General features: G+C 38.6%; 1 protein-coding gene across 1 annotated transcript; it reads left to right on the top strand.

The window, feature by feature from the left end:
• The first annotated feature begins 14,709 nt into the window (after positions 1-14,709).
• On the top strand, positions 14,710-57,030 carry CENPF (centromere protein F). The gene is made up of 19 exons (XM_059834143.1): positions 14,710-14,871; positions 15,933-16,129; positions 18,318-18,433; positions 20,308-20,399; positions 23,161-23,428; positions 24,998-25,200; positions 27,823-27,948; positions 31,747-31,875; positions 33,473-33,595; positions 37,310-37,445; positions 38,772-42,235; positions 43,803-46,103; positions 46,658-46,810; positions 47,888-48,064; positions 48,821-48,982; positions 50,596-50,782; positions 51,465-51,941; positions 53,993-54,186; positions 56,666-57,030. The coding sequence occupies exons 1-19, from the start codon at positions 14,710-14,712 to the stop codon at positions 56,873-56,875; spliced, it is 8,877 nt and encodes a 2,958-aa protein (XP_059690126.1). The 3' UTR covers positions 56,876-57,030.
• Positions 57,031-72,089: the final 15,059 nt, after the last annotated feature.

Genomic DNA, 72,089 nt, shown 5'->3' with positions numbered 1-72,089 from the left:
AACCATAGAGTTACCAGAAGTATGTAGACAACTCTTTTTTTTTTTTTTATATTAAATACTTTCTCCAAGATTGGAGGAGGCACTGGCGGCCAAGACAATTTGCTAAGTGTACAAAAGCAGACGTATTTCATAGAAAGCCATTCTATACCTCAGTTACAATAACTGAGTCACGGGCTTCTGCTGGACAAGAATGGCCAGGAGAAAAGTCAGTCATTAGTATTGTTTGCCAGTTAACCCTCATGAACAACACTGCACCAAAGCTACTTCTGCTACTATTACAGAAACATTTAAAAGACGTGTTTAAAACTGTAAGTATAACGTACATACAAAAGCTCAATTAGCTCAGTACTGAGATCAGTCCCGCAGTCCTCGCTCTGGCCTTGATCTGCACCACTAGATTCTCTGAGGTTGCATGGAGCCAGTTGTGCTTTCAAGCTTCTTGCACACAAATACAGGGGCGGAACTTATGGCCACCAGCTCTGTCACAGATTTTGGGGACTATCTTTTAGTTGATGGGCTGTGCTTCAAACAAAGTTTGCAAAGCTGTATCATGACCCATTGACACACACAAGTGCCCTCTGCCTGTAAGCAACTCTGGCACAGCCTCCTAAAGAAACTAAAAAAAAGTTCAAGAAAGTACTGCCAATAACAGAACTGGGCCTAAAGCTTATTTGCATTACTATAATATCAACACACGCTTTATTTTACACCATGTAACAAGTACTAGATGTCAGCTATAGACCCCCCAGAGGGCAAGAGCAATAGCTGTATAATCTGTATTTTGTCAGTCATATTTGATAGAACATTCTCAGCTGGATAACCAGTGAGCAGTCCCTGCTGGGACTGCCTCCCCTCACATCTCTCCCCAAAAAGACCTTACTACCTTCTCTCTTAATATGGAGGTTGGCAGGTGGTGACTTGTGATTTGGGGGGGGAGCCATTTTACATGTATATTTTTCAAAACTATAAAGAACTTCAGCATATAACAGTGCTTTCAGGATAACCAAACCCAGTAGTGATTATCTGCATAGAGTTTAAAGAAAAAAGAACTGGCTTCTGGCAAAAGTACTTCTTTCAGCTATGGTTTCAGGCTACATGCCAAAAATCCCAGAAAACTTTTTGGGCAACAACATATTGAATCTGAGCCTTTACCGGTCACTGTTTGTTCCCACCTTGTTAAAGTTACAAACAGCCAAAGAGTTGCTTATAATGGAAACATATGATTATTTTATGCAAATCAGAGATAAAATGTTCTCGATAGGAAAGCTCCAGAGCACATTATATCCACATACCACACATACATTATGTAATGCTTGTCCCAAATACACTCCAATAAAGAGAAGTAGTTTGAGATCTTAACAATTCATTGACTTTGCCACAGCAGAAATGAGAGCAGATGTCATTCTTCCCTGCCTCGCTGCGATCTTTGCTGCATAACTCGGCGTTACACATTTGCTGAAGACGAACGGCCAGTTTAGGCTTGACTGTAACTAACAAAGAACAAGGTAAACCCCTGGGCGGGGGGAAGACAAACACAGGCATGCCGCGGTGTAAATACGAGCAGCCCAGCAAGAGAGCCCTGTCCGTTCCCAGCTATTTACAAATACCTCTCGATTATACAAATGCCATGTTATCTGGGTGTCTAGCAGATTAAATTCACCGGCTGGACGGACTGTCCGAGGCTTGTTTATCGCAGGTCACTGACTGGCATCTGTAACCCAAGCTTAGCTATTTTCGTCATTTACAGACAGGAGTGTATACGGCACCGAGCTGCAATTGCACGCTGCAGAGCGCAACGAGCCTTACGCAAATACTGCCTATCGCACACACAGAGTAAAAGGCAGAACTCAGATATTCTTTCAAAGTCAGCGCGGGTGGCTGCTAGGCGCGGGGACGCGCCCGAGCCCAAACTCGAGCAAACTCGGCGGCGGCGGCTCCTTACCTGCTCGGCGGCCGCTCGGGCAGCGCGGCGGCTCCGGCTTTGTGCGCTCCCGCGGGAGGCGGCTCTCCCGGCCCGGAAGGCGGCGGCTGCCGGCGGGACGCGGCGCGGGCGGGGGGCGCGGGGGGCCGCTCCCCGGGGGCGGCGGGGAGGGAGACCCGCTCCCGCTGCCCCGGCCCGGCCACCGCGGGGAACTTCGGCGGGGCGGCCGGGAGCTGGGGCCGCCGGTGGCGGCGCAGGGGGCCGGGGCGCCCTGAGCTCCTGCTGCCGCCCGCGGGGTGCGGGAAGGAGGGAGGCACGGCGGGAGGGAGGGGACTGGTGTCCCGCGGGGGCGAGCGAGGCCGGCGGGCGGGCGGGCGGGCGAGCGAGCGAGCCGGAGGCGGCGAGGCCGGGGCCGGGCTGGGGCGGCGCGGGGAGTCACGGCCCAGGAATGCCAGGAATGTGGGGCGGCCGCTGCGGCCGCGGGGCCCGGAGACGTCGGGGACGCGACTTGGGATTTCTTTTCTCTATTTTTTCTTTTTTTTTTTTTTTAAAACTATTCCCCCCCTTCCCAAGGAAGGAGGAGGGCTGAAACCCACCCCGCGGAGGAGGGAAAAGGAGGGAGGAAGAGGAGGGCACAGACTCCTGCCAATCCGGGCGGGTGCCGGCTGCAGCTCTCCCGAGGATGGCAGAGTTGCCAGGCGTGGGGCGCCTTCCTCTCCCGTCCCGTCCCGTCCCGTCCCACCTCCCCGCCGGGGGGAACCGGCTCCTTCCCCACCCCTCCCGCCGCGCGTGTCGGCGCCGGGCCCGGGCCGGCCGCGACCCGCCGTTGGGTTCCGCACACGTGTCGGCCCGGCCCGCGGCGGGTGGGGGCCGCGCAGGGGCGAGCCCGGCGCGGTGCGGCCGGGAGGGAGGCGCTGCGGCAGCCCGGGGCGAGCGGAGCACCCCCAGAAGGACTCGGGGCGGGGAGCGGCGCTAAGGCAGCCTTCGCACGCGTGGGCCTTGAAGCTCCTGCGCTTTCCCTTCCAGCCCTCCTCTACGTAGGCAGGGTGCCGCCCTGCTTCCCTGTTGCCCCTCTTCTGCCCTTCCACAACCCCCTATTCACCTCCCTCGGTCTTGCATTGCAGCATCGTCTCTGCTCCTGCCCTCCCTATCTTCACTCCTCCTGCTTTTCCCATTTCGGCCCTTTTGGTGTCCCGCTCGCTCTGTGACCCTCGTTTCTAGAAGGGTGGTTACCCCTGCTCCTCCAGCTGTGCTGAGGGCTGCTGCATGAGACGTGGAAAAACACCCGCGGTGCTGCCGTCATGCACGTGCCTTGCTGGAAAGCAAGCACGAGAAAACCTGAAGTTGGTTTGTAATGTGGTAGTTGGTAATTACATGAAATGCCCAGGACGCTTGGTGCTTGGCAGTTGTGGGAAAGCCCTTCTGATGTCTGCTGTAAGAGAGAGAAGGGGCAGAGAGCGCACCACGCAATGAGTACCGTCAGGAAGGTTGGGGCTACCAAGAGATGTTGAAGGGATCACACCAGACTTAGGAAGGGTGTGACTATTAGAAATGATGTGTTGATGCTCTTGCGTGTCATAGCTGCTGGCCAATTTGCAAAAATAGTTTTGCTTTAGACTACATTTATTTAAAATTATCCACGTTCTGAAAAGTGTATGCAAGTACTTCTGGTACCAGTAGGCACCTGCAGAAATGTCAAAGGGAGGTATCCCTCTAAAACTGTGACACCAGAACTTAAGGACTCTTACAAACAGGGGAAGTTATGAAAAATAGTAATAAATGAGAATTGATACTGTTTTTGAGTTGCTGTCCTTTTTTGCTACTTGTACACCTTACTGAAGGAGTACGTGAGCAGATTCGTTGCAGTCAGGATTACTCAGGTTAATAATGGTAAGAGGATCAGGAGCTGAAAGAGGGAGAAATAGCACAGATTCTTGATTTTGATAGATAAGTAATTGTATTTAAATACCGTATGTGGAATCACAGGCCTATGCCTTACCTCTGGCACAATAATATTATAATTACATTTTGCAAGGAAAGTCCTTTTCATCTGAGACTCAAACATTTTACAAACACCACACCTTAATGAAGTAAGTAATTATACTCATTTTACATACAGCTACACTGAGGCAGTAAGAAGTGACACCATTTAAGATTTTAACTTCAATTATACTTGACCACGTGTAGATACAGAGCTTTGAGTAACAATCTGGAAGAAACATCAGGTGTCAGAATGAGATGATAAGATGGATCATAGAGCCGCTGTACTCTGAATTTACACAGTTTAGCTTTATGCCAGAAAAGGGCTTTCCCCTACTGAGTGGGAAGTTGCATGAGAGGGTGGCATGCATCAAAACTAGGGTTTAACTTGTTTGGCTCCTGTCAGGTTCTCCCCATGCTGAGGCAGGTGTAAGGATGTTGTTTCCAAGACAATAAATACTGACTTTTGCATCTGTGCCTCGATCGTGTGCTGGCTACCTTAAGTCTTTTAGTCTAATTCCTGGTTTGCAGCTGGTCACTTTCACTTTCGCAGGTCTCTCTGCATTTGAAGTTGAGTGGTGGACTTAGCAGGGTTAGGTTTACAGTTGGACTTAATGATCTTAAAGGTCTTTTCCAACCTAAAGGATTCTATGATTCTAAGTCAACTTATTTAATGACCTTAACTGCAAATGAAATAATGTTGCAAGAAGCATAAACATGCTGACAGGTGGGAATATTTGGAGGGGAGATTTTATGTATTGGTTACCCACAGGATGGGGTCCCCTAGAAGAAATACAACCACCTAGAATAAATAAAATCAGACTACTTGTCAGCAAGAGCTTTTACTGAAAGGTCAGCTCAACAAACTCTGCAAAATGAAATATATTTCAAACCTACCCAGCCTAGAGAAACTCCTGAAACTGGGAATAGCGAAGATCACTACTTTTTCATGAGATTACTTAATGTGGTGATTAATGTCTGAGATTAATCTCAGAGATTGTAGCAGTAGGTGCTTTGGAAATAGCAAGCTTCCCAGAGATTATAGCCAGTTATTGCAAAGAATCTTCCATAAGGAAATCTGTTGTGTTGGTGCTACTACTGCTTTCTAGGACCACTGAAACCTGGAATCTTTACATACATCTTTGTTCCCAAAGAGCTGTTAGGAGTATATGACCCTGGGATTAAACCCAACAGTTTCTACCTGCTACTTGGGGAGTGGTTTCATAAAATACTAAAACTAGATGTTCCTCACGCTGTTTCAAAAATGGGTTGTTAAAATGATACAAATCATTGATTTGGTTCCAAATCCCTGTGCTGGTTCAAATTTGTCCAGAAAACTTTGATGGTTAGTCTTCTATCAGTCATATGTAGGCTGGATTAGGTATTATCTTTCTCTGTTGCTAGGGAATCATGTTACAGCAATTTATTTTTTTTTCTGAAAAGGTGACAACTCTAAATCATATTTAGAGACTTTACTGACTTGCTGTAATTATTTATGGACTTTACCTCCAAAATATTCCCTCTGCTCTGGTATAAGTTAATTTTTATACTGGTTCCTTCTACAATTTAATCAGGATTATTATATTAAGGTACTCTACCAAATAGTAGAGTAGATGGGAAACAACTTGTTGACATAAGACTGTACCTCAGTTACCTTAGCTACCAGTCTTTGGTCTGATCTTGGGCATGTAGCAGCACATCCCTGTGTCTTAGTTTTCTTCTCTGAAAATTGAGATAATGATAGTGATCTTAAGAAGGTGCTTTTTGATTTGCAGATGAAAGCACTGTATAGGACAGAGACATGATTTTTTTTTTCCAAATTGTGGATTTGACAGGCCTGAATGTTGTCTCAAAACCCTTGTGAAAATAAAGCCCAACAGCATTCAGCTTGACCAAATGGTTAACTATCACCAGAGGAAAACTGATTTTATCTGGGTTAAAATACAGGAGACATTTATGTATTATTATGTCAGTGTTAACTGAAGCTATGTGCAATGAATTTTGAAGTGTCTTAGCACCTTGCTAGCAAGACCTGTATTAAACATATTTTGAATGTGTTTAAACCAAGGCTAAAGTAATTCTAGAGTCTTGTTGTAACACGGAAAAATCTCAGTCCTTGTTGGTTGGTGAAACCATGTCATAACCTGTTTCGTATAAAACTGTCTTTAAACTGTGCTTAAGCAACAGCTGGTGGTTTCTCCTGTGAAAAGTAGATGATGTTTAATTAGCCTTACAGTCATCTACATTACAATCAAATCAAAGAATGCAGTTGCAACACATTCCCAATTTGTATTGTAAATGTGACCCTAACTGTGTTCCTAAAATCTCTGTCATGTGCTACAGCTGGGTACACTGACCTGATTGTAACGTAACCAGAAACTTAGTGCACTAGCAGAAATTCCCACTCCTAAAATCATATTCGTTTGTTATAAATTGATACTTTTAATGTGTGAAGCTTACCACAAGCAAACAAAAAAGGTTTACTTCTCTAGTATTCTGTGCTCTCATTAATTATTCCATTTAATAGTGCTTCTCAAAAATCATCTCTTAGAAAAGGAATTTGGATTACACAATCTTGGAAAACAAACCTGTTGCCACCAAGCATGAGCTAACATGTTACAGTACTCTACGGCTTATCACAAGTAAGCCAGCACCCAGTTTTGTAGACCAAAAAAAGTCTTGGTTGATTATCTGTGCAAATAAACTATGCTATGTTGAATATTCTAGTTTGCTTAGAGTCATATTCTGCCTGAGGACTTAATACCTGTGCCTTTTTTCAGCTCTTCACTAAGAATTGTAAAATGAAAAACTTTTTAGTGTTTCTGAGTAATGAACTTTTGATTCCACAGTTGTAAAAACTCGGAAACGGATTTAGACGAGCAATATACCTTTCTAGGCAACTATTACTGCTGTCCAAGCTAGAATAGTCCTACGACAGAATGAGTAACATTTTTCCAGTTTTCATGGATTATCAATTTGGGTACTTTTAAATGCATCATTTAGCATGGTCATTAGGTCTTCAGATTTCTGACAACACTGGTCTCCTGAGCAAAAAAAAATTCACTAGCTTTTAACAGAGGTTAATTTAGCAGCATGCCTCAAAGTCAGCATACACCACTGATTTGTAGGTATTTTAGTGGCTGCCTGCTTCTGATAATCATAATCTTTGTGTGTCTCAGCATGGATCTAAGTGCCTGACTGTAGGCACCCAGCTGAAAATATTTTGTTGCCACTTAGAGATACATGGTTTCTTGAGAAAGCAAAGAGCTAATGTTATAACCTAAAATGTGGTTTTGGGACTGTCACAAACTTGTGTAACTTCAATTGAGCCATTAATGTTTGCTTATCTCTGGGTGTAAGATCATGCTTGGATATGAGAGTACTGTGAAACTCTGAATTTTAAGACTTTCTGAAATTAACAGTGAAGTGCATTGTAAAAGAATAAAACCTCAGCTAGTCTGAGAATCAGGGCTTTTTAGAAACAATATACATTCTCACTTTTGGTCAAAATTAACAGGAAAATTGCTCTGAGTTAGAGCAATTTGGGAATGCTGAGAGGTATACATAAATATTGATTCTTTCCTACGCTATCATTTGCATGATACACTAGATACCCTGGAAAGATTTAAACCACACACAAACATTTCCCTGGAAAGGACTAATACAAAAATGGTATGAGAAATACCAATAAAGCTGTTAGAATTTAAACTTGGAAGAGGTGAGGAGATCAAGTGATAACCAAAGTCATTAAGATACATAATGCAGTTGTTTTCCCCTTGCATCTTTATTTATTCTATTGGATCATTTCAGTTAGTGGTTCATAAACTATGGCTGTTTGAGATGGGTTTCCCACTGCAGTTAGTTGGGTGACTGAAAACTCACTCTAGAACTTGCCTGCAAAAATGGCAGAAGTAATGTTGAGGTGGTTACGATGTGTGTAAGATAACGAGGCGTACCTTTGTCTTATCTATTCAACCTTGTACCAGAGAAACACTGGAAGATTTTAGAGACAGCATTAAGATAGGTAGAAGCAAATAAGAAATATGATTACTTTGTCATGAATGGTGTAGATGATGTTCTTAATTATTTCACTGACTGATAAAAGATTTGACCAGTAGCTGAACACAATAAGAAGCAAGCATAGATTCTCAGATAATACCTACATAAATGTTATATAACTATATATAAAGCTATATATAATAAATATATGTGTATAATAAAGAACTATAGAGGCCATAAAAAAAGAGAAACAAAGTATGAGCTCAAGGCTTTAATTTAGGTAGTTCATAGGAATGGGATGTTCAAATGGAGATTAGGCACAGCAAGGGCAGCCATGATAAATGATCAAGAACTTAGAACAGAGAGGTCAACAAAGAAGCAAAACTCAGACTTTTGAAGGCAATCGTGCAGAAGATGGCCACATACCGCTTTGAGAGTTGGCTTTTGAGGAAAAGAGAAATTAAAAAGTAGTTAAAAAAAAAGTTAAGAGTTAAAGGTGATAGAGGGAGGAAATTACTGAATGTAAACCAAAGAAAAATCAGATCTAGAGAGCCCTAACAAGAAAAAGAGGTAACGTAACTTACTAGCAGGCATGTTCTACATGCCCTATTTAAAAAAAATAGTTGGTCGTAAAGATGGAAAGAGGCAGAGATGGCTATGAAAGGTGTATGCCTTTTAGTTCATATGTAGTGCACTTATGTCTTAACCACTTTTCTCTCTCAGAGAATGATACTCAGAGTAGATGTGCCTGTGTATGGTTAAGAGTACAGTCCCAAGAAAAATGGGGGCCAAAGAAGATGCAAGCTATGGACCCATGAAAGTCAGGGAGGAGTGGGCCATAAAGGAAATAGGTTCCCATCTTACTAAATGCCTCCTGAAACCTGGTAACTCCTTGCCCATAAGATATTGCTGTATTTGATAGTATCATGAATGTATTTTTTGGTGTTAATATCTGCAGTGTGAAAGATTTGCTTGGTATTGCTATTTCTAGCTGGCAGCAGAACTATAGAGAATGGGAATTTACCATTAAGGAAAAAAAAAAGAGTTCCAATCTTATATACAGTTCAGTAACTGGTAATTTGAATCCCTAGACAATATGGACTTGATATGTCATATCATAACATAATTGCTGTAATTATTTATCATTTTCTTCACTGCACAGTATTCTTTAAGCATTATATTAATGTCTGTATTCACAGTGTTTAAAAATAATGTTTTTAGAACAGGAAAGACAGACATAAATACCTGTTCACTACTGTAACCATTGCTATAGCTGCAAACCTTTCACAGTTCCTCAGGTCAAAACAGTATGTGTGCACTTAAATAACAAACATTTTTTATATGTTTGCTTTCTTCCTCCACCCTTCCACTATACTAACAAGTGTTAAACAACTAACAACCCTCCCCCTTGTTTTCAATTCTTTATATTGTTAAATAATTTTACTGTTGTTTGTGGTAATGAGTCTATCTGTGTAACTGCTCACCAGCTTTAAATTCAGAGGTTAACACTTCTGCAGAAGTGTGTAGATTATTAAAAATCACAATAATGCTACACTGCATGCAAAGGTCAGAGAATATTTTCCTGTGATGAAAATTATTCAGAGTAATTGCACTTAGTATATAACAGACACTTAAATGAAAGAAGAAGCTGTAGGATAGTTTTACCCTTGTAAAACACACAAGCTATAAAACACAAGAATGCATTTACTGTGGGAAGGTTTCTTACTATCATTTCTGACAGATAGGTGTTAGGGATTAGAGCATGGAACTTAAGGTCTTGTTACATAATGTTTTAACTGATCTAAGCTGGTGTCGCCACAGTCCTGTCCACTCTCTCCTGCATATCCCTGTCCATCTGTTGAGCTGGATCAGGCATTTATCTGATCCCACAGTGCAGCAGTTTGGAGACCCAAGCTGATGTTATCAGAAAGGTCTTTGCCTAGTGTAATACCCCTTACCAGTTAAACCATCTCTCCTGAAAGTTCAGATCAGCACCAAAGCTGTCATAAGGGAGCAGTGGCAGCAAGCAAGTGGGGAACAGGAAGGGTGGTGGGAGTGTGGCAACATTGCCTCAAGGTGTTTTTAGCTGCCACAGAGTACCCATGGGTTCCTGTCCAGCACCTGCATATGATTCACTGTGTCACCTTAGACAAGCCAGGTAACCTCAGTCACCTTTTCAGTACTAGGAAACCTACCCAATGGTGTTTAGTAGGCTATACTAGACAATGTGATCACCAAAAAATAGAGCAGCTGTAGGTATTTTATCCACTAATATGTTCAACCAGTTGATCCTAGTCAACATTAAGATTTCAGTAGCAATTTCCCTTAGTAGGTAAGAAATACTATAATACTCACTAGAGAAACATCCCATTTTCTTCAGGAACAAAGTTATAGTTTAGAATTTGTGGTATGCTGTGGTTTCTGATTTTGCTAACAAACTGTAAAAAAGATTGTGCAGGTCACTTCAACTTTTTTAAGAGTGAAAAGTAGACAGTTAAAGAATCTAAGGTGTAAGGTTCACTATGCATCCTAATGGTGCCCTCCTTTACATTTGTTCTGTTCACTGAACAAGATATGTGAGAAACGTAATTGTATGAAGGATAGGAAATCTAAGAGTGTATAAGAAACCAAACATTGTATTTTACAACAGTAGCTCACTGGGCTTTATTAGCGTAGACTTGACCTTGCAACTCCAGTACTAACACCTAAACTGCCACCTTCCCAGTTACCTACTTGCATTAGCAAAGATGGAGGATTTTGTTTTCCAGAGGCAAGAGGCATCACTTAGTACAGGGTGGGGTTTAGGTGAGGCTAAGGGAAACGATCCAGCTTTCTTCTCTTTCACCCCCAGCCTGGCAGAGTTTCTGCCTGCCTAGTGCCTTGACAGGAAGATGCGAAGCTAGAACCATGTCAGATGCAGAGCACCTGGCCCATTTCTCTCTTTCTCTGGGTGAATGGGATTGCTCCAGCTCCTCAGGTGCTCTTTGATGTGTGTACATATGTGTGTATATATAGATACATGAAATAGGCTTTACCTGTCAGATTCCAAGTCTGGCAAGGAAGAGTATGGGGGAAAAGCTCTATCTGGTTTCTGCTCCTTGTAGTGTCCAAGCAGGGTGGGATTTTCTCATCAGAAGATCTTTCCTTTTCTTTCCCTTCCGGTTTTGTTCCATTGTGTGCTCTGACATAAGCTGCAGTAATACGAATTCAACCTTTAGTGGTTTTTGTATTCTACTTACTGTTCCGGCCCTTTTACCAAAAATCATAGTAAGGAATGCACGTGAGAAAACATAAATGGAGATATTTAACATTTGGTAAGAACTGAATGGAATTTCAAGGACACAGTAAAGCCACTTCACAAGGCTCAGGTAGTTTTCTCTGCTTGAAATCATGGGGTGCTCCAAATCAGGGAATTTTGAGAGCCTCTTAGAAAGACTTCAAGAATTCTAGCCAGTAGAGAGTAATAAAAATAATTACAAGTGTTAGGCAAACTGATGGTTGCTATTAACACCCTTTATAACTTATTATTTTTTGTTCAGAGTGTTTGACCTTATTCTTGTATCTTATACTTCAATCTTACATTTACTAATATTTTTGTATCTTATATTTACTTCTGATAACTAATATATATAATACTTATGAAGATATTGTGCAAAATAAGATTGATATGGCAAAAGAAAAAGCAAGTTTCTGTACTCTTCATGAGTCCTTTTATCTTTCATGATAATTAGTTAATTGCTGCAATAGTCAAGTAAAGGATGCCAAATATGAAATAATTCATTTGTAAATCTTTATCAACAGAAATACAGTACAAATCTGACCATTCTTAGAAACAGGCTTCAGAACAAATGTTCTCATATTTAAGTTTACAACGGTGGTCAGGTTCCTTTTTTTTTAGCCTCAGCTATCCGGGCATTCATTCATCAGACTACATCTTAAAAGCTCTGCACACACCAGCTGATTTTCATTTTGCATGTTGTATAAGAACCCTGAAAGCTGTCTCTACTCATTTTCCCCTTCTGAAAAATATGCCATCAATCTTGGAGGTTAAAGATGTTTTGCTGAAGCCTTTCCTGCGGGATTCACCATGATGCAATAGTTTAAATGCTAGTACTCCCTGTCCGTCAGTGTTCCCACTGTAATAGCATCTGCAGTAACTGAAAACTTTCAACTTCTACAATTGATTAAGTAACACGTTACTGTCAAATGAGAAATGCTTACTGAATATAACATATAATGAGTATTTAGTTCTTATAGAACATTTGCCCCTTGTCCACCAAGTGGGACATCCCCTTCAGTTCAGACTGGTCCTCAGCTTTCATTATTTGCCAGTACCATGGGGTTTCCCACTCTTCCACTAGCTCCTGCTCCTCTGCTGTTCTGTGCTCTCCCCTCAGTAACACCTGCACAGTCATTTCTAAGAGTGCATGAAGTTCATCACGGAATTTTCTAGCTTAATTGTCATTTGTTAAGAGGTATTTATGACGGATCGGTTCCATCAATTTGATGGCTTGTTTTGTTCTGGGGATAGTTTAGAGATTTGTATAACAACGTGCTAGTGAGTTTGTTGCACCATATTTATTTATAATTAGAGCTCTTGCGAGCTGATTGGTGAGCTATTTAACTTACCAAGGAAGATTTGTTTAACTCAATTTCCTAAATATGATCAAAACAACAGTGCTTGAGTAAATATTTTCAGAACGATGACGAGAAGCAAGATGTTTAATTAGGGGAAATAATAATCAGATGAGTAATTCCCAGACTCTGATGGGAAACGCCATTTTGTTTCAAACCGGACCCCGCCTCAGGTCGGGGGGCGGGGGGGGAACACCAGAGGAGGCCTTTGGGAACCGGTCACGGGCACCCACGGACGTTCACAGCAGCTTTAAAATCCTGAAGCCTTCGCTGCTGCCATCTGCGTTCAGTGATCGGTGCTAGAAATCACTTAGAAAAAGTGTTCTCTTTTTACTTTGTGTTTCTATTTTAGGGTAGAAAATGTGCAATATTGGGCTGAATTGCCTTCTGCTCTCCAAAAAAAGCCCCAACGCCCAGAAGCAGTTTGGGCAGAAGCGAATACTAAACCACTCCGTGATCCTTCTGTAGATCTTTTCAAGTGAATGGGTTATCATCAGGACAGCACCCGAAAACGTTCCTTTTCTTTTTCAAAACTCAGGTTCTCTGTGGGATCGGGAAAGTGATTTTGGATAAAAGGTCTGACGCTGCCGTTACACCCCCACCCGACACCTGCTGCCCCTCCGGCCGCGCTTTCCTCACAGCCCTCTCCTCCCCGCCCGGCCGGGCCGTACCGCGGGGCTCCCCCGGTGGGCCGCCTTTGCGGGACAGCGTCGATCGGGCGGCGTTCGGAGACCCCTCACAGCCCGTCGCCCCACCCTGCTGTGGGCAACGTCCTCGGGGGCCAATCACGAGCCGCCTTCACCCCGCCCCTCCGCTGCCGCCTCCAATGGAGTTTGAATGCTTCCGAACCAGCCAATCCCGAGGGCAGGCGGCCCGGCGCTGCGCCCTCATTGCTAACGAGGCGAGGTCCGCGTGGCGAGCGGCGTCGCGGCGGGACCAATCAGCGCGCTCAGGCGCGTTATTGCTTGGGTCACAAACGGCTGCCGGGGCTGCGGCAGCTTTGAATTGCGGCGGGGAGCGCGTCCTGTCGCGGCGCCTGGCCGCGCTCTGTTGGCCGCCACTGGCGCTGGGGGGGCTGTGGAAGCCGGAGCCGAGGCAGGCTGACTGCTAGCTGCCGGGGTTTGGGTGATTGCCGCTGGATCCTGGTCGGCGTTTAACAGTGAGCGAGCGGGCGGTGGGGGGCTCGGGGCGGCTGTCCGCCTCTGCGCGGCCGGGGGTGGGGGTGTCAGGCAGCCCGAGTGGGCCGGTGCGCTGCGGCACGCCGCGCGCCTCGCAGTGCCGTCCGGTGACGCCTTAATAGAGCGGGTAAGCGCCCTTAGCGGGGCACTGCCCCCGGCTTTCCCCTAGGGCGGGGGTGCGTCCCCGTGAGGGGACGGCGTGCCGCCGGCCGGCAGAGCCGGGGAGCCGCGGGCTGAGCCGAGGGTCAGGCTCGGTGAGGTTCCTGGCGCCCCGAACCCCGCAGTCCTGCGTGGGCTCTGTCCATTCGGTCATTGATCTCTAGTTTCAGTTATTCTGAGGTAACTTCTCTCTCACAGATAATCTCTGAGCTGTGCTGGTGTCTCGAGAAGGTAGCGGAGCCATTACAACAACAAAAAATAAAATCGTATGAGAGTGTCAAACTTGTATTTAAGGACTAAGTGTCGTACGGCTGTTTCTGCCAGTAGAGAGCCTTCTTAGTGCCCCGAGCTCAGCAGTATTGGCTTGAAAAACTTCTGTAAAGAAAGAAGCATAGCTGCCACCGAAAACAAAGCCATGGGTTTTCAGAAGGCTTTCAGGTTGAACACCACTGAAGTACAATGCAGTCATAAGTGCTACTGACTTTCTGCAATGTGAACATCAGAATAAAATGTGGAGAGAAACTTTCTGAAATACGGCAGTCAAATGCAATTGTAAGAATATAAATTCTGTTATTGTTAGGAGATTGAGGTTTTAAAATCTCATCTTAACTAGACAGAAGTGTGTCAAAATAGGACCTCATTTTAAAAGTTGCTGTTTGGTGTTTAGATCAGGAAGACTGCACGGTTGTGAAATACTGTATTCTAGTCGCTGCTAAGCTTAAAAATGCAATTTCTTTAGAAGGGAGTCTTATTAAATATCTTTCAATGTCTAATTGTAGTTGTCTTTGTTTCAGGCGTAGTACTATCCATTTGGTACTAAACAAGAATCCTGTCAATATGAGCTGGGCTGTGGAGGAATGGAAAGAAGGCCTCTCCCCCAGAGTCCTTCAGAAGATTCATGAGCTGGAAAGTCAAGTGGACAAGCTTAAAAAGGAACGTCAGCAAAGACAATTCCAGTTAGAGTCTCTGGAGGCAGCTTTGCAAAAACAGAAACAGAAGGTAATCTAGGTACTGCACTCACTTTCCTACAATGCCATTCTCCATGCCAAACACAGTTACAAAGATTTATTATCTGGTTGTCACAGAATCGCAGAATTTTTACTTAGTTTATGTAGTTTTCCATTTTTTTTCTTGTAGAGACTATATTTTGGGATTTGTTTTTTCTTTTTTTTTTTAGGCTGTAATTTTACACCTTATCTGACTTTACCCTGTCAGCCCTCTAGCCAGGAAACCAGAGACCCTCTTGGTCAGGGTCTTGCTGTGCTTCAGATCAGAAGTGACCCACTTGGTTGAATTTAGTTTTGTGATGTTTGAATACAGCTCAGAGGCAATTTACAAAGGTTGCCTTTTATTCCCTTTAAGCTGCTACAACTTTCTAGCAGAACTTAAGCCTGCTAATTTTCTTTCATTTCCTTTCTGTGAGTTTCCAGGTACTTATTTCAACTGTCCGGAGGAACTGCTGTGCTCCCCAAACAAAAAGAAGGGGTGTGCTCAAATAGGTGTGCTTTAATACTCTCAGAAGCAGCAGCTAATACTCACTACTTTTCAGTCAAAAGAATAATGTTGTCCAAAGATGTAGCCTGACTGTAGCCTGCTCCTCAGAAGCTGGAGGGGGGGAGAAGGACATCTCTACTGCTAGGCTCTATTTCTAATTTCAAAGCTGTGACTCTTGATAATCATTGTGTATACTTTGTTTAGTGAGTCAGGGTATTCTGGTTGCTAAAGTTGATAGGCCGGAAAGAGAAGTGAGATGATCCGTGAAGAGTGCGGACTAGTGTGGATTATCAGTATTTAAGGATTGATAAATTTTTCAATGAGCTTGTGTCTAGCCAATAAATAAAATTGTTAATGTCACAGAGTTGAATTTTAGGAAATGTGGTTTTGTTCACACCCAAGAATATTTAAACGATGTGTGTATCTGAGTTTTTCAGTGCTGTCAGGATTTTGAAATGCTAGGAAGAAAATAACAGTATGTAAACTTTGTTATTAAAATAATGATAATTGCATAGAAGTGTAGAGAGGACTTGAGACATTTCTGAAATTATTTATTTTCCAACTAGGTTGAAAATGAAAAAAATGAAGCTGCAACACTAAAGAGAGAGAACCAGAGCTTGATAGAATTGTGTGATAATCTTGAGAAAGCAAAGCAGAAAATATCACATGATCTTCAAGTAAAAGAATCTCAAGTCAATATTCAGTCAGGGCAGCTGAATTCCAGCAAGAAAGACATCGAAAGGCTAGAACAAGAACTGAAAAGGTGAGGACTCGCTGTATGTCTGTAACCTTTGTACAATGGTTATTTTGTAATGTTTTGCTCATTTAATGCATCCTTCATGGTCTTTTAGTTTCTCTTCATCTCATCCTTCATTCAGATTTTGTGACCAAAATCTCAAAGCATCGACCCGTTTTTACATACGCATATATGGACTTCTACATAAATCTGTGTGCCATTTGAAGCAGTTAGCACCTATGGTTCCTGTTTAATTCAGGGGAATTCTGCAGTGTCGTGTGAAAAGTGAGCCATTTATTCTGTGGGTTTTAAACAAAAAAAAGCTAGCACAACTGAGTCACTTCGCAAAAGTAACCTGCAAAGAGCTTGGAGTTGCAAGGAAAGTTCACAGACAATTCAGTCTGTAAGATGAAGTCTACCAGCAAAATATGACCACTGGAAGAAGGAGGCGTGAACATCTATTGGAGTGGAAGAAGCTGCCAAAATCAATGGTGCTGTGACTGAATTGCTGAATCTAGTTGCTTTGGTAAAGAAGGGCCCAATTCATAACACCTCAACTTGTAAATACTGTTATTACCAAGACAGTACAGTACTGTCTCTAGAGGTGGAATGCAATTCGTACAATAAAAGAATCTTATGTAATGCAGACACATCTAAAATCCTTCATCTGAGGGTGCTGCACAAATGGAACAGTTGCCCATAGTGAAGTGAATGTTGTCATCTGTTAAACTTGCTCTCACACTAGAGGCAACCTCCATTCTTGAATAAAAGTATTTCTGAAACTTTGTGCGTCAATAAGGCTGACTATCCTGCCTATGCAATAAACTGTTGTGCTAGTACTAGTAATGCAGAATTACTGTCACAGAGAGGGGTCAGTCTGTGATGCCAGGTTTCTTAATGGTTTGGTTTTGGTTAGTGGGTTTTTTCATGGCCTGGAGTACGTCTACTTCCTTTGACTTTTGGATGGTATGTTTCATACATGTCCTAATAGAAGCAAATAAAGAGGAAGCTGTGTTGGTCTTTCTGGTTTTTCTTTGCCTCCCCCCTGCTTTCGGAAAACTAAAGATGGTTGAAGTATTTGACTGCTGTGAGGAGATTCTAAATTTCAACAAAACAATTTATGGCATGTAGAAATACCAGCTTTGCATAAAGAGTTGCTGAGATATGTCAAAAAAGAATTGAGTGATATTCAACAGGTCTGATAGAGCCACGCTCATGTTTTCTCTATCTGCTGTCAAATACTGGGCCAGAGAGGTTGCAGACTAAGAATATCCATTCCCAAAATCAAGTCCAGTTTACTGAATTCTCTGCTTCCCATTGTATTACTTTGCATAGCTGTCTGCTACAAAAGGTCATCAGTTGCTATATGTTGCTTGATCTTGGCAATTGTTTTTGTATTTGGTTTTCTTTTGTTTATGCTGATAACTGATCATTTACCACATCATAGCAACTGACAATCCCCTGGGAGAGGAGTTCTTGGTGTTGTGCTGTAAAAGGGAGAGGGAAATGGAAAGGCAAGTTTTGGAGTCACTAATGTCATGGGCTGCAGCCTGGAACCATTGTTTTATCATCCTGTGCTTGTTGGGCAGGACAAAAGTTGCTGTATAACCTCCAAACTAGTTATCTGGTTTCATTGGATGAGCTTGTAACTCTTCATGCTCGCAAAAATCACTGGGATGGGTAGTCTGCTGTGGTGTTTTGGGTAGCAATGTAAATGGTACACATGAAAAATAGTCTGCCGGGTGGAGGGTATTCCCTTCCATTTTCATGAGGTACACGTAGGTTTCTCAAAGTGTGCAGTATCAGAACATAGAATGAAAGTAGTATGTTTCCTACCATAAAGATGCTTACTGAAGAGTATGAGTTTTATATTATCAGTGTTTACAGTGACTTGGGTGTGTTTAGCTGGACTACAGCTTCATACAGTGAGATCTTCAGCAGTTCTGATTTTCATCTACTTTGAGTTTGTTTGGTTTTGTTTTTTAGCTTTGACTCCTATGTAATTGATTAAATATGTTGAAACTCTAAATACAATAGAATCTTCATATTTCTGTGTTATAGTACCTAAAAATTTTCAGTGGACTTATCTTGACTTGATCTTTAAACTATGTTCTTAGACTCATATATTTTTTTGTGTATTTCAGGCTCTTAAAAATAGATAATTAACCTTTTGGTTTCCATTACTTATTTCTGCTGCTGCTTTTTTCCTAAACAGATACAAATGTGAGCTTGAGAGAAGTCAGCAAACATCGACTGCAGGAGACTTATCATTCAGTGGCACTCCACAGAAAAGCTTTACTACTCCTTTAACACCAGTTCAAAGTCATAATGGTAAACGATTTTTTCTTCATCTAGCACAGATAATTAACTGTCAGTTTTCTTGGAAGGTGGAGGAGTATTTTGAACATTACACTTGTACTGAGTTGCCTAGTCCCTATTATATAGCTTATTATGAGAGCGTCTAATTCATAGCACCATGGGTTCCAAGTTTAAAAATTCTTACTGCAGATTTAACACATACTGCAAATATTACATCTTTTCAGCACTACGTTGATGGACATGGAATAGTAATAGGAATATCTATCAACAGACTGCAGGAATTTTTTGAATGCCTGTTCTTAGTGTCAGCTCTTTCCTTCATGTAGTGAAGAGCAAATTTCTCCCTTCATGTGCCACAGGTACTTTAACAGTCAACAGTCATATGGGTTATTTCTTTAGAAAATTATTTTTTATTTAAACTATTATTGTGCATGATAATCTGCACAATTTATGCACTGCATCCATTTCAAAGCATCACTTCTATCTTCACATTAGTGACACCAAATATATTTAAAATATTTGAATGAACTGGAAAAGCAAAAGTAAGTTTCCTTAACTGGAGAACTGTTCTGTAGCCAGACACCCTTACGCTGTCTATGCTGGAAAACTTCAGTGGGTTCAATATTATGCATGCCGTTTACCTCTTTCTTTGCTGTGAACGAATGTTCCGTGAGTGTGGCATCTCAATCTTACTCCGATGGGAAATCTGAGATACTTTCTTGCCCTCTTGTTCCTTTTAATTTCTTTCTACATGTCTGAAAAAGGGTATAGTAGTGGCCATGTCAAGCATTCCACTAAATGTGTCACTTCTGAAATGGGGATTAGATTAAAATGATTTAAATAACTATTTAAAATCAGTGCTGGGGGGGGGGGTGTGTCCTTTGAAAGCTGGAGTCTTAAATTCTTTAAGATCTTAAGATCATAGAATATCTCAAGTTGGAAGGGACCCATAAGGATCATTGAGTCCAACTCCCTGCTCCATGCAGGACTACCTAAAACTAAATTGCATGATTAAGAGCATCGTCCAGACACTCCCTGAGTGCTGAGGTCACCCCTCAGCCTTCTCTTCTCCAAGCTGAACAAACCAAGTGACCTCAGCTGCTCCTCATAACTTTTGCCCTCAAGAGCTTTTACCATCTTGGTTGACCTTCTCTGGACACACCCTAAGAGTTTGATATCCTCCTTATATTGAGGTGCCCAAAACTGCATACAGTACTCGAGTTGGGGCCGCACCAGTGCAGTGTATAGTGGGACAATCACCTCCCTCAGCTGCTCCCTAGAATGCTCCAAAGCGTTCTAGTTCTAGAATTTTCCTGAGAGACTTACAGAATTATATACAAATTCAAGAAAAGGGAAACAAGACTTTTGTTTTGGACTAATATGCTCCTCTTACAATTTCAGCAGAATAATGCTAAGTAAATTCTTTGTCCAATTCCTATTGCATTTGAAAGGAACTCAAGGAAAAGATCTAGCCTTATTTTCTGGTCATTTCTTAGTAATATTAATGCTATTGTGTTCCTGGTAGGAAAACTTTAAAACAAAAAGTAATAATATGTATGTGTATGTATAATGTAACACATCTGTTATATGTCTTTTTTAATGTGTATATATATTATACACATATTTTGTTAGAGAGAGATTAAAAAAACAAAATTTTGGCATTGGATCCTTGTGTTTTCATTCTAATGTCAAGTTGCAGATATACCACCAGTGTATTTTTGAGGTCCTAAATTACTGAACATATTGTATATACAGTTGTTTCCTCCTCATGATGTGACACTTCTGATAGCTGTTCATTTTTATCATTCCTGTGATAGCAATAGGCTAGAAAAGATTACCTATGTACTAAGTTAGATTATGAAGAAGTATTCATCATGTCTTTGTAGATGCTAAGTTTGAGGAACTAGAAGAAAAATACAAGAAAGAGGTGGAAGAAAGAAAAAAGCTAGAATTAGAACTGAAAATCATCCAGGCTAAGGTAAGTATCTCTTGAGAATGGTATGTGTGATATCTAAGAAAATAACTACTGAGTGCACTTGGAAAATGGAGTGGAAAACTAGTGATATATATTCTACATCGCTTAAAGTATAATTTAAAAAAAAAAATTATCTGTGTACTGCCATTCAGAAGTAATCTTGGAGAATCTGGAAAAGCCAGCATAATTGAATAGCAAAGGAAAGAAGGACATTAAAAGTGAGAACACATCCTTCAAATACTGGAAGTCTCGTGCAAACAAGAACAAGAGAAAACAGTGTCAGTTTTTGCAAGTTAAATATAATAGGATAATAAAATAGCCTTGAAAAGATTATGAGAAATAACTCACCTAGCAAATAAAAAATAGTAATTTTTTCAAACACATAAATAGTAGGAACTGTATTGGGGAATCTCTAGGGCCAATAGACGACTAAGATGTGAAAGCCCTCAAGGAAAAAAGGACCATTGCAGAAAAGCTGAATTTTTTTTTTTTTTTAATTTGGTATTTACTGTCTAAAGGCTTAAAAAATTTTCTATATCAGAGCCTTTCTTTATTGGGGTTGAATCTGTGGCACAGTCTCAAATTGAAAAGTCAGAAGTAGTCTTAAAATAGATTGATAAAATGAATAGTAATAAAAAAAAAATTACCAGATACAGATAATATTTACCCATGAATTGTTAGGGCATTGCAGTGTGGGACTGCTGAATCACTGTGATGTGCAACTTACTTCGTTCTTCTCTTGGCACTGGAAGCTGACAAGGATGATGCCACTTTTTAAAAAAAGCTTACAGTGCTGATGCCTGGAAATGTAGTTGAGTCAGGCCAACTTTTTGTCCTGGGCAAATTTTTAGAAACTTAAAGCAATACGTTTATTGATGCATATGTAGGTATGGTGTATGGAGAAAAGATCAACCATTTATTTGTAAAGGGAAATCATGCCTCACATATTTTCAGAGTTCTTGTTTTTTAAGAATAAATCAGAGAATGTGTGAGTTAAGCGTGACTTTGTATAATGTCATTGGATATCCACAAAACACTGAAAAAACAAAACAATTTTGATAAGGGGGAGTTCTTGCAAATTTAAAGGTAAAGATTGAGAGCAGTGGTAATAAATAGTCAGTTTTTACAGCTGGGGGATGATCAACAGTGGAGCCTGGAAAGGATTGGTAAAGAGAACTGTGCTATTCAGCATATTCATTAGTGATCTGAAAAAGAGTTGAATAACATGGTTGAAGACCACACAGTGTTTTGTAACGCTAAGTAATAATTAAGATGGTAAGTAAAACTCAGCATTAAAAAAAAAAAGTGAAGTAATGCATCTGGATAATGTAATCTGAACAACGCATACCTGGTACATTCAGGCTCCAAATTTAATTAAATGATTTCAGGAAGCAATTGAGTAATTATCGTGGCTAGTTCTCTGAAAACTTCAACATTGTGTTCAGCAATGATGAAAAATAATTTTTTAGGAAAAGAATTAAGAACTAATAAGAAAATATTCTCTGCCTATGTATAGCCAAATGGCTCTTACATCTTGAATATTCCTTGCAAATTCTGTTCATCTCATCTCCAAACAGATATAGTAAAGCGGATGGTACAAAGATGAGTGAGGATCAAGAGAGGAAACGGAATGGTCATTTTCCTACTTTTCATAAGGCATAATTACAGTACCAGCTCTGCAGGCTCAGAACAAAAACTATTTTACTACACTACTGTGTTAAATGGCAGAACTGTTTGTCACAGAGTATTGTAAAAAGGCCAAAATGCATCCGGATCCAAAAGAGAAAGGACATGTAAAGTATTTCAGTAAAAATTATCATTAGTTCCCCTTAATTTCCTGGATTCAAACTTTTGTCTCAGAAACTCTGTAAATTTAAATGGTGTATAAGGGGAATGATTACTATATGCATGGTTAGGTTTTTATGTTCTTTATCTATAAACAAGTTACTTTACAGGACTGAACACAGCATTCTGGACTATATAGGTTTCTGGTCTTAGCACAGCTATTCCTACATAACAACATATTCTCTGGTTGGACTGAGAAGTCACGCTGGGTATTACCTGGTTTAGGGCTTTAGTTTAAAAAAAAAAAAATCAAATGAGAGGTATTTGAAAATCCAGTTAAAAAATACAATGGGGGCTTTACTGTTTGAGGTTTTTTCACTTAAGGAGGAGAAAAAAACACCTAGGATTTTGGCTCTTTAATTTTTCTGTAGGAAGAAGTTGAAAGCTGGTACCTGGCATATTTTATTATTGCAATTTTGGGGTATTCTGTGTGTATAAGTTTAAATAAATAAGTCTGTTCTGAATTTACCTGTGTTTGTCCAGAAGAACTAAATGTGGTTCAGATATCAGATATGTTAGTCTAGATTTCTGTATTTCTTGCAGCTTACTTGTGTCAGCACTTGCCTGTAAAAATGTAGGCTGCGATTTTGAAAAATGTAGGAGGTAAATGATGGGATCTCTCTTGAAAAAGACAAAAATCTGGTTGTGTTACTTATAAAGATATACAGATTGAACTACTTTTTTTGAGATCCTGGTTTGTGTTTATAAGCATCAGCTATTCTTGGATACTTGGGCTAAAGTTATTTAATTTATGTACTATAAAAAATAATTATGTGAATCAGTATTTTGCACCGGAGGATGATGTGATGTTATAAAAATGTGAAATGACCTATTATATACTTTATTAATAAATTAATTATTTTGTTATATGTTGGATATGGGGCTGTATAAAGGTAGATCCTTTTTTTCTTGGACACAGAAAATAAATCATCCTCATCCTCAAAGCTCTTTGAGTCACAGGGAGATTGCTCGGCATCAGGCTTCCTCATCTGTGTTTTCGTGGCAACAAGAAAAGACACCATCTAGAAATCAAGAAACACCTGCAAGGGGAAGTTCTACAACATCCTCTTTTCCACAGGAAAAAGAAGCAAATTCTAGTATAATATCAGAAAAGAACGAGTTCAACAATAGCTTTGCTGAGAATTGTAATTCTTCACTCATGATCCAGCTAAGAGCACAGAACCAAGGTATCTGATATATTGCCTTAAAACCCAGAGGCAGTCTCCTATACGGTTTCATGAAAGCTCGTGTGTGGATAGAAGAGAGGTATTGAAATTTGTGCTTTAGTGAGGAAAAGAGAAAGATACCTATTGTTGCCTTTGGCAGCTAGCCCAGTGGTCTGCTGGTGTGTATATTTTCAATGATCAGCCAGTACATAGAGATTATCCACAAGCTGTGGTATCTTTACATAAGGGGTGTGAGAGTTAGAAGAGAGAAGTTTATATTTTTGGAGTGGGTAGGGAACATCATATAAAATTAAAATGGCCTTCTCCAATAATTCCACTGCTCATGGAACAATTCTTTTAAATAAATTCACTTGAAACAGAGTTCAAAAACTCTTCAGGATTTTATTACGTCTCACTGTTAAATTCAATTATATTGCTTCCTTAATTTTGTATGACTCTTGAGATTTATGTCTGAGGAATACCTGTGTTAAAAATTCATTGATTGAACATGCTTAATGCATAACTGAGTTGGTCCATAATGGATGTTACTGGAAGCACAGAATGAAGTATGATGCAAAAAGTACAATGAAAAAGCAAGATATGATCTTTTATTGCGTGTATTGACATGAAAAAATACTCTTTCCTGATACCTGATAGTCAGAAGAGAGCAAATAGTTGGTTTGTTGTGGATTTGGTGAACATTTATTTAAGCCTACTATTTGGATGAGCTTTTCCACTAACTGTTTCTTGTAGGACTATTCCTAAGTTCCTGTACTCTCCAAACTGTTTATTCAAATACCTACATCTAAAACTTCAATCCAGGAGGCATTTTCAGCTTGGAAGCCATATAAATTGAGCAGCAGGAAGACAGGGGTTTTTTTAACAAAAAGAATTACCAGATAATAGTAATTCTGGATAATGCTCCCTGTAGCTGACTAATGTTTTCTGCTGTAAAATTACGTGGTGATTTTTGGAAGGTAAACTCTTACTGATATATATTGTGACAGGATCACTTGGTTTTGCTTTGTGTATGCATGCTGCTTTGGGACAGGAAAAAGATTAAAATACAAAATACTGTATTTACAGATGCCCAATAGCTGAAAAGCCTATTGGAAGCAGAGGCTCACCGTTGCCCCAAACAAATGTTTGTAGGGAGTATCTTTCCTTTTAAAAATAAAAGAATTAAAATAGATATATCAAGTGACATGTTTCTGTGTGTTTAAAAACAACAACAAAACCAAACAAAAACAAACCATCAGAGGAACAAATTGTCTTTGCCTTTGCAGCATTTGTGCCTGACCTCGCATTTTGCTGTGTTCTCATATATTGTGAAGTGGAAATTACTGATTTAGAGTCAACTATCTTTCGGTCTTGATAGTTTTAGTTGTTGATGAGTAGTAGAAGAGAGTTGAAACATTTGTTTTAGCTTGCTGAACATTTTACAGGATGTCTGTCTGTGTCAGGAACTTGAGTTGTTATCAAACGTACTAAATAATTTAGAATGTGTAGACACTTGGAAATTCGAGTACCTGGAAGACATACCTTTCAAAGCAGAAAGTATTCTTAATCTTTACTGTTTTTAAAATTCAGAGTTAAATTCCACTATTAAAGACCTAGAACAACAACTGCAAGCTCAAGAAAAAGTGAAGAAATCCCATATGAATAAACATCAAGAGACTGAACTGCAGCTGGACAGAGTGAAGCTGGAATTAACAGAGAAGGATAAAGTTCTGAACAAAACCAGAGATAAACTGACTCAAATGAGAACACAACTTGATGAAGCTACCACACAGGTAAAATGTTGCATCACACATCTTCTGACTGTCCTTATAATTCATTCCCAGTACTAATGTGTGTCAGTTTTTAGCCATTTTAGTAAGAACCAAGGTTCTTAGATAAGTTTCTTGAGCATTTGCTGAGGATCAAGTTTTGAGAAATATATGTTAGTTTGATATGTATTACCTGTAAAAATGTAAATACTCGTAAGCAGTTGCCCATTTTCTGCCCACCTGAAGAAATATTTTTCATCCTCAGGCAAGAGTGACTGGAATTCTGAAAAATATTTTCTGATCAAGTTGCATAGAGCAACAATGACATCTGGTGGCAAGTTCTGACCTTATATAGGCTCCGTCATGCAATTTTGGCTGAAAATCAGTATCTGTTGCTTATACTACAGGATGTTGGTGGGGGGCATAGTCTTTGGATTGTAAATTACTTGTGTAAAATAAAATCTAGGTAAAAAGGTCATGCAAGAATGAGAATGTATGTAGCTTCTAAATAGGATTTCATGACCTAATCCTACGGACTTTGGATTCATAGTAAAAAAACAATAGGATAGTAAAATTTGCTTAGTCAAGAATTTAGAGTGTATTTACATACATATAAAAATGTGAAATGGTTCAGATTTTTGCTCATAATCATGCGAAAAAGCAGAGGATGCCTGTGTTTAAAATCATTTAACTGAAATTGCAGAAGATAACAAGAAGAGTTTTTTTCTTTTTCTTGGTTAATCAAGTTGCATTACCTTCCTAAAATCCTTCTTCACAGCATTTGACAAACTTGAAAGTAGTGCACAGACATCATAATTCCTTGAATCTTCGTATTTCCATCTATCTTTTTACTTTTTTTCTACTACTTCGATTCATCTACAGGATAGGAAAAAAGACATTTCTGTGTGTATCTTCTCAGGGTATAGTAATTGTTATCCATCTTTGTCAGCAAGTTTCTACCTGCTACCTAAGGGTATTGGAAAACTGCTGTTTCCCACAACTCCTGTATTGGTCCTTAAAAATATAAACCTTTGCATGTTGAGGGTTAATCAGTCTGCCTTTTGAGAGAGACAGCAACGTTCGGCTAGTGCTACCTCTGTGAGGAACTGGTTTAGGGGAAATCTTGGCTGGGAGTAAGGTAAAATCATATTCTTGACACAGTCCATTAACTACATAAAGGGACTGTTATGACGGTGAGTTTGTGGGAAGATGGGTTTAAGAGAGTTGAATTGTTTTACTAAGGAATCAAAGGGGTGTTAAATCCAGCACACGGGAAGGGGCAAGGTTATATAGCTAAGAATATGCCTGGTGAAGGATGAAGAGGTGTAGGACTGACTGGCCCCATTTGAATTGAGGTGCAGCCCATCCTTAAGGTGCAGCGCAGCGTCTTGTCCCAGAAGGTTCCTTTGGTCCTGCCATCTGAAGGTTGCTCCTTTCTGTTCTCTTTCTCGCACTGAAAATGGTTCTCTGCCTGCCCCCCAGGCTTTGGATGTAGAACTGCATTGAGATTCTGGATTTTCGTTTCCTGCCTCATAGCCTGAATTTAATTTTGGCACACTCCTTGTGCACTTCTCTGTCACTGCTACTATTCACAGACCTTGACCACAGTGCACCTCCTCTGTGTTATCAAGTATTTTCAGATCTTGTGAGGTCTGCAGTCCTTCTGCAGGCAAGTTTCCATGTGATCTTACAGGAGCTCACAATCCCTGCCATCTGTGCCTAATAACCAGACATCCCAATACTACTATATGCTTCTTATTTTCTTGTAACACAGATGGACTATAGTTTCACTAACTCATTAAACAGCCCTTATTGCTGGAAAAGAAAACAATCTTGTTCATACTTTGCCATTTTTCTTTCCCCCTAGGGGAAAAAAAAAATACATATTTTGCATTAACAGATTGTTTTTGGAATAAAAATGCATTTTTCTGTTCAGGGAGTTAGGTGGACACTACTTCACTTTCTTAGGTAATGTAATATTAACATAATAAACTGAATAAGCTAACAAGCTGACATAGTCTTAATGTGGAGATTAACCTAGAACATAGGGTACTGATTTTTTTTTAATTAAAGTTTAAATATTTGAAAAATGTTCTTCTATTGTTTTTGAAATAGTCTAAGATAGTTGCCTCTTTTTTTCCTATCCAAATCAATGTGCTGAATCACTCTGAAATTCAGTGGAATGTCCAGTCATTGTCAGTCTAAACATGTAGTTGTTTAGTAGTTAGTGGTCATTCTTTAGCTTGTAGTAACCTGAGGTACTGAAAATGTAATCTGTTTTTGGTGTCAGATACAGTACATTTCTGTAGACTGTCAAAGACACTGATTTTCTGAAGATGTTTTTATTATTTTGTGTGTGTATACACATATGTATATATACACACACACCTAACTAATATATATATAAAAAAGTATATATATTCTGTCTTTCTGTATCTGCATTATCACTGACATAAACAAGTATGAATTTAGTGCTTTAGATTGCTAAGTATTTATATGGTACCAGCTAAAGTTACGTTGTAGGTTATATGAATGCTAGAACAATTGTAATAAGTGAAATCAGTCTTTTTATATTAATGCATATATATTTAAATAAAACGTCACTTGAATTTTTAACATTTGTGATTGATAACTAAATTATTATAGGTCCAAATGATGGAGCAAAAGGTGAGAAGATTGTCAGAAGAACTGAATTGCCAAAGACAAAATGCTGAGAGTGCTCGTCAGTCTTTAGAACAGAAAATAAAGGCAAAGGAAAAGGAATACCAACAGGTAAGGCAAGAAGAACTTTTTAATTTTGACTTCCTGAGGAGATGAAATCACATGGCTTATTTTGTGTATCTGCTTTTCAGTTAATTGCAATCACATGTGATAGAGAGGTAAAAGTTGCAAAGGTAATTGAAAAACTGAAAGCAAACATCCCAATAGAGTGGAGGGGCTGTCAGAGAGATGCAAAATTATGGTAGTACTTACTAGACAATAGAGAATATGTGCAAGAGACCCAATTGAGATACAAATCCATGAGAAACTAGGCTTCATTGTTCAAAGAATTATGTGTATGTGAGTTCAAACTTAATAACTGACTCAGTTATTTCTGTGGAATTTGAGTGAATTTTTCATGCATCTCGCACACAAGAAAATAATTTCTTTAGGACTATATCTCTATTATTCTAATTTTGGTTCATGCTCAGAAGGTGGTAAAATACGGGGTTAGCGTAAGTGTCTTTTGTTTCCTTCGTGCCAACTCTTGCAGAGAGACAACGTGTAGCAGTATCCCAGGAACTTTTCTGGAGTGAAGTTATGTTTAGCATTAACACTGATTTGGATTAGGTCTAAACTCCTGGTATTTTTCTTTTTAAGCTTAATAATATAATCAGTGTTAGGAAATTCAAGACATAGATGTAGTCATAGATATAGTCATAGTGCCAATTCAGATGGGCATTTTAAGTTTGCTTTGGGGATTGCCTTGAAGAAGACTGCTGTTGGTGTCACATGTTTAACCTGAAACCATTTCTCCAAGGTATATCCAGAAAGATAAAATAATTGGCAGAGGAATTCTGCTGGAGCGGCTGATGAACAGTGCTGCTACCAACGCTCTTGAGTGAAAAAGTGGTTTCACAAAGTCTGTTAGTCTAGATGGTAACCCAGGATCTCAAAGAGATACTGAACCTTGTCTAGAAGTGGTAAATAAGAACTGATCTTTGTATTTGAATAGTTGTAGGATGAAAAAAACACTGTTGAAAGATTCAAATATAGCAGTCGTCATATTCGTCAAAGGATGGGTTGAAGGCCCGTGAACCTTCTGTCATGGTTTCTCCTTACAAACCCAGTCCATACTGGCTCTGCTACGCCTGATGCATGCCCCTTCTGCACTGGCACTCTATTCAGTGGGATCATTTAAGAATATGGTATTTCTGAGACATTCTTTCAGAGAAGCAGCACGTCATCCTCCACATGGGTCGTTTGTTGCTACAGCTTGTCTCAACAGCTGATAGCTTGGATGTCAGGCAGTTCAAGTGCCATGCACAGGAACTGCTCCCGTGAAGCAAAATTTAGTTAGAAACAAAAAGGTCTTCATAAGACTAATATGTAAATCCACATACTGTCATTCAAGGTTGTTTAGCAAGGCCATTAACTGTGAAGAACTGTGTCTTTTTTTTCTGTAATGTTTGTGATCTGTTGAGCTGTTATAGGGTTTTATGAAGTTTGTTTAATGTTCATTTATTTATAATATTTGGCTCTCAAGTCCAATTTAAAGGCTCTGTTTTCCACATTCTGGCATCCAAATTTGTGTAATATTGTGAAATTCTGATCTGTGTGTTTTCCTCAGGGAGTGATTCTTCCCTTCTGTGAAAGCTAGATACTGGTGCTGATCCTACTGAATTCCATCCTGTAAAGCTTTGCTGGTGTGTTTCTTATTACATTTCTGTTTCTAGAAGGCAGGTGAGATCCAGGAATACTTTTTATGAACTTTCAGAAGGCTCTGAGAAGCTCCAGGCCTTGTTCCGAGATGGTAACACAGGCTAGTTTCAGAGTGACACTTGAATCAGGTCATAGTTTCCAATGCTCTCTCTCAAATTTTATTTAAATGTTTCCATCCAAGCTTAAAATGGGAAAGGTGAGATTCATATTGCCTTACTTCAGACATCTAAAATCTAGGTGTCAGTCTAAGCTTGTTACTTAGGCCTCTATTTTACCTTGCAGAGACAGGGGCAGGTTATTCCAGACACATTAGATGTGGGTCTTCACTCTGGAGCTGGGTGTTTGCCTGCTGGCAATGGAAGGAGCCTCCACTTTTAGTTTAGATGTGCATAACTGATTTTTTGACATCTAAAACTAGAGGAAGCGCTCTTTTTGTTTTAAGCATTCACCTAAAGAAAGAAAGGTTTTCTGCAGTTTCTCTCTTACACTGTAACACAGAGGGCTTAGAAAGCAGTCTTTTCAGTCCATCGGCTTTAGAAATAATTATTGGAATGCTTTGGAACATACAGACATTGAATTCATCATTTCATTAATAAGGCATATACTAGGGTCCAAAGGGCCTCCTTGCATGAGCTCAGGAAATGCTCCTGACCAGAGGTTTGCAGAAGAGCTCTTTGGAGCTAGTATGTACTTTACTCAGCATTAGTTACTAGTGTCAGCTATTGTGACACCCAGATGGTGTCACGTATTTCCTTTCTAAATTGTATAGTGCTTGTGTCACCTTCTTGTGTGGGAAGGCAGTTGCAGACTTATCTATATTGGGTTCTATGTAGAAAAAATGCTAATTTTTTATATATATATATACACACACACATATATATTAATATTGGTCTTTCTGGGTTTTCTGTTTATGACAGTTCCACACTCATCCATACTTCCCCTGATAAACAAGAGCTGTTTGTTTACTGGATGTCTTACTGGTGTAGGAAGTGCTTGGGCCTCTTGTGCTGTTTTTCCTCTAGAGCAGAATGTAAGGTGTGCTGGCATCATTTCACAGATATGACTGACTAAAATACACTGACTTGTGTTGCAGGGGCTTCATGCACCTGTGAGCCAGAGCCACATTGCAAAAAATGTCAGCTCTAGTTCCTTCACTGTGAACATTTCCTTTCTTTTGGGTTTTTTTGTGGGTTTTTTTTGGTCTTTCGTTTTGTTTGACTGGTGACAGTGTGGTAGTGAGTCTTTTAGTGAAGCAGCTTACCTGTATGAAGTAACTACACCTGTACTCTAAAACTAATAAGAGAAACACAAGAGCTTTATTGCCTTTTGCCCTTCACAAGGATCTTAGAATGTTAGTAGAGCATATTGCAACTTTCTGCATAGCGATTATTGCTGATAAATATCCTGTTTTTTTCCTTCATTGGTTTTTATTATCCTCACACCTCTTATTGTTTTACATCCTAATAAACCTCTGAAATCTGTGCAGAATCACAACTATAAGGTCCAAAGGCATAGGAACAGGCCTTATGAGAAATGACAAGTACAGCTGTTTATCCTAATGGATGTGTACTTGGTCTGTCGTAAGACCCACACAAACTATATTGTCCTTCTACAGATTTCAGGAAGACTGTTTTGGGAACACTACTTTTTGTGCAGTTTTCATGACTGCCCTTGTAAGATTATCTTGTTGCTCAGTCCCATGCTATATTATTTTAAGACTATTTTTTAATCTTCCTAAAAAAAAAATCAACCTTATAGTATGGTAAGTAAATAACAGCACCAATGAATTTATCCACTCGTAGTGTAATGTTAATTCTTATATGAAAATTATCTTTAAGATGAATAATTTTAATACTATTACTTTCACTACTTTTAGATTAATTTTTTCTCCCTTTCTGTGATAGGAAAGTTGCTGTAATGGATTTTTTTAGGCAGATGACATAAATTGTGTTAGGGTCATTCTTGCCCATGTGACATTTGCAGCATGCATCAAAGTTGTTTTTAAACTGTTGTTCACTGTGTAAGACAACAGTCTCTGAGCAGGCAATATCTGCTAATGAAAATCAGTTGTTATCGCTCCAGTAACTAAAATAGAGACTTGTTGTAGTTATGTGTTTTGTTTGCTAATGTATTTCTACTGTTTTCTAGGAACTCTCTTGTCAGCAACGTTCCTTACAAACACTGGATCAGCAGTGCAATCAGATAAGAAACAAACTGAATCAGGAGCTACAGCAAGCCAAAAATGACTTCAACGCTCTGCAGGCAGAATTTGACAAAGTAGGCTTTTTTATATTAAAATCTTCTATTAGAGCTGGTATTTAGTTGTCTCAGCAGTATTGCCTTAATTTTTATATATATAAAGCAAAAAATAATTAATGTGTGACTTGTATTAATGTTTTGTACAGTTTGTATTAACTGTTTTGTATTTACCATTTCTCATTGAAATAATATGTATTTAAATGTGAATTACAGGCTTTTAAAAGTTTGGGGCTAGTCCACTTCCCACAGGGAAGGAGATGTGAATGCAGAACAGTGCAGCTAAAATAAATCTGTTTGAGAAAGGAGCAGCTAAGGCTGATCACGAGACACCTTATATAGAAAACATGCAGAGGTGCAGTTTGATGATAGAGCTAAACTGCTCAACAGGTAGTTGCCCTTTGGAACAACAGCCACATTTCATACACCTTGGCCATGCACTCCTGGTACTTCTTTGTTAGCAGTGCTACCCCTCATGTGACCCTGCAGAGAGCTGATACTGGAGCAAAAAAGGCAAAGGAAAAAGTATGTATAAATTAGCATATGTGTACACAGGCACAAGTGTTTGCTATCAGTTTCACTCCCTGAACTGGTTCTCCACAAATTCACATGAGTGTCAGGGCTTGTGTAAGGAGGAACATCAGTATGAAGTTCTTCCACAGCTTTGGCAGCAACTAGCTATTAGAACACATTAGTTGTCACAAACCCACAATTTTAAGGAAGTTAGAAAGCAGCACAAGCCTGCAGAGTGGGTGACCAGAAAAGAGGAATGTTTAAAAGCCTCAAAAAACCTCTTGAGGGCAGCTATAAAGCAGCAGAGCTAACTGAATTTCTAAAAAGCGCCACAAGTTTTTGGAAGTTATATTGAGAAGCCCCATTAGCCGGCAGGCTGAACTGAAACAGCATTTCTAAAACTGACAACAGCTTTCTTGCAGGCTTGTTTTATTTTAGAAATATAGCCATGGGAATACATTCAGTCAAGTGTTTTCAGTGGAGGTTTCTTTATATGCACATTCTTTTATATATCCATACTGAAGAAATTGATTTCATAGAGAGAAAAAGAGGTACCTTTTGGTTCTTTCTTCAAGAAAGCTAATTTATTACCTAATGACATCAGAATAGACTTTTTTTTTCCTTTTTTGACCTGATAATGCCATTTCCTTCCTTTTTAATCTGGAGCATTATAGGACTATTTTGAAAGAGCTAAAACCTGTTCAGTTTTTATAAAATCTATGTCCATGGAGCAATAAGGGCAGTTATGATCCTAACTTTCTGATTCTCCTAGCTTAGCAAAAGGGCTATTACATTCCCAATCTTATTTGTATCCTACAGATATCATTATGGTGATGTAGCTGCAAGTTGGATGTATTAATCCAATTTCAGACAATCTAGAAATATATGTATTTCAGAGACATACCATCTTTCTGGTTAGAGGCAAAGGAGTGGAAAGGCAATAAGCAGCTATTTTCTAAACCACAGTAAAGCAACCTTGGGTTCATGGTGGGATAAATAATGTAGTTTTATTTTGTAATAAATATTGGAGTTCAAGAATGGGAATTTTAAAAAAACAAATTAAATATGCCTGTGAATACAATGTCCATTTTCAACATTCTTACAGGTAATGGCAGTGAAACAATGCTTGGAACATGATACCAGTGATCTCACCCAGAAGCTGTGCAGAGCAGAGCAGGCTTTATTAGCAGCCCGGGCTAAGGAAACTGATTTGACAAGAAGCTTTGAGGTAACCAATGCAGAGGAATAGTTGATAGAATTAATAGCATAAATTGGCGATCTGTAGCCAAATCTGAGCATTTACTCACATAGCGTGTTTTCCCATAAGCAATGTTTAAACACTTTCGTGGATTATCTTAATAAGGTATCTTAGTTGTAATACAAAATGAGGACTTCACTAAGGACATGTAGATTAATGCAATTTGTGGAACTGGCTGCGTGGTTAGGATTCATTGCTGTAATGCTGCTGATATGGTTCTAGTTAATGTTGGATTTATCTTTCATCAAAAATAGGTTTTTGTTTCAAGAGATTCTTGCTTTTGGTCCTGAAGTAAAACTACATCAATGCTTTGTCTGATTTTAAAAGTAAATTCTAAAATCATTGACTACTGCTTTGATGCACACTGCCAAACTCAGCGATTTTGTACAAACACTTACTATATCCTCTTTTAAAGAAAAATAATGCATTTTTCTTCGAAGAAACAGAGTCTAACAAATATACACTGCTGTAAAAACTTTCCCCCAAACGAAGAAGTCTTTGGATGCTGCCATACTACCTCATATTCACACATGCAGAAATGTTTTCATTTTAATGTCTCCTTTGTCTTCTCAGTTATATAGTTTTGCTTTGGTGGCAATTAGAGCAGCTACACTTGAAATTGTTACAGTTGTGCCACTAGAGACCTCTCAATGCAAATTTTATCCTTTATTTGGAGAATCAGAAGTAAAAAAGAAATAGAGCTCAATACCTCTGTAATCCATGTCACAGTTTGTTTTATTTAAACACTCTTATTTTGCTTGTTGCCTGTTGTCATGAGCAGATATAGAATAATCTGGCATAATTTCTGCCAAAAAATTACCTGCCAAAAATCTATGAACAAATTTAAAGTAAAATAGTGGTTTTTGTTCAGATCAGCACAAACGTTGGTACAGCTTTAGTATATTGTGAAACTTTAGGTACATTCATGCTGGTAGATTACAATGTCTGGGAACATTCCCAGCTATTGGAATGTGACTATTTATACTGTTAATTGTTAGAACAGCAGTTCGCATGGCTCTGGCCCAGCTGACTAGCACTCTTTCATACAATTTCTAGGCACAGTTTGGGAGTTCACATGAGCCTGGGACCATTCCCAGCAACCGGTTTGGATAGAGCCACCTGTTTGGGAAGATAGAAGACTTTAGTGGTACAGTTATGGGCTGTTCTGTGCCACTTGGCCTCGATGCCAGATATTGGTCCTTGAAACCTATTTAGTAAATAAATGTAACCAGTGCCTTCCAGTGGTAAGGCTAATCAAGATAATTTTTGTTCTTCCAGTGTATCCCGGAGGAGGAAAACCTCCACCAAGCTTCTGCACATTCTTAATGTAATCTTTCACATTTTTAGACCAAAAAAAAAAAAAAAGATAGTTTATATCAGATATTGTGGGCTCATGCCCTTTCTGGCTTTGAAATTATGGAGTGAGGTTAGATTTGATACGGTTTGTTGAGATCCTGTTGTCAGGCTGCAGATATCATTATGGTGATGTACCTTTCTTGCTGCAAATTCTTGGGAGTGCTTCATTTTATCTACCAGTCTTTTATCCATCTTACTCGGCTGTAACTATAGTCAGATTTTTTTCTTCATAATTGTTTGTCTTGGTCAGACAATTGAACAGCTGGTGACAGTGATGTTGTATTAGAACATGACCAATAAATTTATAAAGAAGCCTAATCTGGGAGAGATTGTATTATTTGAAGAGATCAGTAACACTACAGTGCTGTCTTAAGACTCACACATGAAAAAGCATGGTATATGTCAGCAGAACTTAAGGCATGGCTTGTCTTCCTCGCTCCCATAAATAAGTACAATGTAAGAAATTATATCAAACTGTTTTGAAGTCTTGGAGGCTTTGTTGGCAGTAGATTTTCTTTATAGCAAAAGAAAACAAGAGTGAGATTGGCATTTCTTTTCCTTTATTAAAGGGAAATTGTTGCAATCTTACAGTAATGGTCTGACTACCCAGTGGAGAATACAGTTGTTTTCTGCTGGTTAATCCACTGCTGTGTTTAGTCCTTACTGTATAATAAGACTGGTGTTCCAAAAGAGTTGCAAAACAGATACACTTGTGAGACATATAGGACGTGCTTAGTCTAAGGACTACTAAGCTTTGCAATGGTAATATCTCAATAGCTGAGCAGTTCTGGCATCTTGGCATACAGTTTACATTTTGATGGTGCAAGCAATCCCATAACTGTTCTTGAAAAACTCAGTCAGTCCCTAAGCTGCTCGTAAGCCTGCCCCATGAAGAGTTTCTCCAGAATAGTAGTACTACCTTTATATAGGTTCTGGAGTTTGCTTTGGTTTGGTTTTTGCTTTTTCAAGGGACAATTGCAGAATGGCTAACTTGAGTAATACAGCATACAAGCAGAATCGATAACTAGCTTGAAACCAAATTGATTCTTTTGTTTATAGCTTTGGAAAGTGTAAATGGTTAGTTACTATCAGATACTTAGTCCATTAAATTATGGGTTCCTGGTTTTTGCTAAGTGCTGCTTATTGGGAATGCTTGCACCAAATCAAAATAATTAGACCTTTCAGCCATTTTAATTCCTTAAACTAGTTTGGTTTTCTTTCCATAGATCACCCTAGATTTTCTAATGAACAGGCTTGTTTACTTTGTGTACTTGTATTACATCTGCAGATGGTGCTTTGAATGCAAGAAGTTTGGAACCTTGTACTTTGAACAATTATTGTTAAGATTACTGGAAAACTTTCTTCATTGAAACTTATATGTGACTGGATTTTTTTTTTTTTTAAACTGTGGGTAGGGAAGGCTATGAGTAGAAGGGAAGGTAACTGTTAGTGACAGTGACAATTTTAATCATGTTTTGAGGGTGATTTATTTATGTTTTTGCAAAAACAAGCCTGCCATGCCAGCAAGCTTTTAATTTTTTTCATCCAGACCTTTCCATTTCTTGAGCTTGGCTTTTGTGAATTGCTACCCATCTGCTAGTAGTAAATGGATGAATAATTGACGGCCTGTTTCCAATTGGGCCATGCCAGTTCCATGCCATCTGTTGTCCAGCAGCACAGGAGTTTGGAGAAAAAGGATTAGTTTCCTTAAAAGAACTTTTAGCTGGCTTCCTAGATGCAATGTAGATACATAGTTTTGTTTGTGTTTTGGTTTGTATTTTTTTTAAAAAACCTAAATTTATTTAGAAGAAAATACTCGTAATGGCAAAACAACCCTCTGAAAGAGTAAGCACTTCTGAATAAAATTTGGCCAGTGTTGCCATGATGATGATGTTCAGTGGAAAGAGAACTTGTCTCTACGTGAGACGATAGGTGAAATCTAATGTATAGATTTCTTGTTAACTTTGATGCCATTGCAGGGATTTGTTTCCTTTGTTGCCTGGGGAAAGCAGCCTAACTTCATCAACTCAGATTTTGTAGGATATGTCCTGTCCTGTCTCAATCTGTTTGGGGCAGGTCATGTGGAGCTGTTTGCTCTATGCAAACAAGGGCCATGCTAACTATGTCAACTGGCAGCATCTCAGATGCTGTCAACTAGTTAAGAATAGTTCAGCTTGTGTTCCCAAGCAGTGCTTAGGAACCCGGGCATAGCTGCCCAAAGACTTAATAGGAGCCAATGGAATATCTTTCTTTTTATTTAAATGAACTGAGTTCTTTGATCTTCTTGGCAGTTCACATGAAACATGGTCTTTTCTGGTTTTGTTTTAGGAAGTGAAGCAGGAGAAATACCTTCTTGACTGTCAACTTGAAAAAAAATTGCAAGAGATACGCCAACTTGAAGAAGAACTAAATACAATCAAGCAGTCTCTAAAGCAGAGCCAGAATTTTGCAGAAGAGATGAAAAGTGAGTTACATATTTAAATTTGCAGAACTCCTGTTGCATGTTTAATGATGTATGTTTCCTGCAATCTTATAAGTTTAATTGTGAATTAAGTAGAAAGGTTTCCACTGTGGGATATGATTAGTGTTTTTAACCAACATTAAGTTTGTCCTAAATGGAAATGAATTTTTGTCTATGAACATATACAGTTCCTGAAGATACACAATTTTGAAATTAATCAAAGTGTACTGAACTTATAATCTAAGTGAATTTCACAGAATCTATTTAAAGCAGAAAACTTATGTTTTGTAATTCTTTTATGTGTTTCACAGAGTTTAAAAAAAAAAAAGGTAGGAAAATGTTACATAACCACTGATAGTTGAGTCTTGCTTGCAGTGTTTGCTTCTAACAGAAAACTGTTTTTCAGGAATTGAGTTGAAATATACCTTGCAGTTCTGCTGGAACTGACTGAAAAAAGGGGACAGATTCCCACTTGTTTCTGTGCATCCCACTTGTTTCTGTGCATCCCACTTGTTTCTGTGCATCCCACTTGTTTCTGTGCATCCCACTTGTTTCTGTGCATCCCACTTGTTTCTGTGCATCCCACTTGTTTCTGTGCATCAATCAAACTTCGTAAGATTTCAAAATGAAGCTTTTGAATTTGATTCTATTCTTCTTAAAATTGATGACCAAACTTTTCATCGCCTTTCAACTGATGATTTGGTTTTGATCTTATAGAAAATTTGCAGCCTTTACCAGCTAGCCAGTGTAACGTAATGCCTTCCCCATGCCCCACCCTGCCTCGCCCTGTACTTATCCTTGGTGGTTCTTAGCCTGTTCCTATCAAGGCAGGGAAACAATTATGACAATTTGGAAAATGACTGTAGAAATAGACATTCTTTGGCAGAAACAGAGTATAAAACTGACCCACAAGAAGGTCACATACTGGAATAAGACCTCTCCTGCTTAAAAAAAAAAAAAGGGCAAAAAAAAAAAGTAGTGCTACTTTATAGATATACTTTATATGTATACACTTTATAAAAATTTGGTGAAAGTGGGACACAGAAACAACAGGTAGTTACACCTGAGAAGTAAAGACTAACCGGCTTGGAGTGCAGACTTGTGTCAGACTGCAGAGTGGAAAGTTGGCAATGTCTATGAGTAGACAGTGTCTGATAGCCTAAGGTGATATAAACAATCCTTTATCCAGTGATATAACTTGAGAGTAATGCTTTGCGCTAGAATGAGAATTTAAAATAGTAAAAGTAAATAGTAACGTTTCATCTAGAAAATTATCAGTAGAATCGCCAGTATTGACTGGCAAAGATTTGATGGTGTTTTCTTTTACAGATAAGAATACTTTTCAGGAAGCAGAGCTGAAGTTACTGGAAGAGAAATTTAAAAAGCAAGAGAGCTCCCTTTTGCTGGAGAAGTTGAAAATAGCTTTAGCTGACATGGAAAAGCAACAAGATTCTACCCAAGATCTGCTCAAGGAAAAAGATAATCATATTCAAGAACAAAACTGTAAAATAGGTAAAATGGAGGAAGAATCAGAAGCTTTACAGAGGCTCCTTGGGTTCAAGCAGAGAGAATATGAAGAACTGCAAAAAGAGGCTACTGCTTTTTCTCAATGGAAAAATGAAAATGATCATCTTATAAATAAACTTAAGTGTGAAAAGGAAGGTATGCTGACTCATATTAATGACTTGGAGAGTTCCCTTCAAAATCAACAAATCAAAAATCATGAGCATAGTGAGAAACTCAGAATGATGGAAACTGAAAATGACAGGAAAAGCACAGAGATTAGAGAACTTAAAGACATGCTGCAATGTAAAAGTGCAGAATCAGAAGAACAAAAAAAAGCCTTTGAAGAACTTCAGCGGAAAGCAGAATGTTCTGATGAAAAGTACTGTAAAGAGATAGAAAATATGTCCTGTAAGATATTGCAGCTTACTAACCAAGTCAGTGAACTAGAAGAAAAGTTACAGTTAGCAGCAAGTGAAGGACTGCAAAGGGAGCAATGTTATCATGAACTGCTTGGTGAATATGAAAAAATCTGTTGTCTTGTAAAAGCTAAAGATTCTTCAGAAATGCCAGAAGATAGAGAAGTTAATTTACAAAGTGATCGGGATAAAACTGTTTTAGATAATATGCAACTTGCAGCAAATAACTCCATTGCTGAGGATCACGGCTGTGCAAGAACTCTTCTAGAAGTAGGAAAAACTAAGGATCTGGCCATTTTACGAGATCAGATCTCTTCTCTTGATATTTCCTTGGTGGCTCAAAAGCAGCTGAATTCAAATCAGCAGCAGCAGTATGAAGACTTACTGCAAATAAAGGGTGAAACAGAAGAAAGATTATTTAATGTAGAACAAATGCATCAAAGCTTTGTGGTAGAAACTAAACAACACATTAGTAACTTGCAAGCGGATATTTCAGCACGGCAGAAATTAGTTGAAAAAACTTTAGCTATTCTTGAGGAAAAGGACATGCAACTGCAAAGTCTGAATGAAAGATTAGAAAACCAACAAGCTGAGCTTCAGGATTTAAAGATCAATAATAAATTGCTTGAGGATTCAGTAAGACAGCTGAAGCTTATGTCCAGAACATGCGATTCAGAGAAGGACATGTCTTCAATGATTTGTTCATATAGCAAAAAAATTGAGGAACTTGCTGAAGAAAATGCAACCCTTAGGGATTTAAGCAGAGCTTTAGAGCAAGAACAAATAACTTTACTGGAAGCAAATAAAAATATTTCTGATAGTTTAAAGGACAGAGAAGAAATAATTTCTGAAATGTGCAGAAAACACAAGGAGGAAAGACAACATATTGAATCAAGAACTGAAGAAACCAAAACTGAGCTCAAAGTTTTGCAAGCAAAGTATAAATTGGTGGAAGAAGAAAATGCAAATATGATGAGCATTCTGAGAGAGCAGACAATTGAATTTGAGGAAAAGAAAGCAAAATTAGAACAAGAGAAACAGGTATTTAGTGAGAATAAAGATATCTTACGTAAACTAATAGCCTCAGAAGAAATAAAAAAGGATTTGGTTCAAGAACTTCAGCAACTGCAGTCTGAATTTTCCAATATCCAACATGTGCCTTCTAGGGAGCTTGACTGTTTAAGACAGGAAATGTCAAATGTCAGGGCAACACAAAATATAATGCAAGAGAAATGTGGTGTCATATTTCAACAGAAGGAGCAGTTGGGGAAGGAACTAGAAACAAAAAGTGAACCTCTAATGTATGACCTTAGTTGTGAACGGAGACTCCATTCAGAACAGTTGAGGAAGTCCATGGAAGAAAAGGACACTGAGCTGAATAAATACCAAGTTAAACTTGAGCTTCTTCAAATGGATTTTGAGGACAGAGAACTCTCCTTAGAGAACTACAGGTTAGAAGTAATGCAACTGGAGACTGCTTTAAAAGGCATGAAACTAGAACTTGAAAAAAGTGTGAGAGAGAAAGAGAGACTGCAGCAAGAACTACTGTCTGTTAAAGAATTGAAAACTTCAGATTCTCTGCTTACAGTATTAGATGAAGATGGCCACTCATTGGAATATAATTATGATAGTGTTTCCCTGAACTGTGGCAAAAGAGGAATGGATGAAAGTTATTCATCGGTCTTGCTGGCATCCTCTTTGCAGGTAACAATAAACAATCTGAGCGAGCTTGAGAAAATGTGTGAGAGGTTGCAGAGTGAGAACATTGTATTAGCCTCTGGATTTAAAGACTCAAAAACCAATGGCATCACAGGTATTAATAAAGTGGCACAACAGAAAGAGAACATAATGAATGCAGATAAAAATTTAAAAGCGGAGAAAGCTATTTTTCCTGATGAACTTATGGATCAAAGTGATAACAGCAATCCGAGAATGTATTTTGATAATAAGGAAATGTCCTTCAGACTTAAAGAATGCAGCACTGGAACCAGTTCTGACTATGAAAATTTAAAATTGTCCAGCAAGGAAGTTAAAATACACTTTGCTGAAGTAAGAGAGAAGCTTTTGTTTTTCCAGAATGAACATATAAAATTAAACGAACAACATTGCGGTATGAGCTCAAAGATATCTGAGCTACAGTCTTCTATTGAAATACTGAAGGCAGAAAATTCTGCATTGTTGACAAGTTTGAGCAATGGTCATATAGATTCTGTGAGAGTGCCACTACCTTCTAGCCAAAATGGCACGCTGTCTAAATTAGATGAAACTAAGTCCATGGTTTCTTCCTCAGATCTTTTTGAAAGTCCCTGTCTCATAGAAGTAAGTGAGGTCGTTGATTCTTGTAACAGTGTTATGTGCAAATGGACAGAGGAAATGAATCAGCCAGACAGTTCTGCAGAAATAATTCCAGAAGGTGCAACAAAAGTTTTGGTTGAAAATTGTCATAATGATCACGCATTGGACTTTGTAAGAGAGCCTGGGAATAGTCCTGGGACTATTACTCCTAGAAAATCTAACCTTGAGAGTAGAATTGAAGAACTTCAGATGCTGTGTCAGACATATGAGAAGGCCATCAAGGTGCTCGAAGACCAATTTCACGTTCAAGAGAATATGAAAAATGAGGAAATACAAGAGCTGAAAAAAGTTATACTTTCTGAAAGAAAAGAAATAGATCATCTCAAGCAGCAAAATCTATCTGACAAGGAAGAATGGCAGCAGAAACTGAATAACGTGACTGTGGAGATGGAGTGCAAACTGGCAGCAGAAAGAAAGCAAACTGAGAATCTGTCTTTGGAGCTGGAAGCAGCAAGACTCCAACTACAAGTCCTTGATTTAAGTTCTCATTCACTGCTGTGCACAGATATTGAAAATGTAAGTAATTGCTGTCAGGCAAATCAGTTTTATGTAAAACCTTTGATTTATGGTAAGCCAAATTTAAATTTTGAAATTAAATGTGTTTAAAATTGTGTCCCACAGAAGCGGTACTGTTCTTTAGAGAAAGTAGAAAAATAACCCATACATTGAGTTCTGGTTTATGCATCACAGGGATCATGAGAAATAACAAATGATGACATAACCAACAAGTTCAGTCTATTAGAGTGTGTAATACTTTGCGTTACTCTCTTGGTTTTTCTTCAGGTCTGTTTCAGTATGGATCCTGCTGTGTTAGTGGGTGTACATGCACTGTTTGTATCTGTACTGTGCTTACAAGCTTAGATCTCTGATTTAACACGGTTAAAGATGGGCACGCTTCCCATGTCCCTTCATGGGACAAGCAAACTAGGACTGCTTCCACACCTTTAATTCCTTTCAGTGCTGTCAACAGCAGAAAAGAATGAGTTGGTAGCAGAACAGTTAATTTTAATTTTGTCCTGAATTCCTTCAAAATACCTAAGGGAACAAGAAATTTGGGAGTCAGCTCTGTCTTTTTTTCAGCTCTAGATGGCGTGCAACCAGTGAACTAGATTTTGCTGCTCCTTGTAAGGAGTGACAGAATCAAAACTTCACTCAGAATGGAGGAAAATCAGTTTAATTCTTGCATACGGTGTATTAGACTAATTCCCCTTAAAAATAAATCTAACAGGTGCGTTTTCTGCTTGTGAGAATACCAGTTTTGACCGTTAAGTCTTCAGAAATTAAACTCGGAAATTAAAGTTTAACACTGCTCTTACAGTCAGAGCACCTTGAAGCTCTGCATTTTGGCCACCTGTGCAACACTGAGCAACTGTTCCTTGCAAAGAAAACCCTTCACTTGTATGTGTTGCTTGCAATTCACATAGAGCATCCACACTGATATATAGACACTTGAAGAAAGAAATACTGTTACTTACCATACATAGCTGGAGCTTTTTTAACATGAAGTACTCCATACAGATAATTCAGGTGCTGCCTTCAGACCCAGTTCTTTTTTGGAGTCCTCAAGTTTTGAAGTTACTCATTTTTATTGTTTCAAATGAGAACATCAGGTGGCGCCAGATGTAAGCCCAGCTCTGACAGACAGTGGTAATTTGGAAAAGGGATAGTTTGAGGATTTGGACTTGTGTCCCTTGAAGATTCTCTGGTGTCTAATGGTGAGCAGTAAACCTTTCCCCCATTAGTGATACTAATATTTTTTCACTTTGTCACGTAGACACCTATTTTCCCAAAATATGGAGGCATGTGATATCTTTGCACTTGGTCTTTCAGTAAATTTGGCTGAAATTTCTCCCTCAGTATCTTTAAAACCTTTTGGCCAAAGATGTATGTGTGTATAAGTAAGTGTAAATACTTTTCATAAGAAAGCAGATTCTGAAGTAGGGAAGGATGCTATCTATTTATTTCGCATAAGAGGAGGAGCTTTACTAGTTTAAGAAAACTTTTAAAACTCACCTTGTTTTTTTTCTTATATATATTCTTTTTCATTTCCTTTTTTTAATGGATTGACTCTTAAACCTTGCAGAACACTGATCAAGAAAACAATAGTCCTTATCAATTGGGAGTGCACATTGAAAACTCTGTGCTGAAAAGCAATAAACCTAAACTAATCCCCATTGAGAAAATGGCTGTAGGAGATACCTCTGTGTGTGAAAGTGTAACTGAGACCGCTGAAGCAAGATTAATGGAAGATTCTACTGAGAAGATTTCTGGAGAACACGAGTGTAGAAATATGTCAAGAAAAATAACCAGCCCTTCACACCATGCCAGTACATTGTCATTTTCCAATAGTAGTATGTTTCTGAGGGCAGGGGATTTCTATGAAAATCAAATAACCACTGAAATGCTTCAGGAGGAGGCAAAACAACAGACTGCTGAAAATTTGAAGCTGATCTATGAGACAGAAGAAAGCCATAAACATGTTGATTTAGTAATGAAAGTTGAGCAATTAAACTCAGAGCTGAACTTTCAGAATGCACTATCAACTCCGAAGAGCTCCGCTTTTGCAGGACTGGAGGAAGCTACTGTAGTTCTTAAGGAAGAAAACTGTGACATAAAGGAAAAACTGGAATCAGTCTCTGTCAATAAGCAGCAATTATCTCTTAGAGTAGTCTCATTAGAAAAAGAACCTGAGAACGTAAAGTCTGAGCTGGAGATATATAAAGTTAAATTGTCTAATGCAGCAAACACATTGGATGATGTAGAAATGACCAAGAGAGATTGTCATAAACAATTTCTCGCAGCTGAAAATGAACAGAAGAGTCCAAAATCTGAGCAAGTTAATATTGAGAACCATGCCTTGTTCACAGAGCATGATACTGAAATGCTTCAGGCAAAATGTCAGCAATTAGAAAGGGAGAGGGAAGTTAACCTGAAAACTATTTCTAGCTTTCAAGAGCACCTTGTTTCAGTCACAGCTGAGAGAAACCATATTGGCCAAGAACTGAGTATTTTGTCTGAAAATAAGAAAGAACTGGATCAGAAGTATCAGACGCTACAAGAGAAATTAAAAGAGCTAGAGTCAACTAAGATGGATTCTACTGAATTCATTAGAAGGTTAGAGGGTGAAGTGAGGATACAAACAAACCTGTGTGAGTCTGCAAAATTTGATGTAAATCAATTATCAAATGAAAAAGATCATCTTCTGCAGAAGCTGCAAAGTTTGGAAAATGATGCCGTGTCTTTGGCCTTAGAAAAAGAAAAACTCCAAAACGAAGCAGCAGATTTGAAGAAGGAGAAAGAGCTGATTATAAGAGAGTTGGAAATGATGCAGAGTAAATTAAGCTCATCAGAAATGGAAAATTCAAAGCTTTCCAGATCTTTGGAAGGCTTGTTAATGGAAAAAGGTGAACTTGCTGCTAGACTCAGCTCAGCACAGAAAGAAGTAGACCAAATGCGATACGGAATTGAGAAGCTGAAAGTAAAAATTGAATCTGATGAGAAGAAAAAGCATCACATTACTGAAAAGCTGAAAGAGAGTGAACGGAAAGCTGACTCTCTTCTGGATAAAATAGAGAGGCTTGAAAGAGAATTGGAGATGTCAGAGAAAAATCTAGAAGATGCAATTATTCAGTCAGAGACTGCTAAAGCAGAGGCAGAAACATTAACAATGGAGATGGAAGAGACGACTGAAAAGCTGAAATGTTTTAACTTACAAATCGATGTCCTCACCTCAGAAAAAGAGTGTTTGGCTAAAGATTTAAAAGAAAAGCAAGAAAGAGTCCTTGAACTAGAGTCTTCGAATTTGACTACAGCAAAACTGTTAGAAGAAAAGGAGGAAGAAAAGATGCAAATCAAGGATGAGTTAGAAAATACTGTGATATTGCTGAAATCTGAGCTCAAAAATATAAGCAAGAAATTAGAATTTTCTTGCAAGGAGGAAGCAGATGCTAGAGCAAAAGAGCAAGTCTTGATTAATCAGGTGGCTTGTCTTGAGCAAGATAAAACAATACTGTTACAGGAATGTCAGGAAATAAAAAATGAAAATATCAAATTGGATCGAACGAGGGAAGTACTTGTTCAAGAATTGATGGATTGTAAACAAAAACTCAATGAAAAGGCGCAGGAAAACGGTTCTCTTCAAAAGCAGGTGAAAGAAACAGAGGAGCTGTCTTTACAGCTGACACACATGCAACATGAGCATGAATGTTGGCACCAGGAAAAAAAAAGGCTGCAGAATTTGATTGCTGAGTTGAAGCTGAAGGAGCAACATTTTTCTGATAATGAAGCCTTTCCGGATATCCTGAATGTTCTAAAAGTGTCTTATAAGGACCTTGAGAAAGAACTGGAATCTACACTTTGTGAAAAGAGCACTTTATGTAAAAAGGTAATACCATTTCCATTAGGGTAGAGTTCCCTTTTTAGGAGTAAGGATAAAGTGTCCTCTGGGCTTACTACTTGCTTAATAGATTATATCTTAAAATAACTTTAACCTCAAACTTTTACAGTAAGCATCCTATTTTTAAAATTGTGTTTTCAATGCAATCATGAGTTTGCATTGAAGTTACAGAGCTGGAAAGCATGACATTGTTTTGTGTAGGATGAATGGGAAGGTTGCTTGAAAGTAGCCATAGAAGTTTAAGTAATTGAATAATGCAGGATAGTTTCCTCTTTCCTGTAGAAGAAAAAGAGGAAAGACAAATTAGTATTGGGTGAGTGAGGTTTTTATATCAAGAGTAAGTACTTTGGGAGCTCAAAAGAAAGTGAAAACACAATTGGGACACTTGCTATGTGAAAACAGCCTGTTGTGACTTTTGCTTGGAGTTGGGCCAGCTGTGGGAATAAAATAACTAATCTTAAAAACTGCTTGTTGCATATAAGAAAATTCTTTGGAGGTCATGACACATGTATTAAAAATAATTCTGGAAAATCCAATTTCAGGTAGATGAACTGACTGAAGGTCATACTGAGCTGCAAGTCAAGCTAAGCGATACTGAACAGAAGATTTCCAAATTACAGGAAGAATTTACCACAGAAAGAAACAAGCTTGCTGAAGAAATACAACTTATTCAAGAACATTCAGAAAAGAACAAAGTTAGTTACTCCATGTGTAGTATTTCTGTGTTCAAGGCCAGATGCTCAAGTACAGTAAATGTGTGGAGTTTGGTCAAGAGAGCTGCACTAATGCACAGTATCAGAGGTTCTTGCATCCAAATTTCCAAAAAATTAATGTTCTCTTCTGAGATAGAATGATTAGTTAATAGTTCTTCCCTCTTCTTTCTATCGAAACTATGTTTTCTTGGTGTAAAGGCCACAGGTAGATGTCTAGAAATCTTTCAGTGCCAAGAAATTGTCTCTACTACAGGCATTTAATCATCAGACTAAGGATGTTAGTTAAAAAAGGTACCATTTCTCAAGTTTGTTTTAAAACTAAACTACTTTCAGTGTTTCAGTACTGTTAAAGTACTTTCAGGACAAAGTCAAGGAAGAAGCAGTTTTAGAGTCTTTATTTTTAATTTGTTCATATTTAGTTCTTAGAGGCTGTTTTACCATCTAGCCGACTGTAGGTCTTATTTGTGAACAGTATTATGTGTTTAAACCAGCTTAAGTGGTCTTCTGACCTACTAACATTGTTTACAAAATTTTATAACCAGAGGCTTGTTTCTGTTGTGGCATTGAGGATTTTGAGTGGGAAAAGAAAAGATATTTCTATAACTTTCAGAAATCCTGTATGGAAATACAGGTCAGCTGTTCAAAAAGTACAGTTATAAAAGTGGATCAAAATGAAAATGCTTAGAAAGTTTTGTCATTTTAAAGAGAGTGAGGAAAGTGACCCTTAAGGTCTCAAGTCACTGTCAGAGAGAACAATGTTTGGAGAGGTTAAGCTTGGATTTTTGGCAGTGCTGCTTGATTTAACAGCGTTGGCAAACTTGCACTTGGCATACCCCTCAGATCATAATGTTTCTTTTTAGAAGACCCTCCTTTGCCTCCTATCCTGCCTTTTGTGTTCAGGTGTTCCATTCTTTGATTACAGTATATTTAGCCACTGTTAAATACTTTTTTCTTACCAAGTTGTTTTTGGAAATTCAAAGAGGGTTCAGCTGTAAAGTCAAATAGTTTCTCCATTGAGAAAATTCTAAATACCAAAGAATGTGCTATTACTATTTACAGATTCAGCTGCATCTAACTATATCAGAAAAAAATGAACTGACTAAGAGTTTGGAGATGGTCCAGAAAGAACTACACGAAAAAGAAAGTGAAATGAAAAGAGAAATATCAGAATACAAAGACAGACTACTTCAAGCAGAGAAAGAGCATCAGGATGCTCTGACAGAAGCAAACCAAAAGGTAAATCAGAAAATGGGAAGAACGGTGCTGTGAGTTTTTAATTAAATTCTATGTATTTTACAAAATTTTGCTGATCGTATTGCAAAAGAAATTGGTTTTGATAACAATATTTCCAAACTATATATATGCTTACCTTGGAACTCAGTAATTGTTAAATTAACTTTTTTCCATATAACAATCAGTGAAAGGTGAATTTACCTCAGAACTCAGTAAGTATTAAGTGTATATGTAATTTATCTGGAACTATACATTTGAAAAGGGAAAGCAACAGTATGTTTTAGTCCAGGGAGTGGTTGTTTTGGTAGGAATGGGGAAGAAATATTAACCACTTTAGGATATAAGGGCAAATTTGTTGGAAATGCATTTGTCAGCCATGCTGTATACGAAAAGCCATCATCTTTTCTGCAGAAATATCTGTCTATGATTATGTACTTGAGGCCAGAGGGACACAGGCAAAGAATTTATGATAATTATTTCTTAATAATTTTAATTCTTGTGAATATAAAGTAAATTTAAGAGCAAATTATAGTAAAATATAAGGGTTTTCTAATGGCAGACTTCTTAGAGGCAAGATTCTAGTATTCAAAATGTATACTTGAGAAAAACTGCTCTTTCAGTTTTAAACTCCTCAAAACATACCAAGCAAATTTGGTGTGGAATTCCTGTGGGCTGTGATATGCTCTTAAGTACATCTTTAAAAAACAACTCAATGCCCTTTTTAGTATCATAGTAATGAGGCACATTTTCTTTCTCTAGAATGAAGCAGAAATTGAGGCCTGTCAAGACAAAATGAATTCGCTGGAGCAATTTATCAGCTCACAAAAATTGGAAATTGAGCATTTGAAGTCAAATAAAGAAGAACTAAATAATTCCCTTAAAGAAGCTAATCAAACCTTAGGAGAACTCCTAAAAACTAAGGTAAGAAAAAAATATGTAAGCATTGCCAATTACATGAGACCCAAGGCACTATGTAGTAAAATAAACATAGGATTGGGAACCAGTGCTCCAGAGCTTTGGCTTGACTTTGATACAGCCTTTGTTTCACTAATGAGAATATAGAGCACAGAGGAAACGTTGTTACTATTGATCTACATTAGAAAAACTCTGTTACGTATGCCACAACTGAGATCCCTAGGATTGGTTTATGTGATACTAAACACAGCAGTCTGTTGTCTACGCTGAACATTGCACCTGGGTTATATAACGTGGTTAGAATACACTCTAAGAGACTTCGCAGTGCCTCTGTTTTCTGTTTGTGATTTACTTTGATGATAAAAAGATACCATATTCTGTCTTAAGCATTAGTCTTGATACATTGCTCTTGATTCTTGCGAGTTTATCACTTCCATTTTATATAGAATTCTCATTACCATTATTAACTACTGTAATTCTCTAAATGACAGAACTGTTCTCAGTGACGATAGAATATGAGCTCCACATACTGTGAACAACTGATAACTGGGAACAGTTCTAGATGTGTTTGGTTTGCTTTCTAGTAACACAGGTGAAGTGTAACGGTCTGTATAACTGAATTTCTGTATTAATGTCCCCTGCATTTTTTTATTTCTGTCCTGCTTCTGTCTCTGATTGATTGCTGGCTCCAACTCTGTACTCCCACTTCGGGAACGAGTATCTCTCTAAATGCACTCTTGAAGAAATAGTAAATTCAATTTACTTGCAAGTAAACACTGAATTGCAATATGTTTATCTTGCTTAACAGTTCTTTATTCCATAGGGCCCTCCACTGTGGTGTTAATTTGTTTAATACCAGCAGTCCAATGATATAATACTATAGGATACATGCCAGTGACGGAAAGCAGTACCCACGGTAGTGTAAATGTAGCATACAAGGCTTCCAGCTGTGCTCACTGTGTGGTATTTGCACACAGGTTGGTACCAGACCAGATGAGCAGGGAGCAGCCCAGGATAGTGGAATTGGGTGGAAAGGAATGATCTGCTGCTGCTGAGAATAGTATTTTTGAGCTAGAATTTAGAGTGCAAAGCAGGCCTGGGTTATCTTGCCTCTGTGGTAATAAGATGCATTAGGGACGAAAAGAAGGATAAAGGAGACTTAGACTAGGGGAGAGCACTTCAAAATTCAGAGTATTGATTTGAGATCTATTACCTGGAAAGCAGCACTTTCTTATGCCACGTCAATGAAGTGATAACAGGTGGAAAAAGGACTACTGCTTCAGAGTTCATACAGCTTTCTCATAGGTAGGATGCTAGTCTTGACACCAGTAATCTGAACATTCATAATTTGTTGCTATATCTGAAAAGAATAAGTCTCCCTTATTGTATTCTTGTTTTTCTGCTGAGTTAATCACCTGTATGTACCTGTCTAGTAAGAGGACTTGCATGTTTCCTGCAGTAAAGGAGCTGCTATAATGAGGTTTTATGGAGACAAGCGAGGAAGTATACATTACCATGCTCTACAGCTAATATTGCATAACAGCTGATCTTTAAACATTGTAATATTTAAATGGAAGAATTATGTTTCTGGTGTAATAACTACATTTCGTATTTTGTAGGCTGATAATATTAACATTATAGCTCAACTGAAGAAGGAAAATGAATTTGCCCACAGTAAAGTGCAACTGTGGATGAAATCCTGCAAGCAGATGGAACAGGAAAAGGAAATGTTGCAGAAAAAAATAGTTGAACTTGATGAACTATTAAAGCAGAAAAATCTAACTATGTCAAAGTATAAGAAAGAAGGTAACTGAATCTAGATTCAATCTTAATGCTTTCTTAGCAGTGCATTAGTTTGTAAAACGTCCTTTTTCCCTAAAATGTCCATTTGCATGTGCAGCTCTAATACAGAGCACAACTGTCAATGTATCAAACATTTTCAAAATCTATTTCATCTTTTTTCTCTTAAAGTATCAGAGGCAACTCTGGATCATGAATATATATTTTAAATACTACATTTTTGTGGTTAAAAGTGACTTAAGGAAGAAGGGGAGTGTTTTTCTTAATAACTAAAGTTTGTGTACAAGGTCTTCTATTGTTTTCCAGCAAGCTTTCTCCTCTGCTTCTCTTCATATTTTGGCTCATCTCATGAGATAGATACACTGTGTTGTAAATGATACTTAAAGAAAGTTAGGGGCACAAACTCGAGTGTTCAGAAGTTACAAAATGATAGGGAAAATGTTTGCCCATGCACCGGTCAAGGATTCTTTTCAAGTTTTGCATGTTTGTTCTCTATTGAGCAAATACATTGTTATGCCTACCTAACATATTACTGATTTTGTTATACACTGTCACTTATTTTTTTTGTAGTTACACAGTTACAGAACGTGTATAATTAAGTAAAAGATGTGTGACCATTGCATTATAAATTCTTATATATACATCTTTTTATGTCAGTTATATGAATAATGATATTTTGCTTTCAAAGGTGCTGATGAGAATGCCATTACAGAAGAAATTAAATTAAAACTGGAAGAATTACAGGAATCTACAGAATTGAAAACTAGAGAAGCAAATGAGAACTTGGAGAAATACTGCTCTCTAATTGTTAAATATTATAAACTAGAGGAAGAAAATGAGATGCTAAAAACACAAGTCAGTTTGCTGAGTGCTCAGCTGAAACAGCCAACAAGTGATGCTGTCAGCACTCCTTTGCTGAATTTGGATAACTCATTAACAGTGAGCAATCAGTCTGTCAAAGAGATGAGGTCAGATGAAGATACTACTAAGCTTTCAAGTAAAAGGCAGAGATACGAAGACAACAGGAAAGATAATGGAGAACCAAGATCCCCTGTGCCAGAGGCATCATCCAAAAAAAAAAGGAAGGATGATATCTGTCAAAATCTGCTGGGTCAGGACAACATCGACAGTGAGCTAGATGGGCTTCCAGAAGTAGTGAAAAAAGGTATTTATAGTGTTTTATAAAGGCAAGCATTCTCTGAGCATAGCAGGTTTTTTTTCCTCTTTTATTTTGCTGAATTAGTTTTACCCTGGGTGAGTAGGTGTCTATGCAAACATTTTTGGTGACAATGATGGAAGGTGGAAGTAGTCAATGGGAGATGTGCCAAGTTAGTGTTTGTGGAGCTGTGGTGTGAGACCAGCATAATACAGAATCACAGAGTCATTAATGTTGGAAAAGACCTGTAAGATCATCAAGTCTAACCATCGACCCAACACCACCATGCCCACTAAACCATGTTGGTTTAATAACTACCATTCTGCTAAGAGTTAAATGGTCCTGGCAGTCACAGCTTTGTAGTTCCTTGTGATGCATGTATTAGAGGCTAAGCATATGATATGTAACAGCAACAAAGTTTTGCTGACAGAAGACTTGTTCTAGTGATTTAAAAGCATTATTTGAACCATTCACTGAAACTTACAGGATAATAGATGTGGAGTGAATCTGATCTTAAAGGCCACAAGATTGGAGCGCTAGAGTACCATGTTATGATAGAGTTATGTTTGCTCCTTCCATAGCCCCATAGTTCCTTCAGTATTACTCCTTACAAGGTCAAGAGGCAGTTATTGGCTATGCAGGGTCTGACTGGCAAGTGGTTGGTGGTGAGGGCTGCAGGGAGACTCTGAGGAAGGAGATCAGGGCTGCCCCATGCCGGACATGGTCAGGTCCAGCTGGCTCTAAAGGACAAAACTGTATGCCAAAACAGAAACAGTCAGAGGTGTTTGTCGTGTCTCTGTGAAAATGTGAGTAAGAAAGGGCAGTAAATGCTGAGATGAAGGAAAAACAATGCTGGGGGTTGGAGGGACAGGAGTAATGCTGAAGCAAAGTATCATTCTGAGCAGGGCATGGGGCTGATGGGGGTGGTGGTGGCCGCAGCAGGGGCAGGAGCTGGGGGACAGCCCAAGGTGGGGCTGAGAGGGGTCTGAGGAGGAGGTACGATCCCAGAGGGACTACAGCCAGTGGGTTCCTCCATGCCTGCGCAATTGAGTTGAAAACAAGGAGCAGGATCTGGCCCCCATTTCCTGTGCTCCCATCACCTCACTGAAGGTGTAGCATGTGGCGAGGCGATTGGAGACCAGAAACTGGGGAGGAGAGGTGTCTGGAGGGAGCCGAGGTGTTTTCCCCAAGTGTTTTCTTATTTGTCTGCTTTTATTTCTTTCAATACCAGAATCAGTAATTAAAAGTGTATTAACTGGCAATATAGTAAATAGATTAAAATTCCCTGAGTCGAAACTCTCTTGCCCACAGCAGTAACATATTAACATCTTCATGAGAGCTCAGTTTCATTCTGCTATGAATGCAATGAAATTAGGTAGCCTGATATTCTATATACGGGTTCACTGCAGCAGAGAGTAACTGAGAAGATTGCACAAATCAGGGCTTGAAAAATACATTGTATGTTCAACTACCTATTAAGTACACCTTTATAATAAATGTAATTGCAATCATTAAAGGACAAGCCCTAGAGATACTGAATCACCTCAACTTCAGTGATCACTCCTATAAGTCAGGCTTTATAAGTCTGTGTGTTATTTGCATTTCATTGTCTTACCAGCATTATTATTTTTCTGGAAATACACCTCTTCTGAGGACATATGTGTCAGTTAATGTTTGACTTCTAGGCTGAATAGAGAGATAATAGACAATCTATAACACTATATGCAGAGAAAAATATGAAAAATCAAAAATATCATGTCACGGTATTGTGTTCTGATTTGAATTCTAGTAAAACCAACACATGTTTTCAGACTGAAATTATTCTCCAGATAATAACATACTTGTTTAAAAAACTTTGCTATAGAATTACTGGTGTACCTTGTCTACAGTTTCCAGGGCTTGTATGTGAATTTTTCGAATGGACAAGATCCATTTTCTTCAATAGAACAAATTATTTATTTTAATCAGCTATTTTTGTCCCAGTTGTGAAAAAAGAGAAGATCCATTTGAGAAAGTGTAACTTATTGAGCTGTTTTTAACAGAAGCTGTTTATTTTTCAGGGTTTGCTGATATCCCCACTGGAAAGGTTAGCCCTTACATTTTACGTAGAATAACCCTAAATCTAAGAACCAGTCCTCATCTGGCTTCCCCAAGTGAGAAATTGCCTTTGCCTACACAAGATGTACAAAAATGCAGACCAGATAATCCTGGTGAGCGCTCCTGTTCAACACCTGGTGGCAGCAAACCACAAAAGGTAACTTTAAAAAAATTTATCTGGGTATGAAAGCCATGGGGAAAATGATTGCCTTCATCTTGCCAAGTAAGTTTGAGGACATACCATCATTCTTTATATTTCTCAGCGATATAGTGAATATAAGATCATAAATATTGAATCACTAAAACATGACAGAGGTCTTGACCATGCTAGCAATCTCCAGTTGTTCCTGTGATGTAATTTGTGACTTCATATGGAAATCCATTGAGAAATGTAAATTAAATACAGGTATATTTTCAATTTCTTATAATGGATAATAAAGAGCAGATATTCCTTGTGCTGTGGTTTCTTAGGTTTCAGAAAAAGTAAACAGCAGAAGAATTAACCTCTGGGAGTCTGAGTTGAGGCTTAGTTTTCTGCAAACAACTTTTCTTGGAATTCCAAATTCGAGATGCTGTAAAATAACTACAGATATTTAAGAGGCTGTTAAATGTGTAAATAGGGAACATTTAGATGGTAAAGAAACTAGACTTTAATGTTAGTGTTTACCAGCTTTTAAGGTTATCAAAACAAATAAATACTACAGAGTTAGGTTTTGAAAGCTGATTTTTATTAAAAAAAAGGTTAGTAACTGAAGTTTACAGTAACTTTGCAAGTGTTTTCAGTAATATGACACACTGCTGAATGTTTCACAGTACATGAGAATAAGGCGTTCTTTCTAAGCTGATTCAAATGCTTTGCAGATTATAGAAAAATGTTCCAGCTTTAGGACAGAAATAAACCTTTTATTGTCTGAAATCTTCTCCAAAGTTTTTAACCATGCTATCTCAAGCTGAGCAATAAGAGAATAGTTATTATATATTGATACTTCATTACATGAGGGCTACATAGAAATATGCCAGTAGATAAAAATTCTTCCAGTTTGCCAGGTTACACAAAAGCATTCCCATTCAGTGGAGTCTGCTGCACAGCCAAAAGTGAAGCCATAAAGCAAGAGTACAGCTTTGTTTTTTTTTTTAAATGCAGTTATTTTGTGTTAGCACATGAAGTATGTTGGCAAGATACTAGAAGTTTAGTAAAGGCAAAAGCTGCATAGTTTAGTGGATGTGTAGGTTTTGAGGCCAGAAAGCACCATTGGAAAGATCAGAGCCATAATTTGTTTTGAGCTATAGCAATAGGAAATCTGTATTTTGAAGTGAGAGTGAATCCACTGAATATGTGTATGTTGTTTCAAGGGTTAATCATGCTACTTGCCAAAATTTGCTGCTTCTTACAAACATTGCCTGGAGGTCTGTGTTTCATTACTGTTTCATTAAGTGAATTTTATTTACACTCATTTATGTATGTTTTCCTGTAACTTTAGAAACAAATGAAGGGTCTTGCTTGTAAAGAAACTCAGTAGTGAAAAAATGAAAGGAAGCCTTGGCAGCAGAAAGTTGCGTAGTAAACACCTGCCAGCATGGCGAAAGCTTGTTGTAGGCTCTCACTAACCATAGTCAAGGTTACAGAAAATTACAAGTAATCAGTAATAAATTGTTTTTAATTTAACTGGGGGAAGGATTTCCCAAACAGTCCACCGCTTTGCCTAAGCTTGTATTGTCTAGGTCGAAGGACAGGCTACTCCTTACCTTCAATTATATAGGAGAAATTAAGATTTCAGAGTTGTTTTTTCCCCCAAATCTAAATATGCAGAAGTCATCAGTTCCAGGAATTTGTGCCCTTCTCTCTTGGACATCGCTGGATATATGTGTTTTGTTTTATTTCAAGATGACATACATCTGGGAATTTCTGGAGGAATTGTTCATAATATCATTTCATTGTTTGTTAAAAGCATCAAAACGAGTTGTTTCATGCTTTATATTAATACAGTAAAGGTGTGTCTTATTTTAAAGTGAAATAAGACTGGTTTCCTTCTCTTTGACAGGTACTTATATGTACTTCATTTCAGACAGCCAGTTTCAAACTGTTGCAGATTTCTCAAGGTGTTTAAAATGTGCCCTGTCATTTTCATATGCAAATTTATTCACTTTCCTATGTGAATTTAATGTACAATTTAAATTGAGTGCTTTGACTGAACATCAGTTAAAACGTGAAAGCAGTGGTTTCTGTCCAGATGTCAGCAAAAGAAGTGACAACTATGTTTTACGTTTGCAGAATATGTAGAGGAAAAATGAAATACAGATCTCAGTGCACAATACCTGGTACCTTAGTAAACAGATTAAGAGTACTGTCTGTTCCTGGCTTAGCTTTTTTCTGCTCTGAGCATACAGCTTGTCACCTGTGTAGCAGATATTCCATCTTACACCACACCAAAACGATCGATGTCAAGTCTCACTGTATTATATATTCAAAGTGATAAATGTCTTCAAAATATTTTTTTCTGTTTTCAATATGTACATTTATGTTTTCTGCAAATTCCCAATAGTTAGTCTTTTGCAGTGAGTCTTTTGACCTACTGCAGAAAGCTAATATGGTTTTCCATTACCAGTAAAACAGGACATTTTTGTTTGTGTTACAGGTAAATGATGAACAGCAGTCCCAAGCAGTAACAGCTTTTCCACCAATGAAATCTAGTTCAAGGTCACCGCTTTGCCTGTATAAGCAAGCCACAAAAACTGTCTCTGATAATACTAGGGAGAGTCGTATGATGCACAAAGCCAAAAATTCTCTAAATGAACAAGGACTACATGAGCAAGATGAGCAAAAAGAAAATTGTAAGGTGCAGTAAATCTGTGTGGACTTAATCACAACTCAGAATAACTATCAAAAAACAGTTTGTGAAATAAATATCAGGACTATATGGAGGGCACCGTTTTCTCTTATCCAATGATTAATGATGTATGGGTTCTGCAGAGCTTGTTCTTGAATATTTACTAATACCAATAGTCACTCAAACTTGTGGAATGATAATGAAGGAAAAGATATTATTGATCTTCTGTAGAATTTTCTGTAAATAATTCTTCATAAATCTGTTAAAAAATTAAACCATGGGAAAAGTGGACTACATGTTGCCATGTAGTTCATTGTTGCCATTTTTTCTGTGTACCAAAGGTTGATTTACAAATGGAAACTAAACTCTAAAAATACTGGGTTCCAGGAAAAATGAGGCAAACACTGGATCATTCAAAAGGAAGCAGTGACTTCATTTGTAAGTGCAAAACCAAATATAAAACCAGATATAAGCTGCATCCAGTACACAGGTCCAGTGTGTTGTGTCTTGGTGTATCCCTTCTTCCAGATGGAATAACATTGTGCCAAGGGGCGATGAGGCCTGATCCAAACAAACCCAGAAAGGACTGTCTGTTTTCCCTGAAACTAAGCATCTGACAATCTATCTCCTTGTACGTCCCGGTATGCACTGGCTTTGACCACAGCCAAAGGTCATACAATGTTAATGTTCACCTCTGCAAAATGGTCCTTGGCCAGCCGGTAACGCTCAGCAAGCTGGGGGTGGGCACTACGTACCTGGCTAGAAAGGACGCCATAAAAACAAACTGTGCTTGCTCTCTCTACCAATAATGGCTGTCTGCTGATTCTCTGCAGGTCACCCTTCACCTTGACAATGCAGTTTATGAGAACAAATAATCTACTCATCAGTCTAACTGAAAGACCTGTAAAGAAATTCAGCATTTGTCTCAAATAAGTCTAACAGAATAACACAAACCAAAATATTCCGTATAGTTCAAATGAACAAAAACTTCAAATACAAGCTATCCTTCAGTAACTAGATATACCTATGGCTGAGGTTGGATCAGTAGATCTTGTGGCTTTTTCTTAAACATCTCTAGTTGTTTGTTAACTCAAGTATTAAGTAATTAAAACAATCCTTGTGGCACTATGCCTAGACTCATCTTCCAGGGAGACTGAAAGGGGCCCATCTTAAAGGATGCGTTTTGATAGCATCATCTTCTGTCAGTATACCAACAAAGCTGGTGATAAAAGTTAAATTATTTCAGATAATGTTTTGTATCTTCAAATTATTTAGGGATCATGTGTGGAATTGTAGCAATTTTTAAAAAAATTAACTCTCTTGAGGTAGAAGCATGGGTATGAAAATGCATTGGTAGCAGACAACAGAAAAAAAAAGAACCACAAAACTGGTGTGTTTTATTTATCCTAATCATTGTTTTTCTATTTTAATCTGATGCCTTGAAAAGTATCCCACTTGGAGAAGAGTGTGGAAAAAACATCTATCTTTAGAAAGCTGTCTAATCTTAACCAGACAAATTTAAACAACTATGTTATAATGAAGTAAGTAAATATCATCACTAAAAGAAAGGATTGAGGCTTTACTAATCACATATTTTCCAACTTGGCCATGTTTGTATTTTATTTGTCTTTAGATTTCAGTAAGTGTGAAATGTTTGCATTTTGAAAGATCACAATGTCTGTTATTTTTCAGTAACTACTATGTATTGTAGTACTAGCTAATGTTACCTTTTTGGCTCATGCTAATACACATTAAGATTTTCAAGAGATCTTAAGTCACTTAGATTAATACCTAAATCACTTGAAAATGGAACTTAATATTCTACATGCTATTGCAAACTGATGAGACTTCAGGTCACAATTCATGTAGTGCTTTGAAAACTGTATCGAAAACTTAGTTTCCAAGCTATCTGTAAATCAAGCGTGGAGTAGGCAAAAACCAAAATGCCTCATCAGAATTCCTAGTAAGAGGATTGCATAGGACATGTTTTGTCAGTGTCACCTATCCGTAACAAATGAAAGGACACTTTTATCTGTCTTTCTATTCTGATTGTGAAAGTCCCTGTAAAAATGCTGTCTTCGGTGCTCTGGTATTGTTCTTAGCATGTTAACCTGATTGTTGCCATAGTGATACTCTGTTACATCACAGGAAGATGGATTAGCTGCATCTCTTCTTCATTTTCCTATTTGCCCAAGGTTTACATTGTAATTGGTGTAAAATCTAGTTTGCTGTCCTAGCTCATCTTGAATGTTCTCTGAAATGCCCAAAGTTGTAGGTTAAAAGCATATTGCAGGAATGCTGGTGTCCTTTTGCTGTGCGCCCTTACAGCTGATGGAAGGGTCTGGTTGGTTTGTGATGTTCAGCTCTTTCTTCGGGCTTTGAACTATTATTCTACTTTTTACCTAGTAATGAAAGGAAAACATAAAAGGAGATTTGTTTGGCTGCTGCTCTTCCAGGATTATTATTAAGGGCCGATGTTTGAACTGATTTCTCATATGTCAGAATCTAAAATGCTCCCAGGTCAGATCCTGCCCTGACTTCTTGCAGCTCACTCAGCTGCAGAGATCCTCAGGAGTTTCCCAAGCCTTGAGCACAGAAACAGCACAGAAGTGGCAGGCCTGAGACAGCCCTGCGCTTCCTGTGACATAGCCAGAGTCTAATCAACTACCTTTTGGGTAGAGTTTGTACAAAATTTTTTAAAATTAATCCTTAGTAGAACTGCCATTTATTGAACGTGGCCTGTGCTACTTTCTCAAGCATCAGCTTCCAGAAGGTGCTCGGCATTGCATTGTGGTTCCATTCTTGGGCACAGCGCTGCCATCGCTAATGTTTGTTGGGTCACAGCAGGATCACTTGGAAGAGTCTGCCAGTCCAGTAATGACTGGTGGGAGGGAAGGATGGAGCTGAAAGAAGAAACGCATTCTTGCTGTCCAGCTTACTAATTTTGTTAATGTGCCCTACAATTGATGCAAATTAATATACTTTAAATAGAAAAAGACAAATACCAGCTAGAGCTGCGGTGAATTCAAATCTGTCTAGTCTCAGGCATGCATATTGGACAATAATCCTATAGTCCCCGAAAACCTTGAAGGTGATGGCAGAGAAGAGTGCAACACACATCGAATGGGGATTTTCTTTGTATTACACATTGCAAATAAGTTCCTTTTAGACAGTGAAATATAGCTGAACAACATAAACACTCTGTACAGTAGGGAAAGTAGTGTCACTCCATGCCCCAGGTGCCACCTCTGTGGTGAGAACACTCTGAATTTGTCCCAGAACTGGTTTCAGCTGCCTGATCCTTGTTCCTGCTGTTTGAGATTTCAGCTGTCTAACCCTTAAAAGGACTCCATCTCCCTCTGCTTTTGCCACCTTATCCTAAATAGCCACAAATTACAATGAGACTGCCAGTAATTTTCTGTAGAAAACAGTAACTGAAAACAGCTGTTTGAACTTTTTAAAGATGTTAACAACTGAATACATGGCGGACTACTGTGAAAGCAGATTGCAATAGCAGTATTGAAAAGCAATGTTGTACATTTGCTTAAAATATGGACTAGTATATCTATAGTTCCAGTGACAGGAGATAGGCATGTTTCCTCTGTTACATGTATGTGTGTGTACATATTCTCCAACACACATAGGCACATTCGAGCATTTACTTCAGTATAAAGTTCAAAAACTATATGGAACTTAGAAAAAACAGGATGTAGCTATAAAATAGCTAAATCTGCTTAGCTTTTTGCATGGTTTTATTTGTCTTACTGGAAGCTTTTTTAACAGCAGACAATCATGATGTCTATTCACAATCAGCTGTTGAAATACTTAGGTGAATGCACTGATGGTTGATGGGTACACAGAAAAATCAGCTTTCTGTATTCTGCTTTTCTGCTACTGTGCTTCATAAATTAAACAGATGAAAGTTCAGTGAGAATCTGCTCTCAGTACTGGATGGCGTTTCAGGGTTCCTTTATTTAGAAGGCCTGCTGAGTACCACATGAAATACAGTGTAAATGCATCTGACATTGTGAGGGAAGATTGCCTTTTTCACGAAGTCTGTGTATCCACATCAGATTACTAATTTTTTTTTTTTTTTTCTAGAGGCAAAACAGGGGAGTGGGAAATTATTAATTTTGTTTGGGGACTGCTTTGATTTTTTCACTATAGAGAAAGGGAAATGTTCTGTATTCTTTTGACCCCGCGGCGAAAAATAATGTGTTTTCAGTACTATTGTTGATATTTAAAGATACGTGTGGCTTTAGTGATTATCTGGCACCGAATGATTGAAGATTTTAGTTCTCCCAAGGAGCATCATTTGGATCATTTTTAATTAACTTAGATTCAGATCATAGAGGCTACAAGTAGTAATGGAGATGACTGATGCTTCATCCTTTTGGATTTTTTTTCTTGTCAATTTCTTGTAAGCAATTACAGAGGGAAAGAATCTGTTTTGTGATTCCGAGATCTCCTACTTGCTTAACTGCTTGTTTGACATGGTCAGCTACTCTTTTACCTCTCTTTTTATTTAAGTGTGTGGTGTCTGGCTCCTGATATCTTCAGATCAACAAATCTTCTGCTGAGACAGGCTGTTACACATGGAAGTATTGGTTTATTTCAAAGACTCTAACTAATGATCTCCCGTTAACTGCACATTCCCTTACATAGTGTTTTTAGTATGAATGGGAAGGGTACCAAATGATTGGTTTGTTCAGGTGTCTCGATCCCCATTGCTGGCTTCTTTGACACAGCAGCATGCTGCCTGTGTTGTAAGCATGATTTTAATGTGCTAAAATGACATGGAAAAAATGGAAGGTTAGTGAATCAACTGCAGGAAAGATAATATAGCCTTGAAAGTTCTGCCAGAGCTTCCAAAACATAGATAAGTTTATGGGTAGAACTCATACTCTGTTTGGCTACGGCTTAGAACTAAAAGGTGGGAAAACTAAAGTCTTGTCTCTGCTCTAATGCTGATGCTTTGAAGAAACACAGTCAACTTAACCTGTTGTAGGACTGGTGCTGGAATAGCCATATTCCATACTCTGTGAACTGGTAAAGGGTTGTACTGTGTTCTGATGAGCTCTAACAAAGGAGAGCAAGCATTAATGAAGATTTCTTCCCCACTTGTTTCTTATTCCATTATCTCTTCACCAGCAGAGGAAAGTGTGGGATTACAGTCATTTTAAAGGTAAGTCTTCTGGTTTCAGCCACCACAGTTGCTATTTCTGCATTGCTGCCTAGGGTACATTGTAAAAATGTTGATGGGAATGTAAGCGATTGCTGGCTTGCTGTAGCAAGCAGGAGGGTTCCACAAATTTGCATCGTCCCTGTGGTACACTGGAGATACTTCTATAAATTCAGTAATGCAGCTATGATTATTCTTATCCTCACCTCTCAATTAACCAGTACTGCACATATTGTTCCCTGTCAAATATCTTATTTAGGCAGATACCAGAGAGCAGTGTTGTTCTCTTTTCAAATTGCTGGTTTGATTTCTGGCAGTACTTGATTGCTTTAAAATGTGCTTTCTACATCTATTTTCCTCAATACTTAATTAACTGGAGAAAAAGACTGAAATGAGGTTTCAGTTAAGTAGGTGTTTCACTTTTGTCCCCACTATCTCATTCATTTATTTCCTCTAGCTCACTCAAGTAGTCTCAGAGACTCTATCTTTCATTTGCAAGAAATTTTGCAGTCCAGATTACCTCTCTTACAGCTAAATCCCCCCCGAAAATGCATCCTGTGCTAGGAAGAAGCACAGAGGCAAGACTGCAGAAGAAGTGGTGAAAAGCAATCCAATATCAAACCAAAACTGCAGTGAGTGTAGGTAAGAAAAACACAGCTGGTCATTTGAGAAGACTGTTCAACCAGCCCTGGCAAAAAGCCATGTGCCTGAAACAATGCTGCAGTAACAGCGCGAGAGGTGAGTTAGTCAGGAGTCACAACATACTACAGGAACATTATCATAACTTTGCGGTGAAGAGTTTAGTTTTAACATTGCAAAAGCAGTTTCCATCCATGCTAAATAACAGAAAAAGTTAGAAGCAAGCACTGGTTTACAAGATTGCAGCTACTACAGCACTAGCGATGCTTGAGCATCGTCTGGGGTACTTCCGTGCCTGTACAGGGATGTTTTTAGGCATCTACAGTGCAGGTAACTACTTGAAAGCACTTGGCTCTCACCTTTATCCCCTTCCCTCGGTGTGACCTGTTCTGTCGTAAGTGCCCATGGGAAGATAAGAGCCTACATCATGCAGTAAGATACAATGGAGCAGCAGCTCCACGAAACACGTTGCATAAGGTAGCAGAAAATATACCTTTTCTTTGTAAGAATGATGTGGAAGACTGCTACTAAATCATAGCCTAGGACTCCATATAGTCTAAGGTTATGCCTACCATGTGCACAGGTTCCTCAGAGGTAAGACACCAACCTGAAGTTCCAGAATTCATTGGAGCTAAACAGTTGGGGGTTTTTTGTTGCATGTTTTCTTGTGACCCTATGTGTTTATCTGTTTCAGCCTTACAAAGAGCCAAGACCATTTGAGCTAAATACATCAGTGATCCAGTATAATTGTAATGGGAGAAGGCAAAGTGGTGATGAAAGATGCGGCCCGCAGTTTGGATTCGAACTAGTTAGTAAGCAGTCAAAAAGTTCACTCATCCAGAAAAATACAACAGTATTTTGTTGTATCTAGCACAAGAATGAGAGAATTATTAATATTACAGTAAGAATGAATCAAGTGGAAAATGGATTACAGGTTAATCAATCAGGATTACTAGAGCATTCCCTGAAATTTTTGCTTTATTAAGAGATGATAATCATGATGGCCTCTTTTTCTTCTGTGGAAGAAGACCTGTGGATATTCATCACACAAAATGGAGTCTAGGAGCTGTCATGTAAAAAGGGAAAAAGGGTGGGTGGAGTAAAAGCTGTTCAGCAGATTCTGAGGAACTTATTGGGAAAATCTTAAAACTCTAGTTCAATTTGAAGGTCGGTACGATGGGCGTTCAATCTTAAGCACTTTAACAGAAAATTAGTTGTTCTTGTTGAAACATATTAAGGACAATGGATAATCCACTCTCCGTGAGCTGGAAACACATAATGTCCGGTGCTTCAAAAGGAAACACTTTTCTGACTCAGCATACTAGGGTTCAGAAAATATGGAGCAATCCGAACTCCTTGTGATAGACATCCAATGGATTTCTCTGTGCTCATGCTTTGTTAAACTGACAGATGAGATTTGCACTCTTCAATGTCAAGGGATTTCTTTTTCTTTTGAGAAGGTTATGGCCTTGATAGACATTAAGAAATGCCCAAGAACAGCGAAAAGAACAATTTTAAAACCTCCTCTGTGGCTCTAAAGTGATTCTTATAATAATTTCTGAACTAATCTAAGTTAGTAAAACCTGTCTGCAAGGCTGCTCTTTGTAAATACTATAAGGTAATTTTATATCTTCTGTGCTGTTTTGCTGAGTTGACTGCTAAAGTGAACCTTCAACAAAAGGGAAAAATCCAGTGCAGCAGGCAAGGCTATGGAAGGCTGAGGGCTGCGAGAGCTTGTGGCTAGACCTGCACAGGGCTGAGCCAGCAGATTTGATCCTGTGTTTTAACTATGTGAGTGTCACCTTTGCCTCTGTTTTCCCCTCTAGATCTAAGTTTGGAGCTTACTGATGTATAACTAAAGCATGGTCTAGGCTTGGTTTCAGTGGCTAAAGTAATCAAAGCTGTCAGCTATGCAGGTGTGAAGATTCTATTGTATACCCATCCTGTGGTTGTGAGATGGACCATGTTTATGTGATACTCATCCGTTTATATTTTCCAGTTGTCTCCATGTATGGAAACCCTGGTTTACATGGGCAGATACCTGTGTACTTGAAGAAAGTGGTATTTGCCACTGCATGCACACAGTTGAGTGTGCGTATGAGACGGGAAGAACTAGAGTAACATTTCCGTATACTCAGCTATGCAGTATATACTGCCAGAGCAGGCAGTGAAATGAGTATGTCCCATTGAAACTTCAGAAGAAATTTAACAAATTGAAATGAAACTATTCACGCTGGAATTTCTAATAATATTAGCCATGCCGCTTTGCCAAAATAGAAGATTCCTACTTTGTCCCATGCAGAAGAGAACTTGTTTCACAGGACATTTCCCCTTCTGTCAGTGATGGGGCCACTGGGTCAGTACTGGTTTGGAAGAAAGTTTCCACATACCAGATCACTGACATTTTCTGTTGTGAGAAGAATAAACTTGGGTCCTGTGCTCATCTCAGAGCAGTCATTTTCATTTTTACTGGTTTACTTTTAAAACTTTCCCATGTGCAGTGTCTAATTATGGTACATTACAAAAATCTGTATTTAAATGGTAACAATGCACAGTGCTGAAAGGGACTGTTGGTAAATTGCTTATTCACTTTGATGATTAAGCCAGTAATTATTGCATTAGCATCCTAAACCACACTCAGCTGCTAATATATCTCCTCCTAAGGCAATCCCATGAGACGTGATGGCCTAAGTAGAAAGCGTATGGCACTTGAACAAGGGAAGGGCAAAGAACATGTAGGAGATAGTGCCAGGGATTAAGCAGAGGTTGCGTTCTCCTATGTCTGCTTGCGTGACTCAGGATAGTGCTGGGGTGTGGTACATCAAATAGGATTTTTTTTGCCTTAGAAACGTAAAAATAGACCTTTCCACTACTGGCTATGAAAGACCCTATGGGACTTCCTGCCAGGTCTTATCACTGAGGCTATACTCACACAGAAATCAGAGCAAATAATTTTATTTGGTTGGGTAAGATGGCCTTTCAGCTTCCATATCACTGTGGTGTTCAGCTGCCGATGCTGTTCTATGTTCCTGTCCTGAAGTGTTTGGTAACACTGCTGGATGCCGTTTATCAGCTGTCTTCCACCTCCCCTTCACCTGAGGTAAATCTTTTGGTGTCTTTACACTGCATTTTTTTGAAAACGAACACTTTATGATCCTCCTAAAAGCAAAAGCATAAACCAAGTGTAAGATATTACTTTGTGTCTTCAGGAGCTTTTGGCTTTATATGATAAAATTCCAGGAAATATGTTACTTGGAACAGTTTGCTCACTGGAAGACAGACGGCCACCGGATCCCTCACCCCTGCAGATGCTGTGTTAGTTTCCCATCAATTTCCTGAAATGATGCACTTACAGACCCATTTCAGTGGCTATTTCAAGCCCAGGAGTAACATTTTTTCCACTCTCCTGGATTCTAAGAGCTACTCTTACCTATATCTCTTAGCAAGAACCAGAATTTTTTTCTTTTTAAGGAAATATTTTTCATAGAATTTTGATAGCTTCTTCAATTGTATCTGAGTATGGATCAGTTTTTGAGACCACTATTCTGCAGCTGAAACATCATCCTTGCACTTCTAAAGCTATAAAACTGCCTGATGTTGGATTTGAGCAAGTGGCTAGATAAAAAAACTTTTACAAGCTCTCCTGAGTGGAGACCATTTCATTAGTACAGAAAATGGGGGAACCTGTTTGCTCTGTGAAAATTTATTAGAAAAACTCTCCAGTTTCTTAATAAGTGTGCTAGAAAAAAATTATAACTCTAAAACATAAAGGAATGTTTCAACTTCCCGGGCTGGGCAGGTGAAAAGCACCCTCAGCTGAAGATTTCCAAGCAGAGCACAGAATGCAGTCCGCAGAGGACGTAAACCAGTGTGAAAAGCAGAAATAAATCTTGGTGGGAGGAGTGGTGCATGCTTTCTCCTGGGCACACTATTTGAAATTGCATGTTCTAAAGCAAAGAAAATTGCTCCTCAGACATACCTTGATGAACCAGATTGAAAATTGCTTTGGGCTGGAGTCCAGTGAAAGAACTGGCCTCTGTGCCCTGACTTTACATCAATAACTATGCCATGTAGGTACCTAGAGAATAACATCGAAGGTGAAGGTGCTAGTCATTTTAAAAGGCTCTTGTCTTTGAGACACTGTCCTTCTTTCTTCCGTGTATGTGTTTCCTATATTCTTTCTTCACTCTCTACTTCCCTGCTATGCAGTTACCATCTTTTTTTTTTTTTTCCTAAAAGAATTAGGCAATTAATTGCTTTCTTCTTCCCCTCAGTCACCACGTAACGTCCCATTGACCGTGTAACCTTCTCCTGGGAAGAGCAATGGCACTATGCTCTTTCTCAAAGCTGAAGAAGAGGCTACAGGTACTACAGCCAATAATTCCCTGGTAAGTGGTGAGGATTTTTTGGCTGTGATGCATGGCCAAACACGGACGGTGGGTCGGGCAATGCAGTTGGATGGGTTTAAGCATCCTCATGATGCATGAACTGGCAGTAGACCAGAGTGGAGGTTGTTTTAGGGAACAGATCTCAGACACTATGCTGGAGTCAGTGCCAGCAGGAACTTGGAGAGGGGTGTTGGTTTTGGATAGCAAGTACACAGAAGAGCAGAGCCCAGAGAAGGAAGTACCCAAATAACAAGTTGGCAGGCATCCAGCATGGGTTAAAAAAAACACTGTAAAGACCTTGACAAATATTTCCATCTTCTTATTTTGTCTGTTTTGTCCAGAAAACAGTGAGAGTGAATAAAAAGAGTTTGGTTTGAAGACAAAAAAATAAAAGAGAAAATATACTTTTGTAGGACAAAAAGTCCACTTACTATGGAATTCCTTTCCATCCACTGGCCAATTCACTTTTAAAAGTCTCAAAGCGATTCAGCTTCCATTACTTCTCTTGTGGGAACTGTGCCTATTGTAATAAATGTCATTGCCCACAAGCTTCTCCTGATGTAGGTTATGCTTATGCTTCTCATTTAATCTTTCCAAAGAATGTTTCTTTCTCCTGTGTATGCTACATCCTTCTAATATATAGAGGCAGTTTCGGTCTTTTTTCCTTTCATCGTTGCATGACTAAACATGCAAATATGTGGTTTAAAAAAAATCTTTAAATCTGTTCTCAGCCAATTAATTTTATTCCTCTTTTCTGAGCTTCTTTAAAGTCTTCAGTCAGTATCTTTGGAGAGGAAAACACCAGGCTTAAGCTCTATTCAGGTGCAGAACAGTATGTTGCTAGATATCAAACGTGTTGCAACAGGATATGGTCAAAATCCACTACTGTTTACAAACTCATCAAGTACCTTTAGTCTTCTGTTAAAGGATTCTTAGTTCTATCTCAAAGGCACTCAGAGCCTTGCAGAAGTTGACCTTAAATATGCTCAGCATCCTCTAGTCAGATGTAAATTATATATCCTTTCAAACTGAGGTGCAGTTGCTGATTTTTTTCCCACAAAACCAACTTAAAATTCACTAATTTCAGCTTGGATCGTTCCTCAGACACTTTTGCCACCTACTGACTGTCACTCAGACCAGCATCTAAACAGATACCAAAACAGCATCTCTTTCCTAATTGTGGCACTTTGAAAGACAAAATAACCTTCTGCGTTCTAATTATTTTATAATTCCTTCGATTGTTATTTATTCATCGTGCAAAGCATATGCGTAACTCCCACATGCCTAGTGTTGAAGAAAGTACAATACTAAATGGCAGCATTACAGATTTGCAGAAACAAATAAGCAAAGGTAGCCCATTTAAAAGCCACACCATGCCAGTTCCTCAGAAATGCTCCCACCTAAATCTGGCAATATGAGCTTTATAGTGCGAAGTCCAAACCCCTGATCATGAATCCTCTGGATCATCAGACCGTGTGAAATGCCTTCTTGTACAAAGGCCCTTAAAGTCAGATCTAGAGGAGGAATCAAGCATCAAGTCCCTCTCAAGGCTGGAATTAGCAATCTTACTCCCTGCAAGACATGGGAGAAGTGTGGGATGAAAGAGGCCCATGACCGAAGCCCTGTGCATTGGGCAGCAACCCTCGGACAAGCAGTTGGCAGGCAATGCAAGTGGAAGACTGTGACTAAACTCTTGCACCCTCTGTGGAGTTTAGAGTTCTGCTCCAGGCCCTTAGGAATGTTTTTTTCTTTCCTTTTTTTTTTTCTTTAATACAGAGATTGTAAAGAAGAAAGACTTTATATTTCACAGTTATTGAGAAGGAGGAAAACCTAGTGCCTTTTAAACGAGTGCTCCAACTTCAGCTTTAGTGCTAGTGTCTCCCATTTTGCTCCTATTATCTAACCTAGAGGAACTATTTCAAAAGTCCAGTTGAGTCATCTGCTCATGAGGTGTGGTGTTGGATTTGGGGGTCCCCAGTCTGGGGAAGGCATTGGAATCTGCCTCCCCCATTTCATGGGCAAATGTTTCAACCAATCTGGGATAACAGCAAAGATAACAATGACCCCGCTAATAGCATCTTCTCTGTGAATGACTTTAAAAAGGAAAAGAGTGTGCTCTTTCAGATTTTTCAAAGAGCAGTTATAAGCCCTGCTCTCTGGAGAGGGCTCTAAAATCTGGATTAAAATAGCCAGAGGTGCTTTCGCTCATCCTAGATAAGATGCCAGACTTGCAGAGGACAGAGATAGGACTGTGGCTGCGTTATTTGTGCCTGGCATTTCCTATAGTCTCTCTGGCAGCTTCCCTCTCAGCATGTGAGATGTTCAGATAAGCATTTTGAGGTGTATAATTCTCAGCAGGCACCATATAGGGAGACTTAATGTTCAACTTAGAGTTTTATATTCTGCTCTGGTGACCAAACTCCTAAAAGCAAGCTATTAAAAACCAAGGTCTTCTTACTGGATGTAGTCACAGCCTGCAAGTCTCTCTTGCTGTTCTACCCCAGAAAATAGCAGTCACAGCAAAAAAGTGCAGCAGCAAACATTCTTTGTAAACAGGTTTTATGTTATTAAAGCCATTTTGTACGCTAAGTACATTAGCAGTCTTTTAGAAACCTTATTAGGGTAATACACAAAAACTTACAGAAAAATCTCACTTTACCAGTTCTCCATGGAAAACACCCTTTCTGCTGCTTTTATAGAAGTAGTTTCTCCTCGCCTTGTATTTAAATTGCATAGCAGCCGATCTGCCATAAATTGTTGCTCAGCATTGATATACAACATTTCTGCTGGAGATGACAGAGTATTTAATAATAGACGTTTTTTGCTCATCTCATCAAGGTTATGCCTCTTACTTTTAATGTGCATTTGAAATACATCTTCCAATGCCCTTAAAAAAGAATAAAGAGGAACATCAGTGAAGAAAAAAAAAAAAAGACTGTTCAAAGGCCATATACTTCCAAATGAAAAATACCATTCATTCTGTCTTTCAGATCACTTAAAATACATCCCAACTTTTTACTTTTGCTCCATCCTCCCCCTGTCTCTACCGTACCTATAATTGAATTTAAAAATTAAAAGCTTAAACATTTTAAGGTTATTGAATATTCTCATTCCAAGTGCGTGCAGTTTGGCAGGAACACTGATGGGGACAGCCTTTCATGTATGTAATTCCAGTTTCTTCTTCCATATTTAATACAAATATGAGCGTTGGTGCTCTCCATTGCAATGTAGTAGTCTCCCTCTGTATTTTGGTGCGGGGGTCTCTCTGTTGCTACTGTCAAGTACTGTCCTACCACATTAACCGGCTGAAACTGCCGAGGGTACTGGGGTGCTAGGCAGTACTGCAAGCAGCATCCTAGATTCATTTATAGCTGTAGTTCCTTTGTCCAGGATACTGTATTGCTCAAAGAGGACTTTTGAACTGCCTCTAGCCAATGCTTTTTAGACCCCTGAAGATCATCTGCATGGTCTCTTTGTTCCTGGGCCTCCTTTTTTAGTACCTTTTAAGGGAAACACTGAAGGTTGAACTTTCATGATTGTAGTTTTGTTAACTAGGTGTACTAGGGAATGACAGATGCCTTTAGAAAGTGCTCTCAATAATTTTCTTGATGGCTATGTCCAACTGCGAGCAAAAGATGTGCTCATGGTAATAAGCATCAATAAAAATAGAGACCTAACTGACTAGGGAAATTAGGTCTCCAGGTTCTACAATTGTAACTCAGTTAAATCTAACCCAATGGTTGCATTTTCAGACAATCATAAAAATTGAAAATATCTGCAATGAGCTGGAGGGCTCAGCAGAGCTGTTTTTGTTGTATACTATATATTTGAATTGGGAGGGCATTTATGATTTTTATCTGTAGAGAAACTGGTCTAAATAAATGGAGATTTTAAAGTATGTGTCTATCTCATTAATCCTCCAGCAGGTTAGCTAAGGCCATTAGTTGTGTCTTTTCTAGTCTGTCACAAAATCTATTTAGAAATTCAACTTTTGATTTAAACTGAAAGGCCAGTATTGATTATTCATTTTTATTCTGCAGAGAAATTAAGTTCTGTTATTAGAGACTACCCAAGAAAACAATGGATGGTTTTTCATGTATTTTTAGTAACCTTTATTTTCAAGGGAAGAGCGCACAGCTTCTAAACAACATCCATCTAAAGTCAACAGAGTGGTCCTTTCACCCTACACGCCTGGGCACGGACACCCTGATGCCCTGCAGTGTTCCGAGTCGGGCTTAATGTGGAGCACCCGCACAACCCCTCCTACTGTCACATCACACAGGTACGAGTTTGTGTTCTCTCATTTGGTTTTCACTATCTACAGAGAAAAAAAACCTTTCCTGTTAATATGGAGGCTGACACACAGTAGCTTTTTGAGGCTTTACTTTATTTTAATGTTATCTTCTTTTTAACTGTATGTATGGGCACGCATGATACTTAGCAACCTTTTCAATGTGAGGTGAGTTGGTGTTTTTCAAATCTACTACTGTTCCTTCCAGTGTAACCAGAAAATTCACTTCTAACTGGGGCCTTGAAGTTAGTCTGAAAACTGCTATACCTAGAAGGAAGGAAGAGAACTCTTACCTTTAACCGTTTTCTCAGAAAACAAACTAATCACTTGTGCTAACAACCGCTTAAAAAAAATATATATTTTTAGAAGAGCCTTAGGGATTTTAACTGAAATCCTCTAGATTGAAAGGGAAATATCTTTGTTTGGTGTCAGACTGAGTTTGATTGATTTCGGGGGGTTAGCACCTCTCCAGTGTCAAAGCACAGCACTCGACAGAGACTGAAATCTTAAACATTGGGGTTGAATCCTCTATCAATCAGCGGAAGAGTTTCTCCCATTTAAGATGCAGGCCAGGAAATGGCATAGAAAAGGAGCACACAACGTTGTCACTTTTAGCAGGCCTACAAACAGACCTGTGGTTTATCACAGCTCTCTAAATATTAGAAATGTGATACATTTCTATTAGAAATGGGCATGTGAGGTGGGGGCTGTGTGTGTGACAGGATGTCACGT

This window comes from Gavia stellata, chromosome 2 (assembly GCF_030936135.1).
Source record: "Gavia stellata isolate bGavSte3 chromosome 2, bGavSte3.hap2, whole genome shotgun sequence".
In the NCBI taxonomy this organism is placed as follows: domain Eukaryota; kingdom Metazoa; phylum Chordata; class Aves; order Gaviiformes; family Gaviidae; genus Gavia; species Gavia stellata.
Note: the sequence above shows the minus strand (reverse complement) of the source record. Positions and strands in the feature narration are given on the sequence as shown.

Excerpts from the sequence above, each read along its gene's own strand:
- CENPF (XM_059834143.1), top strand. The coding sequence starts at position 14,710 with ATGAGCTGGGCTGTGGAGGAATGGAAAGAAGGCCTCTCCCCCAGAGTC. Across the intron at positions 18,434-20,307 it reads ACCAGTTCAAAGTCATAATG|ATGCTAAGTTTGAGGAACTA; the intron begins GTAAACGATTTT and ends ATGTCTTTGTAG. Across the intron at positions 50,783-51,464 it reads GTCAAAGTATAAGAAAGAAG|GTGCTGATGAGAATGCCATT; the intron begins GTAACTGAATCT and ends TTGCTTTCAAAG.